Source organism: Suricata suricatta, chromosome 6 (assembly GCF_006229205.1).
Source record: "Suricata suricatta isolate VVHF042 chromosome 6, meerkat_22Aug2017_6uvM2_HiC, whole genome shotgun sequence".
NCBI lineage: Eukaryota > Metazoa > Chordata > Mammalia > Carnivora > Herpestidae > Suricata > Suricata suricatta.
Genome location: NC_043705.1, coordinates 137,993,791 through 138,065,879, shown reverse-complemented (window position 1 = coordinate 138,065,879; position 72,089 = coordinate 137,993,791). Strand labels below are relative to the sequence as shown.

The window sequence follows — 72,089 nt, the reverse complement described above, 5'->3', positions numbered from 1 at the left end:
TCAATACATCACACATATTTAGATTAACAGTCTGTGAACTGGAAAATATCTTTCATTAAGTTTGACTATATATACATTAAATAACAAATTTGTATGACAAATGTGTCATAAAAAAGTGATATAATAAGTCCAGAATTAAAAAGTGGTTTTCAATACGCATTAGGGATAACAATTTTTCAATCCAATACTTCAATACTTTTTCAATTCAATACTTCAATCCATAAAAAGGAAATAAGATATAAATTATCAAAACACAAATACCATATTATTACATTCATATGTGGAATTTAGGAAACAAAACAGATGAACATAGGGGAAGAAAGAAAAAACAAATAGGAAAATGTTAAAAGCAGAGCAAAACAGCACAGCTCCAATATTAAGGAAATGAAGAGAGTATTTCACAACATAACATTAGCAAATATTTAAAAATTTATAAGTTTAAAGAGTTAGAAAGAAAATGGAGAAAGATGAGTGTCAAACAACTTTCAGTGAGTACCGAAATTTCAGAGGGAGCTCTGTGACATATAAGATTTGACTCTGTGTATACTATGAGCACTTCAAATTCGTGGTGACGAGATGCTTTAAAACAAAAGAATTTTTGGGAATATTTTCATTGCAATACTACCAAAAACATGAAAACAAAATGCAAATACATTTTGTTATAATCTAACAATGGAAATTACAAAGGTAGTAAAGTGAAATGAACAACATAAGTCAAAATAGATTATCAAACTATTTTTTTAATGTTTATTCATTTTTTAGTGAGAAATAAAGAACATGACTGGGGGAGGTGCAGAGAGAGAGGGAGACACAAGATCTGAAGCAGGCTCCAGGCTCCAAGCTTTCAGCACAGAGCCCCATGTGGGGCTCAAACTCACAAACTGCAAGATCATGACCTGAGCTGAAGTCGATGATTATCCCACTGAGCCATCCAGGTGTCCCTCAAAGTATTTTTTAAATTATCTGACAATTAAAGGCAACTCAGTCCCAGGTTGATAACAGAATAAAGAATGCTGCTATAAGGGACATTAGCGAGAACATGAGAAAGACTGGATTATGTATTGTGGATGAGATTATCATCTCACATTAATAGAGACTTCCCTGACTTTGGCAGTTGAACTGTGGCATGTAAGAAATACCCTTGTTCTTGGAATATGTATACTGAATTATTTAGAGAAAACTGTCACAGTATCTTTATCTGTATAACAAATTATTCAGAAAATAAATTATATATGTTTGTTTATGTGTAGAAAAAAATAAATGAAAACGGAAATGTAGCAAAATTGTAGATTGGCCCATCAGTGAGTGTTTTTTTGCAATCTATACATTTCAAATAGTAAAATAAAATATAAAATATTGAATAAAATGCAAGTTTCAAAATACATATTTCATGAAATAATTTATTCACTCTTTCATTATAGATCCTGTAACTATATATTACTTCTGAATGCATGCACAATTAAAAGTCATGAATAGGATTTTAAGAGCACTCTTATGATGATTTTGCTCTAAAAGAGGGAAATGCAACTTTATGTTGTATGTTAATTATTTTTAGAAAATTCTTTCTTTGATGCTGTAACCTAGAAAATGTATCTCTCCTTCATTCTGCTCTCTAAACCAATATGAAGGACAAGGAAAATGAAACAATGAAGAACAGAAATGATAATTACAGTTTTTAGTGATTTTAAAAACTCCTTTATTCTCCAAACACTGTATAAATTAAGAGGGGCTGCCAATTTCAATGCACATTAGATTAAGCTGAGAATGGACCCAACAAGGGCACCCACAACCTAGGCAGAGCTTGCGCACGCACGAGCTTCCGAATTAAGATGCACATGCCCGGAAGCAAGATCTATGCTTGAAATATATTTAATTTTACTGACTCTAGGAGCTTCCCCGAGTGACATCTGAAATCATGGAACAGTAGACGGACCATTCCTGAGGATGACTAACGGAATTATTTTGCAAGTTTCAGTCTACTTTTCCATTAGAGTATAATGTACAAATTTACGGATACACTGTGTTGCAATCCTGAAACTAATGTAAAATTGTGCATCAGCGACACTTAAAGAAAAAATAGAGAAATGAAAAAAACAGCTGCACATGAATTTCTAAGTGATACCCACACGTGCGCGCGCGCGCACACACACACACACACACACACACACACACACACACACACTCCTTGTCAAAAAAGCTTTAGAGTAAACCAATATGATGTCTAAATAACCTGAATCACTCACTATCTCTTTTCTAAATTGCCTTGCTGCAAATAGATGATTCAGGAAGACAGGTAGGCACGGAGAGGAAAATTAGATCAGCATTCAAAATATTGGAAAAATAAAAAGGGAAGGCATCCTGAAAACAAATAATGAACACAAGAGATATATTTGGTAAGTAGGTGAAATTGTGACTAGAAAGGATTTTAAAACATGCATTAAAAATGTTCAATTACTGTGCTCTATGCATGTCCATGTCAAATAAAAATGATAAGAATTAATGAAGAAATGTCAAGTCAAAAATATAAAAGAATTAAGTGGCTGCTCTAAAGTAAGATATTAAAGTTAATAAAGTCATAGCCAAAATTAATGCCATAGAGGAAGTAGAAAGAAGAATGGTAAAAATCACCTAAACCCAATAGAGACAGTATTGTAACTCTAACAAGAAAAATAATAGGCTTTCTACATAAAAAGCTAAGATATAAACTTGAAGCAAAGGAAAACAATACAAGCTTATAAAGTATCTATCTGTAAATGTAAAAATAGTTCATATAGTGAAATATATTTAAATAATAAGTTTTAAATAAATAATTAAATTTAAAATAGTAAAATATTTTTAAATTAGTTATGAAACTGAATGAAATTTACATACCCATCCTAACACATCTATTAGAAAAACAGTCTCAGGCCGCCTGGGTGCCTCAGTCAGTTAAGTGTCCAACTCTTGATTTCCACTCAGGTCAAGATCTCATGGCTAAGATTGAGCCCCATGTTGGGCTCCTCCCTGGGCATGAAACCTGCCTGAAATTCTCTCTCACTCTTCCCCTTTACTAGCACACAATTATTTTTTATAGTTTTTAAAAAGCACATCTATACACACACCCCTCATAAATGTTGAAGTACAAAATCCAGTTCCTTCATAAAACAAACTTCACACAAGAACAAAATAAAAATTGAAATGCAGAATATATTGAACATAATTGTGAAATTACTGTATAGCAGCTAATATGGAACAAATTATGTGATATATATACAGACATAAATATTCTTATTGATGACAGAACAAAACTCAATGAAATAAGATTCTTATTTTATTTTATTTTATTTTTAATGTTTATTTATTTTTGAGAGAAAGAAAAAGACAGAGACACACAGGGTGGGATCAGGGAAGGACAGAGAGAGACACACATACAGAATTTAAAACAGGCTCCAGGCTCCAAGCTCCGAGCTGTCAGCACAGAGCCTAATATGGAGCTTAGAACCCAGAAACCATGAGATCACAATGAGCTGAAGTTGAATGCTTAACCAGCTGAGCCACCAAGGCACCTCTCTTTTTTTGTAAACATTTTAAAATTAGATGTGGGGTGCTTGGGTGGCTGGGTTGGTTGAAAATCTGACTTGATTTGGGCTCAGGTAGTGATCCCAAGGTTCTGGGATCAAGCCCCCAAGTTGGGCTGTATGCTGAACATGGAGCCTGCATGGGGTTCTCTCTCATCCTCTGCCCCTCTCCCCTGCTCTGTCTCTCTCCCTCTCTCTGGAAATGAACTACATGCAAAAGTACACACAAACATCAAACCAATGTAAGAGTAAAAAAAAAAAAAGGTAAAATGAGAAATTGATAAATGACAAAAAAGAAAAATGATGACAGAAACTAAATATAATAAATTACATTTGTAAATAAAACAACAAACAAATCTGATTAGCTAATAAAGTCTAGAATACAAGGGAAGAAGCAAAATTAAAATATGAAAAGCAGAAAAAAGGGATGGTCAATGAAAAGTTGACTAAATCCCTCTTGTCTATGGAAATAAATATGCCCAATTAGAAAAAGGATGATTTTAAAGAAATGCAACTAACTTAAATATGACACCAGAAAAATGTATAATCTAAATAGAACTTTTACCACAGCATAAAGTTATAGATAAAATGAATGAAAAGAGCTAATAAATTTCTGAAAAAACTCTAAACAGAATAACAAAACTAGAAGCCGATGTACCATGTTCATTTTAAAAAGTTTATTTATCTGTTTGTTTATTTATTTATTTAGAGAATTGGGGAGGAACAGAGAGAGAAGAAAGAGAGAATCCTAAGCAGGCTCTGTGCTGTCATTGCAGAGACCCATGTGAAGCTGGAACTCATGAATCAGACTTGATATCAAGACTTGGATGTTTAACCGACCAGGCCACCCCAGCGTCTCTATGTTCATTTTTAATTGTTACACAAAGGATTCCCAAAAATTACTAAAAGTCCTCCAAACTTAAGTTTGAAAAAACCCTTCATTTTCTCACAGCGAGGTATATAGGTCAGAATTTCGGCATGACACATTTTGTTTCCATGCTCAAGATAACCCAAGACTGAAATCAACCTATCAGCCAGGCTGAGGGCTCATCCTGGGTTCTAGGAAAGAATTCCCTTCCAGGTTCATTCTTATATCGGCAAAATTCAGTTCCTTCCGATTGTAGGACTGAGGTATCCATTCCCGTGCTAGCTGTCAGCAGGAAGTGGTCTCCGTACCCCAGGCTTCCACATCCCTTCCCAAAGCCTTCCTTCCCCCATCCTATTTCCAATCCAGCAACCGTGGGGGTGAATCTTTACTGTGGTTAAAATCCTTGACTGTCTCTCTATCTGACTTCCAGATTCAGAATTAAAGAGGCCATGTGGTTAGGACAGACCCAGTAAAATAATCTTCAGGTAAAATGATTTGGGACCATAATTGTCATGAAAAACCTCTTCACAACTTTATTTAGTTGAATCTCCAGGAGAAGGTATGTGTAACCTGTGTCAGGAATCTTGAGCTTCTTAGATAACTGCTCACAATGCCCACCAGATGTCAAAACACATCCTAAAGTTACAGTGTTTTTTATTTTTTAAGTTTATTTATTTTGAGAGAGTGCACATGAGCAGGGGAGGGGCAGAGAGAAAGGGAGAGAGAATCCCAAGCAGAATTCTGCACTATCAGAGTGGAATTCGACACCGGGCTCACACCCACGAACTGTGAAATTATGGCTTGAGTGGAAATCAAGGGTCGGATGCTCAACCGACTGAGTTACCCAGGTGCCCCTAAAGTTAAAGTGTTTTAAAAATATTTTATTGGTCATAGAAAAGATGCTAAATCAGTGTAAAAATTGAGTCTAAAAGTAAGCTATATGACATATATGAGAAATGTATGGAAAACATAGTATTGATGGCACTACCTGTCCGTATAAGACTCTTATCTTTTGCTAGATACTAAATAAATAGCAAATTGATTAAAATCAGACATACGAATAGTAAATATATAATATTTAATAGCAGAAAAACAAAAATAACTAAACAGTCTTGTGTATTGAACACTCTACCAACATCAACACCTCAGAAAGGTTAAAAATATTTTTTAATTAAGAAAAACACATTGATACAAGAGTGAAAATATTGGCAATGTATGTAATATCACTGCCACAAAAATGAAGAAACATCCAAGAAATCAACCAAAAAAAGGGAAACCAGATAAGTCATTCAATAGCAAAATAGGCAATGTATTCAAGTTTCAACTTAGAATAGAAATAAGTTCAGCTTCACTAGTAATCAGGTAAATGTAAATGTAAAGAATAGTGAAAAGTTTTCAGTTATTCAGATTGCTAGAGTTTGGCAACGCTCTGGAGAATTCAATATTCTCATATACTCCCACAGGAGAGACCATTTAAATAAGTATGGAGAAAACAAAATTTCAACATATATTACCATCTATAAAATGGTGCAGCTTCCACCTAGTAATCTTACAAAAATATTTCACAGGATTACATATACAGAGATGATCATTTCTGCTTTACTTTATAATTATAATAGTGACAAGAAAAATTTAGTCACCAAGAAATGTTAAATGAATCATCTTATTTCTATATGCTGAAATACTAAGAAGAAGGAATAAAGGTATGTGTATATATAGACATGAAGTTGTGTTGATCCATCTGGTTAACTACAAAAAGGAGCAGAAAACTTTTAGAAGATGGTCTAGTGTGTATGTCTTGGTAAGGATTCAAGGCAGCCATTTCTACAGAAGTGCAGAAGTGGAAAAAGTAAAAACTTACACTTTGATCTTTTGTTCACTCTTTGTTTATTCTTCTATTTTTAAAAAAGGATAAAAGAGGAAAATATAATTCAACATTCGTGTGCAAACTAGTATAGAGTAGAAGTTTGCAAAATTTGGGAAAAGAGTCTTATTGTGAAACCTAGTAAAGAGATCATAATCAAATTCTGACTACAGCTTGAAGGAACAAATTACACCTGAAGGAACAATTTACATGTGTAGGGAAGCTCATGCTAGATGTTCTAGAAAAAGGAAATGACTATAATGTTGAATCTGTGCCACTCATTTTATATCTTATCAGCATAACTTTATATGATTTCCCTGCTCCAAAAACACTTTTGTGTTTTCTAGAACTTAAAAATTTGATGTGTTTTAAGGCAATCTATGACTTCTGTGAAATATATTTTTACAAAATAAACTGATTAATAACAACTTCTGGGATTTCTATCCAACATTACAATTCCTCTATTACTTCTTAATTTGGTGGGTTTTTTTTTTAATTTGGTGGGTTTGTATATTATTTATTTAAGCTTGTTATACACAGTTGAGGTTAACTAATGAGACTTGAACAATTAATTTGTTGAATTAAAGGAGGAATTTTGCTGTTATTTAAAATCTTTTCAATTCTGCTTCAAAATACTATTAGAAAGTTTTACCATATAAGAGGTCAATTGTAACCAAATTTTGATTCAACACTTGAAGTCAAATATGCATTTTAGTTAAAATGTATTTTGAAATTTGGACTGATTGAATTTTAGATCAATGAAACAGAAAGAAGCTACATTTTGCAGGAAAAGCAAACATAGAATACAAGAATATATGCTTATTTACCCTTAAAAATCCATTAAATTTTCACATGCTTAATTCTTTTACTTTCAATGACCTGATAAAGACATTTTTCTATTGATATGCTATGAACATTTCTCTGTAAAATATTGAGATCCATACCTATGTGGATCATCAGAAAAGAAACAAAGAACACACAAAATAAAAATCAATATAAATCACATAACACTGTAGACTAAATGTATTTTAGCCATCGATACTTATGTTGGAAGAATAGTCTCTTTACGACCTATTCCATGACTATGGAAAATTCTGCGGAGTAAATTAGTTTTCTATGACTGATAAAAATTTATGCACTTTTTGAACTTTTAGGATTATATATATGGAAACTTCCTTCATCTATTTAAAAACCTACTAAACTTATCAACCTCTTTTAAATAATCCTGAAAAAACATGTTTAAAATCATTACATTACAAGACATGCTTTCAAGAAACCTATAAAATGGTGTTATTTCAAATGTTATATATTGGTTTTCTAGTCTTTGTATCTTTGTGTCAGACTGTGCTAACATTAAAAGTACATTTTAATGAGTAAATATAACAGTAATAATAATAGTATAATGCCTTAAAGCTTTGTAAAATACACTGTCCATATGTAAGGAAATAACATATGCTAGTTTATTTTTTTCATGAAAACTAATAAATCTATGTTCATAATGGCTAAGAGTCATTATGGTAACAAAGGTTACTTCACTAGAGGAGGTAGTGAAATTAGCTCTTTTTTTTTTAATATAAAAATCCTGTAGCTCAATATTGGCACCATATTTCTTATTACTTGAATTAATTGTGAAGAATATATAGGGGAAGAGGAGGAAAAATATGATAAAAATAGAGGAGGCAAACCATAAGAGACTCTTAAACACAGAGAAGAAACTGAGGGTTGCTGGAAGGGAATTGGGAGAGGGGATGGGCTAAATGCATGATGGCACTTCTTGGGAATGAGCCTTGGGTGTTATATGTAAGTGATAAATCACTAAATCCTATTCCTGAAACCATTAGTACACTATATGTTAACTAAATTGGATTTAAATAAAAAAATAAAGAATTACGAATTATTAAGAATTGTGTCAAAATTCACAAATGTCTTTTTTTCTGAATAAGTGTTTTTATTTCCATGATCTATTTCTTCAATGAATTTATTATGGATCTCTATTATCATTCTGAACTTCCCCACATAGAATTTATAAGCATCTATCATAAGATACATTACTCAGAATTTAATACAATACGATAGGCAAGATCTGATGAAGTAATTCTTCAATTTTCTTTGTGTTTCTACAGAGTAAGTGAGAGATTTTAATAAAAGTTATGTGCCATCACCAGGGCACCTGAGTGGCTCCATGGGTTGAGTGACAGACTCTTGATTGCAGCTCAGGTCATGACCTTATAGTTCACAGGTTCAAGCCCCACATCGGGCTCTGCACTGAGCATGCTTGGGATTCTTTATCTCCTTCTTTCTCTAGCCTTTTCCCACTCTCATTCTCTCTCAAAATACATACAATAAATACTTTTTAAAAATTATGTGCAATTGCTTTGAAATAAATCAGAATATCAGGTACTCTATACTAATACATCCTCTAGCTTGGTGGTTGTTCAGTCCACTGTCAGAAAGGGGACGCCTCTGTTACCTTAAATCTTGCTCAATATCTGACTTTGGATGCTACCTTAATAAATCTTTGTTTTTAAAAGAGGGAAAGCATTCATTAGCAGACATGGACATTTTACAATAGGAGGGAATCAATATAGGATACATGTAGCCAAGAATATTTGATAAGAACAGAAAGCCTCATTATTTTTATCCAATAAAATGTTCCCATGTTTATCTGTTCTAAATCAAACCAGTGACTTATCACTAATAGGAGCAACGGCTCTGCAAGGTAAATGTCACCGCTCATCGTTTGTTAAGTATTCAGTGCAAAATCCAGAATGTGATAAGTGGAATAGAGTTAAAAATTATGAAGCCAGGGTTCTGAGCCTGGGGTCCAGGGACTCCCCCAAGGTGTTCAAGGCTAGAATTTGGGTGGCTCTTATACCCCAAAGAGAAAAAAAATACAATTTTATTTCCATTTATCTCTTTTTTCTTTAGTATTAATTTATTTTTACAGCTTTATTGAGCTTTATTGAGATGTAATTGATATACAAAGAACTGAACGCATTTACTGTGCACAAATTGACGGGCTTGGACACTTGATGAGCAAATACCCCTGATACCAACCCCATAATCAAATCCACAGTTTTCTTGTGTCTGCTTGTATTTTCTGATTTTATTTTTTAGGGGGTGGGGTAAGACTACTTAATATGAGTTTTAATCTATTAATAAATTTTGAAGGGCATAATACTGATTGTTTATCACAGGCACTATGTTCTTTAGAGATCTCTAGAACTTGCTTCACGTAGCATAACTGAAACTTTATATCCATTGAACAGTAATACTCCATTCTGCCTGGACCCCAGCCCTTGGTAACCACCATTCTCTCTGCTTCTATGATGTCTCATGTAAATGGAATCATGCAGTATCTGCCTTTTCTACTTAGCATTATGAAATGAAAAATGAAATTGGTCACCATCTATCTTACATTAACCAAAATGGATTAGAGACTTAAATGTAAGACCTAAAATCATAAAGGTACTAGAGGAAAACATAGGGAAAAAGTTTCTTGACATTGATCTTGGCCATGACTTCATGGATATGAACCAAATCACTGACAACAAAGCAAAAAATGATAAGGGAGACTACAGGTAACTGAAAAGTTTCTGCAAAATCAGGGGGAAAGTCAACAATGAAAAAGCAACCTGTGGGGTGCCTGGGTGGCTCAGTTGGTTAAGTGTAAGAGCATCTGACTTTGGCTAAGGTCATGCTCTCACAGCTTCTGAGTTCGAGGCTCATGTAGGGCTCTGTGCTGACAGCTCAGAGCCTGGAGCCTGCTTCAGTTCTGAGTCTCCCTCTCTTTTTGCACCTCCCCTGCTCACACTGTCTCTCTGTCTCAAAAATAAATAAACATCTAAAATTTTTTTAAATGTGAAATGAGAAAATATTTGCACTTATATATATCCTACGAATGTTTAATTTCTAAAATATATAAGGAACTCCAACCACTCAACTAAAAAAAAAAAAAAATCTCTAGTAATCTAATTTAAAATGGGCAAAGGACTTGAATAGGTGTTTCTCCAAAGAAGACATACAAATGGCACTAGGTACATAAGGTCAACCTTATTAATTGCCTGAGCCTTGCAATTCAATGCTATAATGAGACATTGCCTTACATGTGCTAGGGTGGCTATTCATAAATAAGCAAACAAAAAGGTACATGTTGGCTAAGGTGTAGAGAGATTGGACCCTTTGTACGTATTAATGAGGGTGCTAACTAGTGCTACAGCTAAGGAAAAAAAGTATGGAGAGTCCCAAAAAATTAAAAATAAATCTTTCATATACTCTAGGCATCCCACTCTGGGTATATATCCAAAAGAATTAAATTCAGGATCTCAAAGAAAAATTTATGCCCCCATGTTACAACATTATTCACAGTAGCCAAAATATGTAAACAACCAAGCGTTCATCAAGAGATAAATGGATAAAGAAAATGTGGTATCCATTTATTTCCAACAGAAATGTAGCATCTACTTCTGCCTTGAATATAAGTAGCTAATCAAAATGATAACGGTAGTAACTATGAATTATCACCAATGGAATCACACAATTTTATATCATATAAGATTTATTAATATAGCCAAAATTTCATGGATGCATATCAAACCTTTCAAAGTGTAGTAGTATTTTGTTTTTACCATAATAATAAAGAAGAGAACATATATAGATATATATCACAATTCATAAGCACATAAGGTTTAAGAATCTCCACCATGTGAAATATTGAATACCTAGTTTATGGTCAATAAAATTAGAGCTGTGGTCTACATATTATTCAAGAATTAAAAGCTCATGATTTCCAAAATACCTACTATGACTCTAATTTTTTTCTCCAAACTCCAAACTTTTCAGGAGACAACACAGAGACTGTGTGTGTGTGTTTATCTACTCTCAGCTTTTTCTAATGTATTATTTTGAAATTAGACATGTTTAGAGTAATTTTAGGTTCACAGCAATATCAAGCAGAAAATACACAGCCATCCGGCATATCTCCTGTTATGCATGTCCCACACATGCATAATAGTTCTCTCTGTCAATATCCCCCAACAAAGTGTGACAATCTATGAACCCAAATTGAAATAGCATTGTTACCCAAAGTCCATAGTTTACTTAGGATTCGCTCTTAGAGTTGTACACTCCATGGGTTTTAATAAATTTGTAATAATAGGTATCCTAATAGAGTATCATGCAAAAGAGTTTCACTGCCCTAAAAACCCTCTAAGCTCTGCTAGTTTCTCTCTCCCTGTCCTGTAAACCGTGGCTACCACTGACATTTTATTGTCTTCATGGTTTTGCCTTTGTTAGAATGTCATATAATTGGAATCAGATACTAAGTAGCCTTTCAGACTGGCTTCCCTCAATTAGTAATGTGTATTTAAGATTCCTCTGTCTTGGGACATCTGGGTGACTCAGTGGGTTAAGCATCTGACTCGGACTCAGGTCAGGATCCCAGAGCTTCGAGGTTTGAGCCCCACATCAGGTTCTGTGCTGACAGCTCAGACACTGGTGCCTACTTTGGATTCTGTGTCTCTGCCTCTCTCTGCACCTTTCCCCACCCCTCTCAAAAATAAATAAAACTTAAAAAAAAGATTCCTCTGTCTTATTATGTCTTGATAACTCATTTCTTTTTAGCTGAATAATATCTCATTGTCTGGATATTCTATAGTTTATTCTATTCACTTACTGAAGGATTTCTTGGTTTCTTCCAAGTTTACATAATGATAAATAAAACCAGTATAAATACCTTGTACAGGTCTTTGTGTAGAAACAAGGTTTCTACTCATTTTGGCAAACACCAAAAGATCTTATGCTTTAGTGTAGTTTTAAAAGAAACTGACAAGTTTTAACAAATTAGTCAATTTTTGCATTTCCCTGGGCAAGAAACGAGAGATCTTTTGTTTCATATTTTCAGCAGCATTTGGTGCTGTCAGTGCTTTGGAATTTTGTCATACTAAGAGGTAAGTATAGGTGTCTTCTTGGTTTTTTTTTTAAGTTTATTTATTTATCAGAGGTAGAGACAGCACCAGTGGGGGAGGGTCAGAGAGAGAGGAAGACACAGAATCTGAAGGAGGCTCCAGGCTCTGAGCTGTCAGCACAGAGCATGACTCCGGGATCAAACTCACAGGCCATGATATCATGATCTGAGCCAAAGTCACATGCTTAACCTACTGAGCCACCCAGGAGCCCCAAGGGTTTCTCCTTGTTTTAACGTGCAATTCTCCAGTGACTTACACTGCGGAACATTTTTTCCTATGCTTATTTGCCATTCGTATGTCTTTTTTAGTAAAGTGTTTTTTCAATTTTTTTGCCAGGTTTTTAGCTGAGATTGTTTTCTTGTTGTTGCATTTGAACAAGTTTTTTTTTTTCCTTTTGTATTTTTTGGTAACAGTCTTTTGTCAGATATGTAGTTTGCAAACATTTTTTCTCCTAGTTTACGGCTTGTTTTCTCATTCTCTTGAGAGTGATTTTAACTTTCACTAAGTCCACTTATCAATTCTTTCATGGCTTCTGCCTTTGGTGTTTTATCTAAGAAGTCATTGCCAAGTCTAAATTCATCTAGATTTTTTTCCTATGTTATCTTCTATGAGTTTTGGAGTTTCCTGTTTCACATTTAGATTTTTCATCCATTTTAGTTAATTTTTCTGATACTCTCTTCCTTTTTGAATACAGGCAATACACATTTTTCTTTCCATCAAGCACATTTATCTGCTTGTTTTCTACAATCCATAAATGTTCAACTTAATAAATGAAAATGTGCCATTGTTGTGAATCTTTGTTTCTATACTTTGTTTTCAGGTTCCCCCACTATTAAAATACACCTCCACTGGGATAGGGGATGTGAGTGGATGGTAAGAGTCTGAGTTCAAATCTATGGGTTTCTGCGAGTTTTTTAAAAATATCCAGGAAAGACTGTCCCATTTAAACATGAAATTTATTATGTAAATGTGAACAAACCTAACTGTTCAGAATTAACTTCTTTCCTTTCCATCAAGCTTTTTAATGGCAAGACAAAGAAGATATCAGTGCTTCTAGAATACTGTCAGATGTGACAATTTAAAGGAATGTGGCCTGGAAATAGATGTATTGAATATTTTCCTTGCTAAATTAGGTTGAAGTGGCAGAAATTCATTGATGATAAGATTAGTTTGGGTTTTAGAAATGATGCTAATTTATCATGATTATTCTTCTCCTTATCATATATTCTTCTCCTTAGCATGTTACACACACACACACACACACACACACACACACACACACACACCACATGTGTGTGTACATAAAACAAGAGTATTGGGGCCCCAGAGCAGCTCAGTCAGCTAAGCGTCTGACTTTGGCTCCAGGTCATTATCTCATGGTTCTTGAGTTTGAGCCCCACATTGAGCTCTGTGCTGACAGCTCAGCCTGGAACCTGCTTTAGATTCTGTCTCTTTCTCTCTCTGTCTGCTCCACCCCTGCTTGCTCTCTGTCTCTCCCTATCTTTCAAAAATGAATAAACATTTTTTAAAAAAGTTTAAAACAAGAATCTTTCTCCACGCCTATCATTAGATTAGACTATATTGCTCCAGACTCCTTAATTTTTGCTGTTTTATTTATTTGTATATTGTATTTGAATCTACAGAATTTCTTAATTTTCTTGTTGATGTGTATATGTCCTTTCCTATTTTTCTTGTTTCTTTTCAGTAATTTCTTTTTTTATATATAGTTTATTTATTTTAGGAACAGATAGAGACAGAGATGAGTAGGGGAGGGGCAGAGAGAGAGGGAGACACAGAATCCGAAACAGGCTCCAGGCTCTGAGGTGTCAGCACAGAGCCCGATGCGGGGCTTTACCCCATGAATCATGAGATCATGACCCGAGCCTAAGTCAAACGCTTAACCAACTGAGCCACCCAGGTGCCCCTCTTTTCAGTAATTTCTGTTGGAGTGAGGTAAGGTATGATCTTTATTCTACCATCTTAAAATAGAAACACATGCACAATATTTCTATAATCTTGAACATCTAATCACATATCTTTATATTGTATAATTTTATTATCCAATACTATAATAGCATGCATTTAAATCAAGAGTTCATTCTCAAATATGTGATCAAACTACAATAGGATAAAATACCCCAGTAATAGACCTCTGTTTTGTAGGTCTGTCCTTGTCTCCAAAATAAGTAATAAAATCTGAGTGGAAAGGAATACTGAATCTGGTTGCTGCTCAAAATATTCTAGACCTGGTTTTCAAGACAGAAGGAAGTGTGTGCTTAACAAGGGAATCCCATTAACGTATAATAAGCCTCATATGCCAGCACTTCCCAAAGAGATAATCCTAAAGTCATACATGAGAAAAGAACGCTTCCACAGCAAGACATAAATAAATAAATAAATAAATAAATAAATAAAATAAATAATAAAAGTAAGGTTTTATTAACTTATATTAGAATAATTAAAGTAGGCAATTTACAATAAATGGGTTCTGTGGATAGTAGAATAGGAAGAAACAAATTTGAGATTCTACTGAATTTATCACCATCTGTCCACCCATTGGCAATTTCAAATTAAATGCACTTGTTTGATGAGCTGATATAAGTAGTTCTATTCCTTAGGTTAGTCTCCTAACACCTAAAAATAAGGGTTAGCTCACTAGATTAAGGCGGCATGACAAAAATTCCTTGGCATAATGTAAAGAAAAGTGGTGGAATAACATAATGGAATGACATCCAACTAGAATGGTGAGAATTTTGCGCATAAATCATTGCACAGTTTACTTGCTCATGCTCACTAGCCATATCATTTCATTTATGGGGTCCCAGAAATTTTCTCAGGGAAAACTTGAGAAATACATTGACGAGGGCAGGACCAGTACATGAAACACTTATTGGAACGGTTATGCTGTTTTTAACCAAAAATATGGTTTGGAGCTGCTGGCTTTGAAATGGACTCCCTTACTTCAGTGAAAATAATTGTAATTCCAGGGTGAAAGAGGTCAAATTTTAAGAGGCTTTCCTAGAGTTAAAATGAAAGTGATCACTGTAATAGGCAGGAGGTCCAGACTGCTAATTAGAACAGTTTGACTGCAGTGATCTTTGACATTAGCAAAGAAATGGTCAGGTTCTTGGAAGAAAATAATGACCTGTCATCAAGAGTCCTCCTTAATGAGTACTAAAACAATACACACCTAGGTATGGCAAATGGAAATCTGACTTCAGACTTGACTCCCAAAGGGAGAATCATTAGCCCTAAACAAACTCGTAGACTTGAATCCATTGGAAGTTTCAGAGTCCACTGACTGAAAGTGAGGACCAATAAATTGAGGGGGAATCTCTTCATACCTCACAAAAATGAACTCTCACCCTAAAATTGTCTAAAATTGCCGGCACCTATACATTAAGGCAGCTACTAAGAGGAGAGAGAAGCCCACAATCTTCATGGCATTTTTGGAAATAAGACCCGGGCTGATGTTTTTTTCCTGAAAATCAGAATACTTCCTTCATTAAAGTAACAGCTTCGAAATGTCAAGTGATAAATGAACTTCAATCTTATTGTGTCCCTAGTCCGTTGACAAGACAGTCTGTGGGCAGTTTCTCAGTTACCGAGTGTCCAGTTGTAGTGTATCTGGGTCTTAGAATTTGTTTTCCAGGCCCAAAACATGTGCTGCAATTTTCATCAGGATTACCTCGGACCTCCACATCAGACTGAGAAAAATGAATATCTTAGCACCACTGAGTATGCCGACACATGATATAATAGTGTGACTCATTTACTTGGACCTTCAGTGTCTCAGTAAGATTTTGTAGTTTTCCATGTATGGCTTTTGCAGAATGGTGTTAAACTTATTCTTATGTATTTCAAGGTTTGTTTTTCTTTAACAAATATATTATCATTTATTTAAATTGATTTTCCAGGTGTTTGTTGCTGTTATATATAAATGCACCTGATTTTTGTGTATTGACCCTGTACCTGCAGTAGCTTGGGTCATTAGTACAATGTTGAAGGAAGAAAATCTATGATTAGACAACTTTATCTTTCTCTGTTCCTATGGGAAAAACATTTAGTCTTAAGCCATTAAATATTCAGTCAGGAGTAATTGGGGGTGGGCAGTAGCCTAGGTTCCTTTCATTTTGAATCAATAGTAATAAGTTCGATTCTATTCCTAATTTTCTGAGGTTTCTTTTCATAAGTTTGCACTGAATTACATTTAAGTTTTTTTCGGAATCAATTAAGATATTCATATGTCCCTTCTTTATTCTTCTAATACAGTGAATTGATTGATGATACATTCAATATATAAATACCTTGATAATAAATATTAATCCAACTTTTCACTTCTGGGCTAAATTTCTCTTTGCTACGTTTTCTCTTCTTCTTTTAAATGAACAAATAAACCATCTACTTTGGTTTTGTATTGATAAGGCAACAGGTTTCTTGTAGTCTTGAATTAATAAATGTGATAAAGTATAATAAATAAGTTAGATGTTAGTACATGTATTTTTCTAAAAAGCTGTTTACTCCTCCATATTGCTAATTAATTCGATTCTTGTGTAACATGAGGTAATTAATGGTATGAAACTAGATTGATCCTTAGTCTCATTCATTCAGAAAACAAAAGGTCAAAACAAAGGTTACAAGCCTCAAACTTAGAGAAAATTAGACAACTATTGATATTTTAATTGTATTGAATAGCTCATAATCTAAATCAATGGAATACCTATAAGAAGAGAAAATTTAACAGTGTTAATTAATAAAATTTAAAAAGGCACATACACCATATATCATGTGAGATATTTTACTAGTTGTGCACATGGAAAAAATATAATAATTTTAAACCCTTTTTTTAAAAATTTGCTCTCTTTATTTCCTCATTTCACACAGAAGATCTGGCTATATAGTCACTAAATATGGGTGTGTGTTTGAAAGATATGACTTAAAATATAATACTATTGGTGTACCAGGAGATCACCTTATGGGTCACTAGGGGTACAATTAAAATATTGTCCTTTTTCATATTGAATACTATGACACAGTATTGAAATATTTCTTGATATCAGTCCAAATTATTTTAATATATGGGTATAAATGCTCATTTAATTTTATTTTTGTAGGCAAATACATAAGAAATTATACCAGAAAAAAGGTCAATCTGAAAAAATTACTTCAATGTTACCAAGACCTAACATACAAGAGAATTCTGAGATAATCTAAATGTCAATCTGAAAATTATAGCTAATGACCAATTAAGAGAGAGAGAGAAACTTCCGAGGTAAAATAAAAATAATGTCCAAAAAGCAAAATCTTTGAACGCCATTGACCTAGGTCATCACCTTCCAGAACAGGTAAATAAATCCTGAGGCTGAAGTTAATGCAGAGAGGGAAATCCATTTATAGAAATTGGATTCACTTCAACCTCATTCATAATGTAAAATATTGTGCAGTTTTGAACCCTGATGTTATGGGCTGAATTGTACCCTCTATAAAAGATGTTGAGGGACACCTGGGTGGCTCAGTTGCTTAAGCATCCAACTTCAGCTCAGGTCATGATCTCACAGTTTGTGGGTTTGAGCCCCGTGTCAGCCTCTGTGCTGACAGCTCAGAGCCTGGAGCCTGTTTCAGATTATGTGTCTCCTTCTCTCTCTGCCCCTCCCCTGCTCATGCTCTGTGTCTTTCCGTTTCTCAATGATAAATAATTTTTTTAAAAAATGTGAAGTCCTCAGCCTCAAAAGTGACCTTATTTGAAAATAAGACTTTTGCAGATGATCATGTTAAGATAAGATCACAAGGGTGAACCTAAACCATCAGTGTCATTATAAAAAAGAGACATTTGGATAGAGGACAGACACAATGGATGACACAGGGAGAACACTATTTATAAGCCAAGAAATGCCCAAGGCAAGAAGCTAAGAGAGAAGCAGGGAACAGAGTCTCCACACAGCCTTAAAAGAAACCAATCCTGATGACAGCTCTATTTCAGACTTCTGTCCTCCAGAATGGCAAGACAATGAGGGTCTAGTCTGAGCCACCCACCCCGTGGTACTTTGTTACAGGAGTCCGGAAGCTAACCTCTGAGAAGAAAAATTGTAAAGTAGTACTTTAAAATACCTTTTGGCTGCAAGTGACAGAGTATCTAAATGCTAGTGGTTTAAATCTAGTTTGCTGATTTAGGACTACAAGCTACTAATTTCTGAGCAGTAACTCACAGTAGGAATCAAAGGTCAAAATACTATTTTTAAAGTTATTTATGTATTTTGAGAAAGAAAGAGAGAGCAGAGGAGGGATAAATTGAGAAAAAGAGAGAGAGAGAGAGAGCGAGAGAGAGAGAGAGAGAGAGAGAGAGAGAGAGAGAGAATCCCAAGCAGGCTCTGCGTTGTTAGCACAGAGATGTAGAACCCAACGCTGGTCTCAATCTCACGACCTGAGTGGAAATCAAGAGTTGGACGCTTGGCTGACTGAGCCACCCAGATGACCCAAGATCAAAATACGTCTATTTGTATTCCCTCCCTATTTTAGTGTTGAGATAGTGAGACCATTGACGGTGTAGAGCTGGCCATCAGGGCAGATGGAGGGGATATTGACACAAACCATATTTATCTCTTCCATCGAGAGATTCAGTGTTTTCTCAGAAAATTTCAGTAAAATGTGTATTACGAGTCCTTGTCTATAACTCTGTCGTCTGAGCTCCCTGTGTACTAAGAAGGATGACAAAGCATACACTTAAGTAATTTAGTCTCTCACGTGAAGCCAAGCCAAAAGAGAAGTAGCTTGAGTGGAAAATTGAAATATCTAGCTCTAACGTCTGCCGAAGACGCTTCACCAGGGTGACGCCCCTGGGGACTGTTCAAGGCACCAGAGCTTTTGACATCTTCATTTGCACAGTCACTTCCAGAATCCCGTCATAAATGAAACAGACAGTGACTCTGGACCAGTGCACCCAATGCCCTGGATAAGGCAGGAAGGAGAAAGCAACCACAGGCCACTTGGTTTTTTCAAAATCCTCCTTTACTTTCACACATCCGGATGTTCCTGGGGAATTTTGTTGTGTATGGTTATTTACAAATGGCACAGGAAAGTATCTGATAAACTGGCAACAAATGGTTCTTTAGAGACTTCGTACTTGGGCAACTAACTCTGTTTTATCTGCAGGGTAAACCACAGCAAGGATTTATTAATATTCCCCATGCCATCGAAGTCCAAGTGTCATCCATAAAGATTTTTCTTACAAAATAAACTATATTGTACCAGCTATTTACTGGTAATATTAACTATATATTATCACTTCAACACAATATCTTAGATTTATATCTAACACAGGTTTTCCCCTGAACAATTCTCTAGAGTTATATTATGTTTAAAAAGATGCAGTAATATTTTTATTAATGATGAGCTCATTCTTTCACTTCTATATTAAAATAATAGCATTCCCAAATTATTATCCTAAAAAGATCTAAGTAAATACTTAAAATATACCTAATCAATAACATGTGAGGCAGGGGCACCGGGTGGCTCAGTCAGTTAAGCGTCCAACTTTGCCTCAGGTCATGATCTCACAGTGTGGGTTCTAGCTCCCTGTCGGGCTCTGTGCTGACAGCCAGAGCCTGGAGCCTGCTTCAGATTCTCTGCCCCTCCCATGCTCATGTTCCGTCTCTCTCTGGTTCTCAATAATAAATAAAACACGTTATTTTTTTAAATAACGTGATGCAACGGAATGATAATAAAACATTCACATATTTTGCAAATAGGCAAAGAGGATAAAATAAGCTGTGAGCTTCACTGTAAAAGTGAAAGACTGGGCTTTTTTTCATTTATAGAATTTTTAGATAAACTTGGATGAACGAGAAAATATGTATTGAAAATATACCCAATGTCATTAACTAACGACATGTTTCAGACAGAACAATCCGATGACTATAACCAGGTGGTTGTAATCTGCACTGAGTGACATGTTGTTGTGTCAATCAGTCATTCACAGAGCTCCTCTCACGTGTCCTGGTTGATGCTAATTAAAATACTGCGGAATGGTGTTATTTCAGAGCTGTATTTTGTTGCTAATCAGAGAATTGTAAAATAGAAGTGAGTTAACCACATAGAAGTGTTTCTGCAATTGTCACATAAAATCAATCTGTGTTGGCACCAGTCCAAGTTCAACAGGGTGGCTCCATGGCCATCTATTACTTGCTCATGACTGTGGCAAGTGGCTTCCATGTTCATACACCTGGACGTGTGCCAGGGAAAAGGGAGACTTTCCCAACTGATCAGCCCCACTTCAAACAAAGCCAGGTAGGGCCTTTCAAGCACATGTTGAAAGATACATATAGTTTTTAAGTTGATTTAATTAATTTTTTTTAAGTTTATTAGTGTATTTTGGGGCATCTGGGTGGCTCAGTTGGTCAAGCATTTGACTTTGGCTCAGGTCATAATCTTGCAGTTTTCAGTTCAAACCCCACATCGGGCTTTGTGCTGACAGCTCACAGCCTGGAGCCTACTTCAGATTCTGTGTCTGTCTCCCTCTCTCTCCACTACTCCTCTCAAAAATTAATAAATATTTTAAAAGTTTATTTATTTATTTTGAGAGAAAATGTGTGTCAGTGGGGGTAGTGAAGGGCAGAGAGAGAGGAGAGAGAATCCCAAGTACGTTCCACACTCAGTGCCAACCCCAACGGGGGGCTCAAACCCATGAACTGAGATCATGCCTGAACCAAAATCAAGAGTCAGACACTTAACCAGCTGAGCCAACCAGGAGCCCCTGAACAATTTAAACAAACTTTAAAATCAATAATACTTTGAAGCATAAAGTGTACCTTAAAAAACAAAATAAAGACAAAGAAAAATTCTGGACGAAATCATCTCTATGTGGAAACTAAAAAAGCCAAAGTCATAGAAATAGAGAGTAAAATGGTGGTTACCAGTGAGTGGGGGTTGGGATGGGACAAAGAGGAAGTGGTGGCCAAAGAATAGAAACTTCCAGTTTTAAGATGAATAAATTCTGGGGATCTACTGTCCAGCATGGTGTTTGTACTTAATAATCCCATTTTTATACACTTGAGAGTTGCTAGAAAGTAGATCTCAAATATATAATTTTGTAAGTGCTCATGGTAAAAGTATACATGACCATAGTCTAAAATACTTTATGTCAACTCTGTTTACATTGGGAAATTGTATTTAATATCTTTACTAGTCATCACATTATTTCCCCTCAGAAACTGAGATATTTAAAAAATGTTAACAATGCCTTCTTTTCTTTACAATTGAACTTGTTTTTTATATTCAACTCTCCAGCAAGTTCTTTTTTACAACTGGCCCCCAAAGGACTATAGTTCATATCTATTCCTTTTACTTCTACTTGCTTCCTCCATTGGAATTTTATTGTTTGTTTTTTCACCTATAGACTCACACATAATGAGAGATGTATTTTATTGAGTTTATGTTCAGAGTGGCAAAGAGACTACTAGAAATTCTAGAGGAATGATCATTTGCAATATGCAATGATGTACTGCTTTTGCATAATAAAGAAGGAAATTCAACTCACCCTACACTTTCCAACATAATGCATATTAAAGAAAAAATTGCTTTGTAAGTTTTCAAAAACAACTATGTAAACAAGCCACAAAATCTAGGGGAAAGGAATATTGGTCCCAAGTCAAAACCAAACCAACAATATAACGTAGAAAGCTACTTTTACATAAAATTCACTGTAAGATACTTTAAAAATATTCTGCTATCTCTAGGATTTTGTCTAATCATGTCCCCTGTGGACCTAGTGATGTATGCCACAATGTCTTCACAATGACATGTAAACAACACAAGGTTGTCACTCGTATTCTCTGCCAAGAATATTAAATAGAAATGGTACCTGGCTTTCAATGCATTGACATTTATTTTGAAAGATGTAATTTAAAATTACATAACAATTGTTTCATTTTCCTTTAACCAACCCTGATCATATTGCCTCTATTTTTTACTTACCCTAAATTATGTCTTTGATAAAATTCTATCAGAATATAAAGGCAATCTTGTACTAAAATAACTGAATCATAATAATGCTTTAGGATATTACAAGAAGCCAATAAACCAGTGGACAGTAGGTTAAGCTAGAATATTTCTCCAAAATCAAAAGAAATTTTTTAAACATCAAAAACTTCTGGCTGATTATGTATCCTACAAGGAAGGGTCTTAGTTAGAAAATGCCTCACGAAGGCCTAAGAATCCTCTAAAACAGTTCAGATTAGAGCCTTGAGTTATTCTTTCTGAAAAACACAGATATAACAAGCTGTGACTTCAGAAACATCTGAATAAAATAAAAGGTAATTCCAAAAGAATAGAAGTTATATGACACTTGAAATTTTCTGAAGTAATTATATTCAAAAACAAAATATACACTCAAGTGTTCCTAGAAATGACACATATAATCATTCTAAATGGACTGAGTGAAAAAATGCAAATTTAAAAAGCAAACCATATTTCCAGGCTCAAAAGTGATGACAGGAGACATTTTAGATTTCAGGTAGTACAGCCTTGATCATTCCATCAACCAAAGTACAAACAAAGAATCTCCTCTTTGGAACACCTGCTTAAAGAGATCGATTCAAAATCTAAATTGATTCCATTTTGATTTGGTTTCCATTTTATTCCATTTTATTTCAAACATAATGTTTGTTTTGTGGTTATTATTTCAAATTCAAGAATGTATTTCAGTTGTTCCTTCACTGTTTGGAGGTTGCTTATTTCCCACTTTATTCAACACTGATGAAGAAATCCATCTGGCGGCACCTGCCTGGTTCAATAGGTCAAGAGTCTGACTTCAATTCAAGTCAAGATCTCATGGTTCATAAGTTCAAGCCCTGCATCAGGCTCTCTGCTCTCAGGGCAGATACCTCCTCAGATCCTCTGTCTCCCTCTCTCTCTGCATTACATTTCTCTCTCTCTCTCTCTCTCTCTCTCTCTCTCTCTCTCTCTCTCTCTCTCTCAAAAATAAACACACATTTAAAAATTAATCTGAAAAGAAAAAGTTAAAATTAATGGTGATTGGTATTTTGCGAATGTAACGTTTGTATTGATAAACAGGAAGTAGATCTTCCTAAGATCCTCTTCTAAAGGGGTTTATTTTACCTTATTTCCCATCTCTGTGTAAATGTCTTCATATGAACAGTTGTTATGAGCTGAAGTGTATCCTCCCAAAGTCACTCATTGAAGTCCTAACCTCCTGTGCCTCAGGATGTCACTCACATAAGATCCTTAAAGAAGTAGTTGAAGTTAACTAAGTTCATTAGACCTAATGCAATTTGATAGATGTCTTTATAAGAAGAAATTGGGATACAGATACATACAGAGGGAAGATAATTTGAAAATATAGGGAGAAAATAGCCTTTGGGGGTGGCTCAGTTGGTTAAGCATCTAACATTTGACTTTAGCTCAGGTGATAATCTCATGTTAGTGAGTTCGAGCCCTGCCTGGGGCTCTGTGCTGACAGTGTGAGCCTGCTTGGGATTCTCTCTCCTTCTCTCTGTCCCTCCCCCAACTCTCTCAAAATAAATAAATAAACTCAAAACTTTTTTCTTTTATAAAAGAAGATGTCTTTGTATTCACCAAGGATAGAAGTCTCAAAAGAAACAAATCCATGGATGTCTTAACCTTAAGTCTCCAGCTTCTAGAACCATGAGAAAGTGAATTTATGCTGTTTAAGCCACCCACTGAGTGATATTTTGTCACGGCAACCCTACAATTAATACAACAGTGTTGCTAAATGGATGTGATAGAAATAGCTCTCTAATCATAATAGGGAATTGGTGTTATTGTTCTTATTTATTTTATTAATAGATTTGCTTATATTAAACATCCATATGTCCATGAAACACTGCAATTTGTCTTTTACTATATGAAAATTTCAATGATCTACTGAATTCTTTTAAGTTATATATTATTAAGGATTTTTAATGATAATCTGCCTGAGAAAATATTGGGCAATTCCACATATTAGGCTCCCTTCCCCTTCATGATAAGAACATCTCAAAATTATATTTGGCTTACTTGTAAATATAAATTTTGAGGATGATAGGTAAAATAATTCAAGATCTATTTCTTAAATTTTAACACTCATCTTTTTTAAAAAAAATTTTAACGTTTAATTATTTTTGAGAGAGATGTAGTGTTAAGTGAGTGGGGGAGGGACAGAGAGAGAAAGGAAGACACAGAAACCAAAGCAGGCTCCAGGCTCTGAGCTGTCAATGCAGAGCTTAATGTGGGGCTCTAACCCCCAAGCCATGAGGTCATGACCAGAACTGAAGTTGGATGCTTAACTGACTGAGTCACTCAGACACCCCATTCAAGATCTAGTTGTGATATATAATTAATTACTTGATCTATGTACACATTAAAATTAAGTTATATAAAATAATGCATCAATTTAGAAATGTCTTCTACCCTCACAGTTTATAAATTAATTGGTATTCAAACTTTTCAAATGTACCTGCACCTGACATGCTGATAGCAATGCATTACAGCCTAAATTGTAGATAACTGGCAAAATGCCAATATGGTCCTGTCACTGGAAGCTGTAGCCAAAACCATGAGGTGATGGTGGATTGTGCTGGTCAGATCTTCTTATCTTAAGTGTTATTTCTTCTTATCACATTAAAAGCTATTACAATAGGTGTAGAATTATCTACTTTTATTAATGTTACTACTTAATATCTATTATTGAGATATCTACTTAAATATATACCTAATCAAAGGCTATACTAATTTATGTAGAGATATGTAAGATGAAATATGATATATGTAGGAACACCTAACATGTAAATATATGACAACCTTGAATTCCATCAATTTTTGCTTTCTTCTTTGAAGCGTTATGATTAGGTACAGACTCATCTCTAAGAGTTGCGATAGTGTCCTATTGTTGTGTACGAGATCACTGCAAAATTACGGATTTGAACCATCTGTCCCAGTTTATAGTTCTGTATCAGAAACTTAGCAGTGTGGGGCTTAGTTCCTCTAGTAAGAATATTTCAAGGCTGAAACCAAGGTGTCAGCCAGACTGAGTTTTTATCTGCACTCCAGGGAAGAAACTCCCTTCAACAGTATTATTCTGTTCTTTGACAGAATTCATTTCCTTGAAATTGAGGTTCTTGTTTGCATGCTTACTGCCAGGTGGGGCTGCTGTCAGTTTTAGAGGCCGCCCACATTACTTGACTGGATACCAGTGTATATATTTGAGGGCCCATTACTGCACTTTCTTGCACAAACCTGTGAGGGAGGCAATGTTGTTTGTAATAGCACTAGATTTGGAGAAACAGAGGTACCTGGATATTGGATAAGAAAAATGTAGGAGGGGGCCCTTGGAGTGGCTCAGTATGTTGAGCATCCAACTTCCACTCATGTCATAATCTCATGGTTTGTGAGTTAGAGCCTCATATTGGGCTTTGTACTGACAACATGGAGCCTGTTTGGGATTCTCTGTCTCCCTCTCTCTTTGCCCTTCCCCTGTTTGGGCTGTCTCTTTCAAAAAAATTAAAAATTAAAAATAAATGTGGCAGAGAACATGCACCATTGGCAGAAGGAACAATGACACCATGACCTACAGGAATGCGGTTCAACCTGAAAGTCACACTGTTAAACAGAAAATATGAAACACAGACAGATCTATAGCATAGGACTATGTATAAGTAAAAAAAAATATTTAAATTAACTTCATGTCGGGAAGGCAATTAGCTTATAAAGAAAAATAAAACTAAACTTTACCTTATACCATAGAAAAATATGAACTTCCTAATTTTTGTCAAGCTTTGAGTATATAAGCCAATGGGGAAAATATTTTAATTTTATATTGCTAATAATTAATTTCTCTCATACACAGAGAGCCTCTACAAGCTGAAGAGAAAAATATCCAAAAGCCAATGGAAAAAGTGGGCAAAAGATATTAAGAGAGTGTTCACAGAAATAAAACTAAAAGCCTCAACATCCTGTGAAATATTTTGAACTTTGCCCATAAAAAGATAAATCAACTCTAAAATAAAGGAAAGAAAAAGAAAAAACTTATCTTTCTCTTTTTAAGATAACCTGAAAGGATCTGTTTAAAAAATCAACAGTCTTTTGAAATAAAAGCCCAGTAACCTTTTGCCCATTTCAGTCTTTCACAATTTTTTTTGGCACAAAGAATCATCTAGATAGAAGCAGAATTGGCAAATATTTTCTGTAAGGGCCCAATAGTAAGTATTTTAGTTCGAGTCACACGATCTCTGTTGCAGCTACACAATTGTGCTGTGGTAGCGTGAAAGGAGCCACAGATGACACATAAGCAATTAAGTAAGTCTGTTTGCCAATAAAACTTTATTCACAAAAAACAGGTAGCAGGTGGGATTTAGCCCCTAGGATGTTCTTTGCATTGCATACCCCTGTTCTATGACATGTTCCTAGAGCCTATTACTAAACAACATGTTAAATTTCAGCTGCATTTTGTCACTAAGCTGTTTCATAGATTATATATTTATAACACTCTTAGTGGCACCAGCCATCATATTTTGGTACATCTTTGCTCATAACACTAAAGTAACTCCAGTGATCATACTGGATGCAAAAAAGTCAATCCCTTCAACCATATAATCAGAGTCATGTTACTGTTGGAGTTACTTTACAGGAAAATAGATATTATTAGGTCCCAATTAAATGAATTTTGTGCAAGTCTTAGATAGGTTATTTAATTATGTACTTTGTTAGTTATGACTAACTCTACTCCTTTATTGTTGTTCCTTAACTTTTTGTAAAACCTTTCTTCAATACACCACCCAATATGTTAACTTCACTTAACTCTAAAATTTCCAGCTTTCAAAAGAAACTAGCCTAATGTGACTCTTCCATTTTACTAGAACACTATTACTTGTTATAGACTGAATCAAAAGTTCAAGTTTCAGAACAAATTTTTGAAACACAGATATGTTCAGACAGAATACTTTTTGAGGAAGAATAATGTTCTGGTGTCTTGGCATGGGGAGTATAGTTTAGAGAAAGTCATGCTGACATAGAATATGACAATAATAAACATTTCAGCCATTAGGTTATCCAATGAAGTAATTTTTAAGTAACAAAATGGAGACTCAGAATGCTTAATCAAGAGTAGTCCTGTGTTTTGCGCTTTATTGTATTTATCATATTAACAGCTCTTTAAAGCATGTTTTAACTATTTTCTCACAATCATCCTGTGAGTTAGTCAAAGCAGTGTTATTTTCTCAGTGTTTGAGTAATCAAAATCAAAGCATTTGAGAATCATAAATCTAGGATGGAGCAGAGCTGAAATTCCAACCCATGTCTTCTGTAATACTTGACTGCTAGTATTCAGACTTGAGTCCACTATAATCCTGATCTACTTCTTTGCTGGCCTGGACATAATTTGGAAGATCTGATCCACTTATTTAAAATATTAGAAGTTCCCTGTGGGGGACCTGGGTGGCTGAGTCAGTTGAACGTCTGACTTCGGTTCAGATCATGATCTCACAGTTTGTTAGTTCGAACCACTGTCAGCGCAGAGCCCATCTTGGATCCTCTGCCCATCTCTCTCTCTCTCTCTCTCTCTCTCTCTCTCTCTCTCTCTCTGCCTCTTCCCATCTCACATACTCTCCCTCACTCAAAAATAAATAAATATTTTTAAAAATATAAAAAAGGAGTTAGAGGCCCTTCCTGTGCATTTGGAAGAAATGAAGGTGGCTCGCTGATGTCTTCAGCTTCCAAAGCAATCTCCATGAAGTTAAAGGGGTCCTGTAATTATACACCTTAATTAGGTTTATGCATGCATGATTCGGCCTCCCTGGCGGTCTCTGGTTTTTGGGGGCGATATTAAAATCTGGGCATAACAATAGCTCATTTCTGTTTAACATTAAATAATATTGTACTGTCTGAATGTTCCAGTTTATTCATCCATTCACCCACTGAAGGGACATCCTGGTTGCCCCCAAGTTTTGGCAATTATGGATAGTTTCTGTAAACATCCCTGTACATGTTTTTGTGTGGATATTAAGTTTTCAATTCATTTGACTAAATACCAAGGAGTGCAATTGCTAGATCATATGTGAAGAATATTTTCAACTTTTAAACAAACTGCCAGACTCTCTTCCAAGCTGGCTGTGCCATTTTACATTCCCATCAGCAATGAAAGGAAGCTCCTGTTGTCCCACACTCTCACCAACATTTGGTGTTGTCAGTATTAGATTCTGGTTATTCCTGTAGGCATGTAGTGGTATCTCATTGTCGATTTAGTTTGCAGTTCCTAATGACATATGATGTTGAATATCTTTTCATATGCTAATTTGTCAACTGTATATGTATCTTATTCTGGTGAGGTGTTTGTAAAAATCTTTGACCCCTTTTTAATTGGGTTGTTTGTTTTTCTTATTGTCAAGTCTTAAGTTCATTATATATTTTAGATAATAGTCCTTTCTCAAATATATCTTTTGCCAGTAATTTCTCCTGGTGTTTGGCTTATCTTCTCATCCTCTTGGGAGTGTCTTTTGTAGAACAAAAGTTTTAATGAAGTCCAGGTTTGCAGTTATTTTTTCCACAGATTGTACTTTTAGTGTTGTATATAAAAAGTTATAACTAAAAAAAAGAAAAAATAAGGTTTATGCATAGTCTCAATTAAAAGGCATAATATGGCAGAGGTTAAATAATATGTCTCATCTTTCCTAGTAACCCATAATATAGTCTGTCCCATTTCCAGCAAAAATTCCTATGATGACCTGGGAGATGAAACACATGAAGCTTGTAATAAATAGAGAGTAATCCTGACCCCGCAAATAATTTTAATAAAACTAAGGCTACAAAATATACCTTCAAAAGTCAGAAAAATGAAATGACAAATAGAACACATCTTGTTCTAAAAAGCCAAAACAAAATGCAAAGACTGATTTACTTAATGCCACAGATACTATGTAACAGAGACTTTTTCACAAGCACCATGCAATATGTATTTGTTGAATAAATGAAATGTTTTTTATTTAATATTAAATAGTAAAACATTTTGAGTCTGATCTTAAGCTTGTAAGCAAACAGTGAAAGGAAGTGAAGGAAGGAAAGAAGGAAGGAAGGAAGAAAAGGCAGAAGAAAATAAAACGTGTAGGAAACCAACGGCAATAAGAAATATAACAAAATGCCAAAAATCAAAATACCTTATAGTGGCAATGAAAGGGAGCTTTATTTCTTTTTCTTATGATTTTCTGTATTTCTTATATTTTCAACAATTATTTTACATTTATAATTTAAAAAGTTGTTTCAACTCTCAAATTCATGTGATAATATATTTTTTAATTTATATTTCAGTTAGTCAGAATACAGCGCACTATTGGTTCAGAAGTAGAATTTAGTGATCCGTCACTTACATACAACACCCAATGCTCATCACAAGTGCCCTCCTTTGTACCCATCACCCATCTAGCCCATCCCCCACCTCCCTCCCTCCAACAAGCCTGTTTTCTGTCTTTAAGAGTCCCTTGTGGTTTGCTTCCCTTGTGACGATGATGTTTCTCTAATTAAAAGCTAACTCTGTGCTGTAAGGAGAATAATAAATAACTCAAGAGCTGGGCCAATAATACAACTAGATAAAAATGGCAAGCCCTGGTTTTCTTCTTAGGGATTTCTAACCGATCCTGAGATCCTGGAGATCTGGTTGACTCATCTGGCTCCTTAGCCTGATGAGGCTGAGTGTAAGCGACAGCATCCCGGTGACTAGACTGTACTCCACCCAGTTCCGTATAACCCAGTTCTGAATGTAATTTCTTCTTTTATTAATTTATTTTTTAAGAGAGAGAAAGAGGGAGAAAGAGGTAGGGAGTTGAGTGAGGCAGGGGCAGAAAGAAAGGGAGACACAGAATCCAAAGTAGACCCCAGGCTCTGAGCTGTCAGCACAGAGCCCAGTGCAGGTCTTGAACCCACAAACTGTGAGATCATGACCTGAGATGAAGTCAGATGCCTAACCAACAGAGCCATCCAGGCACCTCTATAATTTCTTTGAAGAAAAGTTTTGATTTCAAAAAAAGAAAAAAAGAAAGTTTACTATTCTTGTCATCTAAATATTTGGCATGTCCAGTGCCAAATAGATTTAGCCCCTGTGTCCGTGACTCTGCCATTTTTTAATTTCATTCTGTTGGCTCGTTTCCCATAAATGTAAAGAAACACAATAGCAGCTTGCATGTTTTATTGACTTTACAACCTTGAAGGTGTAAATCTGGGCAAAATTAAAGCTTTATTAACAAATTGTCACTTTCACAGCAGATAATTCTAAGTTACAGGATTTCACGGGGCAAGGAAAGCATCCCTTTCCAATAATATGGAGTGGTTAAAGTGTTATATATTTAACCCACTGAGTTTTAATTTTCTAAGAGTATACATTTAGGAATTTCATTTGTTTACATATGTAATATTTTAGAAGATTTTTTTAATTAGCATCCAGCTATATATGCTCAATGAAGGAAAAAGGAGCAAATGATGCCTTTCATCTTAATGCAACAAGGCAAGGAGCAGATAAGACGAACATTTTTTTAAAAGATAGAGTTACATAAATAAAGGTTGTATCAAAAGTGTAACTTCAAAGGTCTGAGTCAACTATTCATTTCTGATTTTGATAGATTATAAGACACTAGTGATCTAAATAAACAAAGCCTTCTCTAATTCCATCTTTTTTTTCCTACCTTAACCAGATGCCTGTCTGACTCGGAGCAGACATGTCTTGGTTCCCAGGTAACATGACTCATTGATGTTCTGCACCTACATTTGAATGTGACTGGATGGAAAAGTGCTAAAATCAGTAAGATTTGGAAAGACTGACCGGGGTTGGAGCGTAAGCTTTCTTTTCACGGAAACGGAATACTTCCTAAAGAGGTTGAAATCCACTCTGATGGTCACACATAGTTTAAGATAGCAAAACTGTTGTTTTTAATAGTTCTCTCTATGCTACAAATTTGGAAAATTACATCAGCATTATAGAATTTTATCCTGAACAGCTGTCTCAGTATCCCAAATCACAGTTGGTCCTATTAGGAGAGAGTCTGAAGCTCACTCCATGATGTAAATGAGATTTGATTTGAAACGGTCTGGAAGGCAACGTTTTGAAAATGTGAACTCAATATATTTATTTCTATTCATTGTGAGCCAGGTACCTGGGCAGCCATTCCACATTGTACGCCAGGGAAGAAGTAGAGAAAATGCCTCTTTGCAGATGTGGAAGACACAACATGCCAAAGCAGAAGAGAACATGGTACCAGGGAGGTGATCACAGTGGCGGTACAAAAACAGGCATGCCAACAAAGCTCTTCAAGCTGTGGACTGAGATGGCCTCAGTGATTAGGTTGAGAGAAAAATAAAAACTTGAGGAGATGAGAGCCTGAGAGTCCTCTTTTCCCTTTTCCCCATCTCTCGCTTGCCTATGTACTGTGTTGTTTTCTGGCCACCCAAAACTGCATAGGAAGTCCAAGTGGCCAGTAACTTGGCCTAATTTAATGGAAGATGCTCCTGATTTGGATTTCTAGTAATTTTCCTAGGGTTCCATGTGAATAGGAAGACATCGAGGAGCTTCCCTCCCCCACACCCTTTGAAAGGAACCTCAATTTGCTGATAATGTTGACTGCCCAGCTTACAGGGAGCTCCCCATGGCTGCCTGTGAGTGATGATAGCTAGGGCTCAAGACCCGACGTTAGAAACTTGCCCAAGTCCAGGAATACCTAGCCCTCCAGCGGCAAGCCACAGCAGGGAAAAGGAAATCCAAAATGGAGCCATCTGAATGAGACTGAGTAAATTAGTGGGACAGACTGGGTTTACTAAACTAGATATTTTTCTGCTCCACATCTAGCAGAGTGGGGACATGAGATGGCAGAGAGATAATTAATCAGATATTGACAGTGACATCCCTTTTATATGTGAGTATAGTGTGTATATTGGTCATTACACAACAATTGCTTTTATTTTTTATTTTTTTAATGTTTATTTATTTTTGAGAGAGAGAGAGAAAGAGAGAGAGAGAGAACAAGCAGGGCAGGGAGGCGGGAGAGGAAGACACAGAATCTGAAGCAGGGTCCAGGCTCTAAGCTGTCAGCACGGAGCTTGATGTGGGGCTAGAACCCACTCACCATAAGATCATGACCTAAGCTGAAGTTGGCCACCTAACCAACTGAGACACCCAAGCACTCCTACAATTACTTTTAAAGGGAATGCTGTTCTTTAATTTTCCTGGGGATAAAATTATAAATTCTAGACTATCTGTGTGGCATTTGAGGATGTGATATAGTTAATGGAGATGAGACATATTCAAATAATTTTAATTACAAGAAGAAAATAAAACATGTGGATGAGAACTTTAATCTCTAATACTTTGTCTGACAAACCTGTGTTGTGAATCACCTCAAAGAGCTTACAAAACCACTAGCATTTTCACTACAGAAAAAGGTCAGTCCTTTGAGATATTTAAAAATAAGATTGAAAGAATAAGTTCTTTGTTGTGTATTAATGTTCTTGGACTGTATTTTCTTTTAACCAGTCTCTAGAAGAACATAATGGGATAATTATTTTGTCAGAAAAAGGATGTGATTATTTGCTTAAAAAACAAAAAGACTGAAAGGGAAAAACATTCAAGAGATAGTTTTTGTTCTTTTATGAAGATAAACACTGTGCTTTTCTGTATTCATGTAAAGTATAATTCCATGCCTATTGTGGATACAGGAGTGAATTATTTCTAGGCTTTCAGTTTTGTAAAAGATTTAAGTAACTTTAAAAAAATAATTATGACTATATTAGGATCCCAGAATCTGGATGCTGACCTTACATGTGTTATCTTTTGTGAAAACTTTTTCAATTCGTTAACCAAATAATTTTGTCCCTTCTAGAATACTTTATAGCTAACAGTTCATGCTGATAAGTTGTCAGTAGTAGTATTATTGAAAGGCACATAAAATAATAATTAAAGCACATAAGGACATGTCCCTACTTTCAGTGTGTGTGTGTGTGTGTGGGGGGGTGTGTGTGTGTGTGTTTGCATGCATGTTGTGGAGATTTTGCAGCCAAAAATGAATGTCTACTGGAAAATAACATAAATTTCTATTTCTTCACTCCCCATAGCCTTGACCTTCCTAAACTCTTGCATGATACCTGAAGATTGAATGCTCAAAAGTATAATATATTTTGCCACAAGTATGGCAGTATACAAAAGAGAAAGAAAAATCAGGAAATTGAGCCATGATCCATTAAGCTATGTCTATTTGTAAAGAAAGAATTTGTCAGTGTAACTTAACAAAGTTTAGCATTTTGGATTAAAAGAGTAGTTTTATAAATAAAGATGTGTGCAGAGGCACATTGATAAGGATTACAAATGATAAAATGCTACATCTGTATATCACCCCAATTTCTCTCTGGTTTTAAGTATTTTGTTGGCATTTGTCATATTTGTTTCCTTTCATATTTGTTAGAAATAAATTGGAAGAGGCCCAAAAGCCACCACAAATGAATGAAGGCAGAGTGGATGAAGATGAAAAGAAATGTTTTATTGTTCTGAAGCGTTTGTAACAAACTCTTCAACTCTTATGTCCAAGAGGAAGCTGATTTTACATTGACTGGTACATTTTCAAACTCAAAGCCTGAAAAGAAACAAACACATTTTTGTAATTCTAAATTTCAGGTTTTGTTTCATTGTTTGATACCAGCTTTAAATATAAAGGTAGCAGGCAGTGATAGTATGAAAAGAAAACAAAAATTAGCCTAAAATGGTATTGGATTTCAAATCTAACATTGACTATTACTAGCTACTGAACCGTGAGACAAGTCCTTGATATAATCTACACTTTGATTTTCTCATTATTAATGGGAGCAATAATGTCCCTATTTCTAGATAGAATTGAGTACTAATGGTAATCATGGAGCTAAAGTGCATGGACAACATTCTCAAATACACAAGATACAAATACACAGATTTTTATTCCTCATTAATCTCTACCCAGAATAGAGTGATTGCTGCCTTTTCTCTGCATCAGGAATCCTGGAAAGTTTAAAAATCATTCAGATGCCTGGAGCCAAAATGTGATCATGTGATACACTGATTCAGATGGTTTTGGCTTAGCCTGAGTCTCACACACACACACACACACACGCACACGCACGCGCACACACACACTACTAAAGTATATTACAGGGAACACACGTAGGTATCCAGCATCCACAGCTAGAGAGAGGACATTACCAGCACCACTTGTGCACCTTTCCAAGCACACCCCCCGAGGACAACCACTCAATAGATGTTTAACAACAGATATTAGTCCTGCCTGTTTTCTGTGTGTGGAAATCACCACTCAGCATTCTGTTTGTGAGTCATCCATATGGTTATGCATAGATGTAGATAATTGTATCTAATTATACGAATGGTATCTGATCTCATTGCAGAATAGTAATCCATTCCTTAAATATATCACCACTACTGTATCCATTCTTCTTTTGAGGGGCATGTAGGTAATTTCTAGATTGTGGCTCATAAGCATGAAGCTGCCATTACATGAAAGCACATAGCTCTTTGTAGACATAGACCTGTTAGGTATTTTCTTAGTAATGGAATTGCCAGTATGCAGTATTCGTAAGGTCAGATTTAGAAGAAATATCATTTTCCAAATTGACTGTTTCAATTTCCCTTCTTACCAGTACTCCATGAGAGGGCCACAGACTCCACACTTTTTTTCGCTAACATTTGCATTTTCTTTAGTTTTTCATTTCAGCCACTGTGGTGGGTGTAAAATGATATCACATTATAGTTTTAATTTGCATTTCTTAAGATTTATAAAACTGAGCAAGCTTTCATGGTTTATTGTTCATTTGGATGCCTTTTTTTTTTTTTACAATGTCTATTCAAGTTTGTTTGCCCTATTTTCTATTGTTTGGGCATAAGGAGCCCAAAGTGACAAGGTAGTGATCTAGGCTTTACTATATGAAGAACACCTATTATATTCTCCTCATAAACACACTCCCACACAACCCTCAGCAACTAGAACAAGAGCCAGAACCTCAGTTTTAGAGAACCAGCCACTCATATTATGCAAGTGGGTAATGGAGTGATGGTGAGCAGGTCTAATCCCCTCCCCACAACTTGGGTCCTAGAACGACTTATTGGCAACACAGTCCCACATATTAGGTGTTTGGTGTCAGCATCACAAAGAGTAGAGCTTCAGCCATTGCAGTGTTCTGGCCCCAGCGGTCCTTTTGTGGTGAGAATTAACCAAGCCTTTCCATTATTCTGTCTGCTGGGCTCTTTCCAATGGACCGTATCCACTGACACCTGCACCTCACTGATTCAGTCATATATGAGAAGATGAAATCCTTGTGCTTCTGACTTAGGCATGTGCCTGGCTGTCCAGCTACCTATGGATTTGGAAATAGGTCTAGGAAATAAAACAAGGTTGCTCATGTTTTATGTAGAAAACTAGCAAAGTAAACAGAAATTTTCAATGGGACTACCCTGAAAACTGGTCAGCCAATGGCACATGGCATGGTTCATCAAAAGTATTTTTTAGAGCATATATGTCATTTGTCTCCTCCCTTGACTACAAGCCTCATAAACAGAGACGGTCTTTATCATGTTCAATGTTATATCAAGCCAGCAAGTACTATACAGCTTGGCAAATGGTAGATCTTCAATTAAGATGTATTGAGTTATGACTAAATAAATGTATTAATTTTGTGAATAAGTATATGACTTCTCCTGCTCTAGTCTACAAAATGCTATGTTATTGAAATTATTAAATGATCAAATGTAACCTCTCCTTAAGGTAAATATCAACACTTTATGAATTGAAGACTTAGTAATGATGTGATAAATTTCCTAGTTTATACCAGATGACATTTTTCATCCCACTAGTACATTGGAGAGAGTACAGATGTGTGAGGCTGATGAAATGAAGCTGAGAGACCAGCCTTGACATTTATTTACCCAAAATTCATTTCTTCTCCCACAAATTATATTTCATGGTGCTGAATGAAAAGTGAAGTATTGAACATGTTATAATCACCAAAATGGTACCTATTATTAATAGTAAAATTTGGATGCTTTCCACATAGTCAAACAATAGAGCTTTCAAATAAGTTAATTTAGGGGCACCTGGGTGGCTCAGTCAGTTAAGCATCCAGCTTCGGTTCGGGTCATGATCTCACAGTTTGTAAGTTTGAGCCCTGCTTCGGGCTCTGTGCTGACAACTAGCTCAGAGCCTGGTGCCTGCTTCAGATTCTGTGGCTCCCTCTCTCTGACTCCCCACCCCTTCTCTCTCTCTCTCTCTCTCTCAAAAATAAATAAAACATTAAAAAATTAAAATCAGTTAATTTATACTGTAACTATGGATAGATAAGTATAGAATATTAACTTTACCTAGAAGATTAGAGATAATTCTACATTAGCAGACTTGATATCTCATGTGAGCTATATTTTATTATTTACTTATTTATTTTAAGTTTATTTACTTTGAAAGAGAGAGAGCATGTGAGAGTGGGGAGGGGAGAGAGAGAAAGGGAGAGAAGGAAAGAATCCCAACCTGGCTCCACACTGTCAGTATAGAGTCTTACATGGGTTCCAAACTAACGAATCATGAGATCATGACCTGAGCTAAAAACAAGATATGGCTTCTTAACTGACTGAGCCACTCAGATGCCCCTGTTTTATTTTTTTTATTTTAAGTTTATTTATTTATTTGAGAAAGAAAATGTGGGAAGAGCAGAGAGAGAGAGAGGAAGATAGAATCCCAAGCTGGCTCTACACTGTTTATCACGGAGCTCAGTGCTGAGCTTGAATCCACCCATGAGATCATGACCTGAGCTGAAACCAAAAGTCAATGCCTAACCAACTTAGCCACCCAGGCGGCCTTCACGTAAGCTATATTTTAAAACCACAACAGAAGTTATAAATGTGTCATCTATACTGGTGTTTATATTCAAAACTTCATATCTAAATTAGTAACAGAATTAAAGAAGAAAAAAACAATGTCATGAAAAAAATAATTTTAACATTATGCCCTACCTCCTTCCACACAAAATTTTGAAGAACTATTATGATAGATATAGTCCAATCAGGCAAATTTACTGAAATATACAAGTCACAATCCTTCTTGATCTGGTCTTTAATTTCACATCACTAGCTAAAATGCCAAATATTCTTATTCATGAATGTTTTTTTAGGCCCATCTAGAATTACCTTTTAAAAGTCTTACCACTAATGTCTATTTTCAGCTTCTTGATAAACACATGGAATTTCCAGTTCAGTGTGTGTGTGTGTGTGTGTGTGTGTGTGTGTGTGTGTGTGTGTTTGTGATTATTTTGATATCACACAAGGACCCTAATTCATCCATCTTGAATTCAAGAACAGGAAGTTCAGCAGTAGTACCAGGCAACTGGAATTTATGATGTGAAGATGGATTAGTCCTGTCTCATCTTGAAATGGCATTGAACTTTACTCACCCTTACAAACATCTCTACTTGCTCACAAATATGAACAGTCATATATTTCTTCTTTGACAACAAGGGGTAATTAAATACAGCTATAATTATAATATGAATACAGCTTCTGTTGCTTCTGAGCCAGGACATGTATCTGCAAAGAAAGACTGCTCTCAAAGGCTTTCAGAATTTCAGAGGGTGCCTAACCCAGTAGATATTTTTACTCCTTTCTCGTCTTTTATTGATCATTGCTTGTTCCTAAATAATATGCTTTTATTATAATTTTCACTTATCTATGAATGGACAATAAGTGATTTCCAGTTACACTGCCCATTATTGAGCATATAATTTTGTACATGTGTAAGTATTTTGAATGAGGGATTTCTAGAATTGGAATTTCTGGCTGAAAATATTTATGCATTTGTAATTTTAATAAACATCTCTAAGTTTTCTTAGGAAAAAACTTTATTCATGTACACACTCACAAATACTATTTGAAATTATTATTTCCCTGAAAACTTTCCAACACTGGGCATTAATGAATTTATTTTTAAAAATTTTTAGTATTATAGGTTAGAAATATATTTTAAATTCTTTTTAACTCAGTTGATTAATGCTGAACGTTAGTACATTTTTATATTTGCATTTGTGATCATTTTGCCTTTCCAGTAAAAAAGCCATCTTTTGGTAAGGCAGTTTTACATATTGAAAAACATATTGTAGAGGTTCCTGGGTGGCTCATTCAGTTAAGCATCTGACTTTGGCTCAGGTTAGATGTCAAGTTGATGAGTTTGAGCCCCGCATCAGGCTCTGTGCTGACAGTTCAGAGCCTGGTGCCTGCTTCAGATTCTGTGTCTCCCTCTCTCTCTGACCCTCCCCCCCTCAAAAACATGAATAAACATTTAAAAAAATTGAAAAACATATTGGACTTACTTTCCCTGTCCCTGAAATGAATCTGCTTCTGTTTTGTAACTTAATGGCCTGTTCCTCATAGTGGCTGCTTCAGTTACTTTCTACTCACACATTTACAACATCACACCCCAAGCACTTAAAAAAATTGGAAAAATGTTATTATAAAAATTAAGACACTCCTCAATTTTAATGTCCCTTGTTTCTTGGCTGGCCTTTACTTACTTTAGATTCTTCTCATCATGGCTTATTTACCTGTCACCTCTGTCTTCTCTGTGGTGTCCTGAATATTATCATCCCAAATCAGGGATTATAGCAAGATAAGGATATAAGATTTTATCTCTAAATCCCCTCTTCCTCCTGATTTCCAATTAAATTATCAAAATGTGCTTTTGACATATTAGGGATCTTAACATTTATCCAACTATATTACAGAAAGGATTATATGAATGAAAGATCAGCTATCCAATTTTTTTGTTTTTCTCTGAAATTTCAACAGGCCCAAGACAAATCTAAAGAAAATTACTACGGAATCCCTGTGGGATCTAGTTAGGCAGAAGACTGGGTGCTAAGGCAGTTGGAGGTTGCTTTTATACCCTCTAATACTATGAGCTGCCCGCACTCACACATGGCTTCCTCCATTACCAAGATCCCCCACCAGAGCGGTACATTCGTTACAAGGAACAAACCTACATTGCCACATCATTATCACCCACAGTCCACAGTTGATGTCATCGTCCACTCTTGGCGTGAGCATACTGTGACTGTGGACAAATGCAGAGTGATATGCATTCACCAATAGAATATCATACAAGGTATGACATTCCTTTCACTAAAAGTCCTCTGTTCTCCACCTGTTCATCCCTTCCTCCCCAACCCCTGGAAACTACTTATCTTTTAGCTGTCTCCATAGTTTGGCCTTTTCCAGAATGTCATGTAGTTGGAATCAGAGCCTTTTCAGAGCGGATTCTTTCACATAATGATATGCATTTAAAGATCCCTAACGTCTTTTCATGGTTTGACAGCTCATGTCTTTCTAGGTCTGAATAGCATATTGCCTGGGTACACTGCAGCGCATCCATTCATCTCCTGAAGGACATCCCGGTTGCTTCCAAGTTTTGAAAATTGTGAATAAAGCTGCTATAAATATCTGTGTGGAGTTTTTACATGGGCATAATTTTTCAATTCTTTTAAGTAAATACAAAATTGCTGAATCAAAGGGAAAGTGTATATTTATCTTATGAGAAACTGCCAAAATGTCTTCTGAAATGGCCATACCATTCAAATCCCCAACAGCAATGAATGAGAGCCCCTGGGGTCCACATCTTTGCCAGCATTTGGTGCTGTCAGGGTTCCAGATTTGGCTAAGAAGTGTGTGAATTATCGTTTTAATTCACATTTCCCCCATGACATATGATGTGGAGCCGTTTTTCATATGTTTATTTGTCATCAGTATAGTTTCTTCAAGAGTTGTCTGTTAAAGTCTTTGGCCCATTTTTCAATCAGATGTTTGTTTTCATTGTTTTTTTTTTTTTGTGAGTTGTAAGTGTTATGTGTATATTTTGCACAACAGCTTTTTTTTTTAACCAGATGTATGTTTTGCAAATATTTTCTTAAGTTGTGGCTTGTCTTGTCATTCTCTTGATTATTTTTAATATAAGTAACAAAAGACATTAGAAACACTTCCCCAGGCCATTGTCATCATTATCTAACATGTTGCAGAATTTCTAGACAATACAATAGCAAAAAAACCAAAATAAGCAGAATGTCTATTATAAAATAATAAAAAATGATGTCTTGAATCAATGAATGCACACACTGGGAAAAATAAAATAAACCACAACAAGGATTGATTTGCATTTCAGTGTTCTTTCTATACAGAGAAGTGTTTTCTTTATCTTTAGTGTATTGGCTAGCATGAACCTTAAGAGTGACAGGAATTCTTTTACATCTGAGAAAAATCATTCTGTTTTAGGTGATAGATGGAAAAGGATGGTGGCAGACAAGAAAGTGAGAAGAGTACCCACATAATTAAGTTGAGTTTTAATGATGGCATAAATTATGGCAGTAGCTGTAGGGATGATTAAAAAAATAGAGATATTTAGAAGTACTAAGACATTCGTATCAAATGGTTTTCATTATTTGGTAACTAGAAACAAGGGGAGAAAAACACAGAAAGAAAGAAAGAAAAAGAAAGAAAGAAAGAAAGAAAGAAAGAAAGAAAGAAAGAAAGAAAGAAAGGAAGGAAGGAAAAAGGTAGGAAGGAAAAACGTAGGAAGGAAGAAAGGAAGAAATAGGAAGGAAGAGGAGAGAAAGGAAAAGAGACAATGATATTTTTACTTGTAGAGCTAGCTATGAGGGAAAAACACGTTAAGGACACTGATGAGTTAAATAGTTGGACTCACTAAACTTGATATTCCCATACAACGTTACAGAATGAACATTGGTAAGTAGTCATATATAATGGTCTGGACTTCTAGAATTATTTGAGATAAATATGAAGATCATGGAGTTAGAAGTGTAACTATAATATAAATGCCCAAAAGGGACAATTGCTAGATACCAAATACTGTTCTAAGTGCCCCATATATGTACATTGCCAGATATACAAGTTAATCTCTGTGACAGCTAAATGAGGTGGAATAATATTGGATTCTCATGTCAGAGGATTAAACTAAGACACTGAGAGTTAAGTGTATTGCCTAAGCTCACAAATCTCCTAATTAGTGCTGCTGAGGTTTGAACCCAGGCACTTTGCAGCAGGGCTGAAGGTCTGAAATGCAGCATTATATACTGCTCCTTAAGAGATAGTAATTGAATTATGAGAATAGGTGATATCAGTCAGAGATAAGACCTAAAATAACAATAAAATGGCCTGAGATTCAAACCTTAATGGAAAATCAACATTTAGAAAAGCCAAACTAGCAGAAATGGAAAGTAGAGTGTTTAATTACTGGGGACTGGGGGTGGCAGAAATGACATGTTGGTCAAAGTATACAAACTTCCATTTAAAAGATGACTGCATTCTAAGGATTTAATTTGCAGCATGATGAAAATGGCTAACAACACTGCGTTGTATACTTGATCTTAAAGGGTAGATCTTAAATGTTTTCAGTACAAAAAATAGTAATTATATGATGTGATGGATGTGTTAACCAAAAATATATAAAATATATAGATAGATGATGATAGATAGGATAATGGATAGATAGAATATGTTTATAGTTATATATAATACACAAATTATTTAAATATATATGCATATATAATTTATCACAAATGTACACATTGTTACATATAAATTATATTTTAACAGAGCTGGAAAAAAATATTGGCATAAAAAGTGGGGACCAGGAAGGGTGTAGAAATGGACCCACCAGAAAGGAAGATGGGCAATCACAGAGCAGAGGGCCAGAATTTCCAAGAGAACTGAATTTCTCCAGAACAAGAGAATGGTTGGCTGATAGTGCAAAAGCAACACAACGTGACATGTAATATAGGAATAAAAAATACTGATGAGCAGGGGTGCCTGGGTGGCTCAGTCAGTTAAGTGCTGACTTCAGCTTGGGTCATGATCTTGCTGTTCGTGGGTTTGAGCCCCACGTCAGACTTTGTGCTGACATCTTGGAGACTAAAACATGCTTCAGATTCTTTGTTTCTCTCTTTCTCTCTCTCTCTCTCTCTCTCTCTCTCTCTCTCTCTCTCTCTCTCTCTCTCTCTCTCCCCCCTGTTCATGCTCTGTCTCTCTTTCTCAAAAACAAATAAACATTAAAATAATATTGACCATACTTAGCAATTAAGTTCACTGGTGATCTTGTTGTTAGAATTATAACAAGGTATACTATTGGACGGTTTAGAAGGTGCAGGAAAGAAATACTACCAAAAAAAAAAAAAAACCCTCAAGTAGTGGGTGTCTTGTGAATTTAAGGTGCAATCTTAAAGAAATCAATGAACTTTTCCAAATTCTGAAAATAAACATTTTATTGTAACATGGGCATGGTCCCAGTGTTCTAACAATCCATATAATTCTATTCTAAAAAGGAATCTACTCCATTATTGATCTTCTCAGTCAAAATATATCTTCGCTGAAACATACTAGGGGGTGGAGGGCACAGTTTGAGGGAAGATATTTTCTAGTTTGGCACAGTAGGAGTCACAAACCAGCTGACACTCTAAGGAAAAAAAGATGACCAATCTATTTTGTTCTCTCCAAATTTCATGGCAAATGGCCTGTACAGAAACACAAGATGCCCCTGTGAACTTGACGTCTTCTCTGAAACACAAAAACTAAGAAAATTATACTTTTGAAGGGGAAATAAAAACAGCATAAATGGAATTTGTGAGTGATCAGAAAGGAACACTGGATTTTAACATTTAATAAAATATGTCTGCACCAGCAGTCATGCATTTTACAAGTGAATAGGCCTGGATATATTAACAGTATTCTGGTACCATTAGAACATTATAAAAGGTTTCTGGATGTCTGTGGCTTTTATTGCTTCTGCCTCAAAATAATATGTTTATGGGCTGACATTTTGTACCCACGTTGCAGTAACTTTGGGACCAGGAGATATGAACTTCACACAGCATTCTAAATGAATTTCATAAACACAGATCCTGGGGGGATGGAGGATCCAAAACAGCCCTTAATCTATAAATCAATTTTGATGTTCCAATAAATATATGCTTCTCATGGAAACAATAGTGGCCTAAAAAATCTCTTTTCTAAAAGATTCTACACTAAAAGCCTTTGAAATTGAACATTAAAAAACCCACAATCGCATTAAAAGTAAATGTGATCACATTTAGCAAATATCTATTGTAAAAGTACCAGTTCCCAAATGCTGTTCCAGATTCTTGCCTTTAGTTCAGAATCAAGAGGTGGACTCAGACAGGAAGCAATTAGATACAAAATAACATGACAACGAACACAACAGGGTATCTAAAATTTGCTGTGGAATGTAAATCGATTTACTTTGAAATTTTTTCCAAAAAGTGTGTAATTTTACAGCGTATAAAATAATGTCAGATATATTATCTGCCTTGGAGGGCAACTTTCTTGGCTTCACAGGTAAGAATGAAAAATTGCCTCACTGATTTGGAGTTTGGGAACCACAGTAATTTTGGAACACGTGAACAGTGTTTCCTTCCTTCTAGAAGAAACTTCCTGGTCAGCCACTGCAGCCGCCAGTGCTCCAACGCTGTAGAAGTGAGGGTATCTGAGGTAGACCGAGGTCTCCTCAAGTGCATCAAGATGTGTAATACTATACCCTCTACAACCATTAGCATTATCCGTGACTCACCTGTGCACTTAGTCCTGTAAGATTGTTCACCAGCTTTTCTAATTTATTCATTATGAAGTGTAAATGTACACACTCTTAAATAATCCCAGTTATGAACATTAGAAAGTGTGTCCCAGTCCATCCTATCCCATGCTATGATATCAAAAGATCCTTCTGTTAATTCACTCCAGAAAGATATTGGTATGCATTTTGCCTTCAAGTAGGAGCTAAAGGAAACTATATAATCAAATTGTCATTTCCTATACGTTCTACATATAAATTTCTGAGTTAGGGTGGGGGGAGAGGAAGACTGCCAATAATCAGTTTCCCTTATATATAGCTTTAAAATGCTTAGGAATCCTGATGGAATTATTGCACAGCTTGAAACAGTAACTTGTTTTTTCTGAGTTATGACTGGTGTGGGGACTCAGGCTGTGAGACTAACCATTATGGACTAATATACTCAGGATCTAATTGACTGTTTAACCAGGACTCTTGGTAATTTCCACGGTTTGACTATAGGATATAAACAAGGACTCAGTTCCTAGATGAGGAGGAACTCTTCTGCCACCCAGTGTGAAGCTAAAGAGAAGAAATATTAATACAGTACTTGCGACGGCACAAGGCGAACTGTCATGTTTTTGAGCGAGTCTTGAAAGCCCTTCATGAAAACTGCAGCGCAACGTGTCATCTCAAGAGGATCCTGTAGTCTGTGGGCAGAGCTGGTAACAATGGTGCTGACAGGTTGCCAAAAGAGGAAAACAAAGAATTGAGTAACAGGGAATATTGAGAAAAAAGAAAAATATTTAAGAGAATGAAAGAGTAAGTGCATTTAGAGTCTGACAAACACCACTTGCTAAATATGAGTGCAGCCATCCAAGAAGCCAGGAAAATAGACACATGGAATGATGGACGCTTAGGAGATACAATTAAAGAGGGAAAAATAAAGAAGAAATTATATTGGCACATGAACTTGCCAGAAAGAAGGATTATACAGTCAGCAAAGAAGTGGGATGGGGGTGGGTTTTTTTTTCATCTTTGAAAGTAATTGAATGAGAAGCTTTATTTTCTTTGAGAAGCTTTAATTTTAAACCATCTAAATAAATTAAACTATTATCTGCTGCATGCAAAGTAAATAAGTCATGAACTTATTTATAAAGACAGTTGTTATAAATTTATATTTTGCTGTAACTCCCTAAATCTTTGGAGCATCTCTGTGTCTTCTGAGTTTTTGTTCTGGAAATTTGGACAATGAATTGTAGAGAGTATGGAAAATGCTTTACCAAGGAACATGAAATGCTAAGTCCTTGGAGAATGCAGAATGAAACTTCGGTGCAGGCTGAGCGGAGGATGCATCGAGTGGTGGGTTTTCTGGGAGAGAATCTTTTTGTTTTGCTTTTCTTCTAATTCCCAATAGTCCTACAGACATCTGGAATTGCTAGGTAGTTGATGCTGCCTTGCCTTGCTTAGCTCTAGCATGCTCCCAGAAAAAAAGCTGTATGTAGGTATGCATTGAGAATAAAACTTTCTATCTGAACTTCAAAAAAGGTACAAATGCATCCCACAGAGTTGAGAAAGTGTTGTAAATGAAGAAATCTGAGACAGAAGCCTAAAAATACGGATACAACCAGAAAAATGGTGGATCGTCAAAACCAGAAACACACCCCCCTTCCTCCACTCTTACTTCCTTTAATTTTATTGTTTCCAGTGTAAGGAGATAAATAGGCTATCACTATTCTGTGTACTCCTGAGTATCTCAGGAGCATTGTACAGATTGAAGATTTGTTAATTAAATACTATGCTTTCTACAACATTATACTAAGAACACTTGCAGATGGTGGTGTTGTTTATTCAAGCTGTTGGCATTTTTAGAGAAAAATCCAGGAAGAAAAGGCTAGGTATTCCATGCGATACCATAATTACATATTTGTTACTATGATTCGATCGAGGAAATAAAAGTGGCTTGCTTTCTATTACTTATCCCCAGTTCACACAGAGAGAATAAATAAACCAACGGTCATTCAAACAGCACATACATAAATGTCCAAACTCTTGTAACTGTTATGTGCTAGGTTCTGTGGCTACTACAGGGAAGCAAGGACAAATGTGTAGTGTAACAGCAGTTGTTTCAGCTGCCAGTGGTGGTGGTGTTAGGGTCTTCATATCTTGTCACTGCTTATTCCTTCCTATGATTTGGGTTAATGTCTTATAATATATGGTATTTTGGAAAATCAGGAACAACACCTTGCATACAATTATCTTGGGTATCTCCTTGAGACCATGGCATTTATTATGGTAATCCCCACAATTTAAAGCCAGAGAGAAAATGGTTGAGTATGAATCTCATTCCTCTTCCTCACCCAGGTATCACTAGAGTCTCATGGTGGATTTACCAGCTCTTCTTAACTTTTCATACAGCTTGGTGGTATATTACATTATCCTTTATTCCTTCACTCACTTAGTGCTTATTGAGCAACTACTATGAGTGTTACTTGGCATTCAGTGATAAACGAAACACAGTCCTGTCGGGCTGCCAAGTTTTCTGTCTGCCTCAGGCAAGGATTATCACTCTCCGGAGAGTGAACCAGTAAACAAGATTTGCATCTAGAGGCTGGAGACTGCCATTTCCTGGTCAAAATAACTTTGGCGTCTGTCATGCTGGGCCAGACGTGGAGTGGCCAAGGTGCACAAAAGATCAAAACCGTATTTTGGATTATTCAGTGCTAACTCCCCCCTTCCCAGCATTGCTGAGGCAAATCTGGGCTTTTCTTTTGATATTCATTTGACTCTGTTTACCTGGTAACTGACCTTGGTCAGCTGCTTTGTTTTCCCGCCTTGAAACCTTCATAAGAGACAGTTTTCTGAATAAAGCTCGCTCTCTCTTTCGCCTGATTGGAAACCGTGAGTGCTGTCTTCACTCTCTGCGTCTCCCTCTCCTGCCCTGTTTTTCTCTCCCTCCCTCAGGAAAAGAACCCGAGAGGATTCTCCGCCTTGCCGGTCAGGGCAGACGAAACAGGTACTGCCACCGCCGAGCGCTGGGGAGGAACGCGCCTGACCCGGCCCCCGGGCTATGACAATTGGCGCCTCAACGCGGGGCTCAGTGAAGGAACGCGACCCTGAGTCCGGGTTAAGACACAGTCCCTATCTTCAACAGGAGATAGGACATGATAGCTTCCACTGTTAAGGGAGCATCCCTTAGGCAGCCATGCTATGTACCACTTGACTGTATCATCGGACATCTGTCATGAACTGGTGATGGCAGCTAACCCAAGAGTTTTTGCTTCGTGGCTTGGTCTATATCTGACCTGTTGTGGTGGGGTGATGTGGACTTTTAGTGGACTGGAGACTTAGGGTGGTGACCTTCCTTCTTATGCGTCTTCCAGTGGTGCAGCACTTCCTTCTACAAACTATTTCATTTTTTAAGTGTTTATTCATTTTTGAGAAAGAGAGAGAGAACATGAGAAGGGGAGGGACAGAATTGGGGGTCAGAAGATTTAGAGTGGATTCTGCACTGACAACAATGTACCTGTTGCAGGGCTCAAACTCACCAACTGTGAGATCATGCCCTGAGCTAAAGTCGGGCACTCAACCAACTGAGCCCAGGAGCTCCTGCTTCTATTTCTTTCCCTGGTATCATCATTACCAATCTATCTCTTTGAAGCTCTTTTACTCATTAAATTTGTTTTGATTTTTCTTGGTGGTGGTGGAGGTATTTTTTCACCCCTCAGTAAGACAAAAATGCTAGACAGGACTAGAGTAAAAGGAATGCCTTTCTTACAAGTAAAATAAAACCCTGTCAAATCTTTCCCCTCTTGAGTTTAGACCATCATTATGGAGAAGGCTCTGAAGCTATTTCACAATTTTTCTCTTTTCTTGCCCCTTCCAAATACACGAGGGGATTGTTCTCAGCTACTGTCAGTGAGAAACTTATGAGGTCCCTGCAGGAAAAGTCCACAGAGGTGAGGGGCACCCCTAATAAAACAGTTCACATGGGGCACCTGGATGGCTCAGTTGGTTAAGTGCCCGACTCTTGATTCTGGCTCAGGTCACGATAGTACATTTCGTGAGTCGGAGCGCCAGATGGGGCTCTGTGCTGACAGTGCAGAGCCTGTTTGGGATTCTCTCTCTCTCTCTCTCTCTCTCTCTCTCTCTCTCTCTCTCTCTCAGCGGCCCTCTTGGCGCAGTGGGCAGTGCCTCAGTCTCATAGTCTGAAGGGATTCTCTCTCTCTCTCCGTCTTTGTCTCTTTCTCTCTCCCCCTCTCTCTCTGCCCCTCCCTTGTCCTCCTTTTTCTCTCTTTTAAAATAAAAATAAACTTTAAAAATAGCATGCAGCTCCCAGACGTTTCTCACATTTATGTTATTCCACATTTTGTCCTGAGCTGTTATCAAAGGTACCATTTTCGTGTTTCTTCCAGTTAATGGATCCTGTAGTTCTCTTGCAGCCAAACAGACCTCATGAGGTCTCCCTAAATGAGCCCGCCTCTCCAATTAACAGGTAGCAGTTTCCCCCAAACGGAGTTTTCTGAGGGGTCTAAGGTAAATTATCGCTTTTGCATTTATCCATCCTTTACTTATTGTAATGATGGGAGTGAAGTGTTAGAAGCTGTTTACAGTTGAACCTGAAATTAGAAACCCAAACATTAATGTTATTAACCTAGCTGTGCCGATACATGATTCCATTCCATACTTTACAGAACAATAGGCACGGCGTAGGGGACAAATATATTTTAACCACAGCCATAATGTACAAAACTGTGGATATAAAATCTGCCTCAAGGGGTATAATGTCAGAATAGAAATAAAGTATCTGGATCTTGTCTCTGATAGAAGTATTCTAGATAAAGAGCACAAGTCAAGTATAGAGCCAAATAGTAGAGAAAACCAAGGAGGCGACAATTAAAAAGTATGAAACAGAAGGTCAAGATTTGAGGAATCACTGATTTGAAGTCCAGAGGTTCACAGACACTTTTTCCTCACTCATGAGGAAATTTTCTGTATTTACTTATTTATTTTGAAAGAGGAAGAGAGAGCGAGAGCACATGCATGCACATGTGTACAAAGTGGGGTTGAGAGGCAGAGAGAGAGAGAAAAAAAAAGAAAATCCCAAGCAGGCTCTGTGCTAGCAGCACAGAGCCCAAGGTGGGAACCAATCTCAGGAATCCCAGCAGAAATCAAGAGTAAATTACTTAACCGACAAGCCACCCAGGCGCCCCTCCTGAGTGTTTTTTGTTTCATTTTGTTTTGTTTTGTTTGATGTGGGATGTATATGGAAACATAACAGGAAAGACCCGCTCCTTTGGGGTGACTTCTGTCACACACAACTCATGAAGCTCATTCCTCTTTTTATTTTCTTTAGAATATTTGCTAAGAGTGCAGTGTGTTCTGTGCAAACCAAAAGCAGACTTGTTTGATTTACCACCTTGTCACTGACGTCTGAATTCTCATCAGGTCAAAAGTGACTAGCGTCTCAGATATAAAAGCAAAGAAAGTTTTCATCCTCCAGTTGGAGGTAAGTCATAGTTCTCGAAAGTCATCATATGTAAATCATGTGCCCTATTATAAAGCCAAATTTCATGTGTAGTCAGATTTAAGTTGGGGGGAGGGGAAGCTCTTGTCTGGGCTTTTAACTTAGACAGCTTGTGAGAAATTAGTGTCACCTGGAAGCATTTTATTGACAATTTAATGATTGAGTTTTCTTCTGCTAAGGGCAGGAATTTAAGGTGAAGGCAATGTCACTAATATTAAAAACAACGCTATCATTCAGAAAGGCAAGCTATTTTAAGTCTGAGTCTCTTCGGAAACCTTTGAAAAAATCAAATCATTTTGATTCTGGAGCATATTGGTTTTATGCCAGGTTTTGCCAAAAAGCCATGTTGATGGGAAAATTGCACTGAATCATTGCAGCACCATAAAAAAATCATGTTCCCAAACATCCTTCCTTATTATTCTATCGAGGTGCTCACTGCATTCTATTTTTTGTTTGAGTTATCCTAATACTGAGTATGCCTATAATATAACATCGAGATGACTTAGACTCTATGTACAAAAACTAGGAATAATGACATTAAGTTTAAATTTCCCTAGAATAATCTGACAATTCCATATTTGCATTCAAAATCCAGTAACTAAAATCGATCCCCATGTCCCTGTCTAATTTAGCAAATGGGACAATGAGTCTAATTTTCATCTCTCAGTAAGCTCGAAGTTACATTTATAAAGCAAAACTCATGAATTGCATTTCCACTCTGCTGGCATTAACCCCTGCAGCTTATCCACAGTGCTGGCTATCAGTCTAATAGCTGCAGAAAAACACACAAAGTACTGGTGACTCTGAAAAGCAGATGAATGTAGGAAACATTTGGAAGCTGAGCAACACGTGGAGGAAGGACTAAAAAGGAAATGAGGGTCTCCTTGCATTTCTTCTTTGTGTCTTTTTGCTCTTCTGACTTTGCCCCCAAGAATGGAGTCTGGCTATGGACCAACGCAGCAGAGGCACTGTTAAAACTCTGGGAGAAAATTGCCTTCTTTCTGGCTATAGAAACTAGGGAAAGAAGCCATAGTGAACAGGTAGGTGAGCAGGGAATTTTGGAGAGAGACAAAGACGGAAATCCAGTGATTCTGATGTGGACAGACACAGTTCTCAACTCGACTTCTGAATTGTACATGGGCAAGCAGACCCAAACCTGAACCACAAATGCTAAACCCCTGAACTAAGCACACGTATCAGTCTGGTCTAAAATCAATCCCTTCAATCGTTATAAGATATCCCTTTTCTCTCTAGTGACACTCTTTCTTTAAGTCCTATTTGACCAATATCATGCATACATTTTCCGTGTGTTGTCTTTTTTATTCATTTACTCTCATATCTACATTTATGTTAAACTCGTACCTTTTCTAGATGCCTTGTAGCTGAGCATCTCTTTTTGAGTCACTTATGCCTCTAGATGCCTTTTAAACAGAGGCTTATAATAGTAACCTTTAACAAACTACAGTAAAGATTAAGTCGATCTTTTAATTTTATTATGTAGCATGTTCTAATTTTTATTCCGTTTTCTTTCCTTCCTTTTTTTCATTATTTTAATATATTAATAGATGATTTTATATCATCTACAACTGGTTTTGGCCAAAATTTTTTCTGTTAGTTTTCAGTAGCTATGCCCAAGATTCCAATATACATGTCTAACTTTTCAGAGCCTACTTAGAGTTAATATTTTTAAATCTAACATCCAGACATTCACATAGAGAGATTATATCTCCTGCCCATTTTTTCTGGTGTATGGGCCATACTTTCCTATTTGAATGTCCCATGATACTTTTTGTTTGTTTGCTTGCTTGTTTTGCTTTTTTTAAATGGGAATTTGATATTTTAGGTGCTGCTTTATGGAAAATCTGGGTACGGACACCCCCTCTTCCAGGGCTTATTGTTATTTCCTTTTTTTTTAGTTTTCAGTGACTGTTTGGATGGTTTTTGTGACTCCACCCTGCGCATGAAGCCTTGGATGTTAGTCCTCAGGGAGACGTGACCTTTAATGTTGGCACTGTCACCTTGGATGACAGTGACACAGTCTCGCTCCTCTTCCTCTACACAGCTGTGACACTGCACCAGCGGCCTGCTCATTGCTCTACAAACTAACCTAATGGTGGTTTCTTTGAAGGAATTGTGTGTGAGGTCTGTGTTTGCTATTTCCGGGCTCTCCATGGGCCCCTCCCAACTCTTCTGTTCTCTAACCTTTCCTACTGAATTTTCATAGACTTCCTTTAGCAGGTAGGTATTTCTTCATTACTTTTTGCTCGTAGGGTCCAAAATCATATAATTCACTAGAAAGTGTGTTGGTGAATCTTCTTTCACTGCCAGAGATTGACCCTCAGGAATGCAAGGTTACTTAATGTTCAAAAATCAATATATCATGTTAACAGAATCGTAAAAGTATAATTTAATACCCAGTCATGATTTTTTAAATGCTTAGCATTTAGCAAGCTGGTAAAAAATTTATGAAAATTCAAACAATAACAATGTATAATGATGAGACATCAAATTGTTTCCTTCTAATCTAAAAAAAGACACATTTGCCAAATTTAACTATTTCTATTTAGGACTTTACTGGCCATTCTAGCCATTATAATAAGAGAAAAATTAAAATAACATCCATATAATTCATAATGAAATAAAACTTTCTCTATTTTGATATAATATTATTACATAGAACACTCCAGAAATCTACAAATTAGTTCTAGGAAGAAAGAAATTTAGCAAGGATGTAAAGTTGATGTACAAAAACCAATTTTGTTCTTCTACATCAGTACTATATAATTGGAGAAAAATAAATTCTAAAAATCCCACTTATAGTGTTGCTCAAAAATCTAGGAGATAATGTGGAATGAATCTAATATCATTAGATTAATATCCAGTATCTACAATGAAATTTACAAAACAATACAAGGGCAAGACATGGATAATTAAGAGGTATGCTATATTTATATATCAGAAAAATCCGTATTTTTTAAAGATGTCAATTAACCATAAATTAATCTTTGGGTTAAACACAATCCAAATCAAATTCCAGCTGGATTATTATCTCAAACTTACAAGTTCTTCCTAAGCTTTGAAAGACTTAAAGGTTCTAGATTAACCAAATGTATTAACCCACTTGATTTTCAACATGTGTCAACACCATTCAGGAAATTAATGTCTTTTCAAAAATCATGCAGATTCAACTGTATGTTCATATGGAAAGCAATAATCATCAAACATTAACACACACACACACACACACACACACACACACACACACACACACACAGTTGGAATGAACCACACACCTAAATGTAAGACCTAGAAATAGAAAATTATGAAAACAAGTGAAAATATTTGAACATGGAAAGATTTCTTTGCTAGAACATCAGATATGCAAATCATAAGAATAAATAAAAAGCTAAATTGAATTTATCATAATTAAAATTCAAGAAATTAAAAGGCAAGCCCCTGACAGGAAACAACTTATTTGAAATATAAAGAACTCTTGAAACACTAATAATAATAAAACAATCTGATATAAGTGGGCAAAAAGATCTGGGCAGACAGGTTATGTAAAAAGTTATATGAATTGCCAGTAAACACACTGAAATGTTCTACATATTTAAGGTCATTGAGGGGTGCCTGGGTGGCTCAGTCGGTTAAGCATCTGGCTTCCAGCTTCGGCTCAGGTCATGACCTCATGATTCGTGGGTTCGAGCCCCTCGTCGGGCTCTGTGCTGACAGCTAGCTCAGAGCCTGGAGCCTGCTTCAGATTCTGTGTCTCCCTCTCTCTCTGACCCTCCCCTGCTCGTGCAGTCTCTCTCTGTCTCTCAAAAATAAATTAAAAACATTTAAAAAAATTAAGGTCATAGAAAATTAAAGTCATGACTTGAAACCATTTTATATTCATTAAAATGGTTAAAATGTAAAACTGTCATATGCAACAAGGTAGAAAGCTCTCTAATTGCTCTGCATGAAGGAAGTCAGATAATATTGAATACATACTGTGTAAATTCATTTTGATAAATTTCTGGAAAGTCAAAACAAATCTATATTAAAAGAAAACAGTTCAGTGGTTTACTAGGAAGAATGGAAAAAAAGACAGATTACAGATGGGCACAAGGAAACTTTTTAGAATGAGCAAAATATGCCTTATTTTCATCACACTGATGGGTTCCCATTATCTCCATGGGTCAAAACTCAGCAAATAGTACACATTAAAAAAATACAGTCTATTATATGTCAATTATCACTCTATAAAGTGGTGGAAACAACATATTTTCTTTGGCTGTAATATTTAATTTTAATTCTAACACATGCTCTGGCATCTAATTAGAATCCAAGTAGAAAATATGATTTTAGAAATGAATAGGATACAACAATTTTTCCCCATCTATTAAAATTAAGTGCAAAATAGAATGGAACAAAAAGTTAAACAGAGTATCCAAAAGGTAGAGTGCATGTTCGGGATCAAATCTGAATAGAATTTCAAGCAAAAGTAGCCTGTTAGCCTAGGGTGAGATTGGAGGATTTTTGTAGAGGGGAATGTAAGAAATGGAACATTATTTTTCCTTACTTGTTCTATTTTTTCTTCTTTCAATTCATTTTCTTTCTTTTGTCCCTTTCTTTATTCTCTACTCTTTTTACTTTTTATCTTCTTTCTTTTTTCTAATGTTTGTTTTATTTTTGAGAGGGGGGGATGAGCGGGGGGGGGGAGCAGAGAGGGGCACAGAGAATCTGAAGCAGGCTCCACACTGTCAGCACAATGCCCTATGCAGGGCTCAAACTCACCAACCGTGAGATCACAACATGAGCCTAAGTCAGATGCTTAATGGACTGAGCCACCCAGGTATCCCCATTCTCTTTAAAAAATATCGTTTTGTCTTGTATATCATTTATGCTTTTTATATGCATATAAGTTCCTATTTCTCATGTTTTCATTACTTTCTATTTATTTCCTCTTATTGTAAAATCTGTCTTTATGTTTTGCTTTTTATTTTATTTTAACTTAAATGTTTATTTATTTTGAGAGAGAGAGATCATGCATGTGCACACATGTGAGCAGGGATGGGGCTGAGGGAGAAGAGAGAGAATCCCAGGCAGGCTCCATGCTGATGGCGAGGCTCAGTTTCACGAGTCGTGAGATCATGACCTAATGTTCAACTGACCGAGCCACCGAGGCATGCTGGGTTTTTTCCTTTTTAATATAGCCATCTTTTTATAAAAATTATTTTCAATACTTATTTTTTTGGAAGAGAGCGAAGCAGAGCATGAGCAGAGGAGGAACATAGTCAGAGGGAGACACAGAATCCGAAACAGGCTCCAGGTTCTGAGTTGTCCGCACAGAGCTTGATGAGGGGGCTCAGGATCTGTGAAATCATGACCTGAGCCAAAGTTGGTTGCTCAACTGATTGAGCTGCCCAGGCGCCCCTCTCACCATCTCAATTATATACTCTTGAAACTTAATTAGAACTAATAGTTTTAACTATGAATATACCATTACTTCTGGCATTTTTATGATACAATTTTCCAAGCAATTATAAAAATCTTGCTGCTATTATCATGTCACATATGGGGACATATGCAGGAGTTCATTTCATAATTTTCCATCAGTAGAATTAGTTGATCTATTTTTTACACTCAGGTGTTTCCCGCCCTCCTTTACTATACTCCATTGTTAGTAAATCCTGAATGATACTCTACACTGAAAATGACGTTATAACATTATGCCTAACTACCTACTACATTCTGGCAAGAGTGCTCCATTTGATTAGCTAGAGTGGAATTTCTTTTGGTTGATGTCAGAGTGACGAAGCAGCCTTATAATTTTTTAATAAATAATGGAAAGCACAACTTGCATTATCGATCTCAGGATTACTTTAACAGAGACAGGATATTAATTTTCAACTGGTAGTACTAAACCTCTAGGAAAACATTGTATATGTAGAATTCTAGTGTTCCCAGATGTGCACCTTAAAGTAGGTTTTCCCTTTTCCACAAGACTAATGAATAGAAGCATACCAATACACCTCATGGAGGATTTATAAATAATATCAGAAACACACTTTTGCGTATAAGGCCATTTGAGTATGACAATTTTATTTAAAATTAAGGAGAATATATGTTTTCAAAGTTTTTCACATAATCATGCATTTATGATAAAGTTTCAATACTGACTAAAAACCTACCTAACAAGATATTTGAGAGGTTAATCAAGATATGGCCTCAATTGTTTCCAGTCCTAATTATATTTATTTATATATTAATATGCAACTACTATATTATATAATTACATAATTATATAATTTTGTATTATTAATAGTCTTGTGTGGTTTGTTTCCCTCTCTTTTTCCAGTCATAATTTTAAAAACCTATCTTCAATATATATCTATTTTATTGATTTGTTTATTTTAATAATGAATAGTTAATAAACTAATAATAGTATTTAATAAAATAATTTGACTCAAGCAACACATGGCCGTCTTGAAATTATTATGTTCATGTTTTATAAATATTATTTACCTTAATCATATAAGTAGATGGACAAGCTTGATTGTCTAACTTTTAATTTAACTTAATGGTATTTACATCACTAACTTTTATTTAAAAATATATGAAAATATAAATACTAAGTGAAGCCTGGATTAGCTTTGGTCCTAGGCTCTGGCCAGAATAAGCAGCACATAAAAAATGTCTGTTCTACGCAGGAGACCCTAAAGGTGAACTAATTACAATAATAGTTGTAGAGTCTTTAGCAATTATCACCTTAACATTTGAGATCTGGCACATGATTATGAAACACCAGTGATCATTATTTGCAACCTCATTAACTCAGTGCAAAGGCAACGTTTTCAAGTTTCCTTGTAAATATTTATATATCCTGTTGCTTTGGCCAGAGTCAATCACTGCTTTTTACAAACAACTTTCATCTTAACCTCATTTATAGTTCATTTACAAGAATGAGGGCAGGATATTATTTTATCCAACTCAATTTTTGTGCACATATTCTCTGTGTTGATTGAATTTACTTTTCATAAATTGTTACTTTTAGATCGATATTGCCCTTTCTTTTATTTGTCATTCATTTCTCTCTTGAACCCCTTTTTATTCCTGTAGTCCCCATGAACTCAGCAGTATATATGTCTTTCTGTGAAGGAATGAGAACAGTGAAATAATTTTGTTCAGGTCACCTTTTTTTATATATTCTACATTAAAATGCAGTAACCTTAATTCTAATGAAAGATTTGTTGTGGCCTATATTTAATTATGGCACACAGGGCATGACACAGAATTTAATAAACTCAAAACCATCAGCATGGTGAGGAGAGGCATCCCAGAGGAAAAGTGCATAAGCCTGAGATTCAGTTGTGACTCAGTGGACAGAGTTTTGGCAAAGGCTGCAACTCCCTACTGAGATTCTTCACAAAGCCTGCAGCATGAACTTGAGAATGTAGGAGTGCATTAACACAGACTCCCCTCAAGAACAAGATCCAACCTTCAGAGAGGCAAGAATGTAGGAAGGCCCTGACAAGATATAGAAGATAGCCATGTTCATGGCAGTAAGATGAAAGAAGGGAAAATGCAGTAGAGAGTTCAATTCAGTCCATGGTCATACACTAGCCTAAATCTAGAAGAACTGACATGAAAGGTGGTTGCCTCTCACAAGAGTACACCTGAATAATAATAATGATGATGATAATAATAATAATAATGCTTGAAATGTGTAATTATCTTGAAGCTCTGATGTAGATGCTTGAAGAATAACCAACCACCTTTATACTGTGAACCTTTAGAAAAGGACTTCACCTAAATGAATGGAGTCTACAGGTCAACTAGCACAACATGAGTATTTAATGCAAAACAGAATATTTTTTGGTGTTGAGGTAAAGATATGTGGGAACAAGCTGGAAACAGTCTGTTGAGTTTTTTACTTAACCTGATTCTCCATAAACCTTTCTTTCTTTCTTTCTTTCTTTCTTTCTTTCTTTCTTTCTTTCTTTCTTTCTTATCTTTCTAAGAATGTTTAGGTAGGTAGAGGATGGGTGAAATAAGTGATAAGTAGACTTGTCATGATAAGCACTGGGTGACTAAAATTTTGAAAACTTAAAAAAATAAATTTTAAATTATTTAAAATGTTAAATTACCTTTATGAGATATCAGTATTATCTTTTCTTTTCTTAAGTTTTATTTATTTATTTTACTCTCTCTTCTAGTGTAATGTCCTCCTACTCTTGGAAAATAATTTGTTAATAACTGTGTACATCATATGCAAGATACAGCTATTTCATTGAGGGCCACTTCATTCTTGAATATGTCTTTTAATTCTCTGCAATTATGGAATAAGTGGTTTATTCTCTCTTAAACTTAACTGTATGGGAGGTTCAGTCCATTGAGTGTATGCCTCAGCTCCAATCATGATTGCAGGGTTAGGAGATCAAGCCCCATGTGGGGCTTCTCACTGAGCATGGGGTCTGCTTGGGATTCTTTCTCTGTCTTCATTGCCCCTCCACCACTTGCTTCTGCTCTCTTTCAAAATAAATAAATAGACATTTAAGAAACATTGTCATATAAATTACTTCAGCAGGTGACTCTATAAGATGAAGTCTTTACTGATTTGTAAACAGTGGGTGAGTTTTGATGCTGGAAAAAGTAACTGTGAAAGTGTTTGTTACCAGAGTTACTTTCAAGATTTTTAAGAGTCTTAATTTTAAATATCAATTTTGGCTCAGAAACCAGTTAAATTAATTAAAAGTATAAACTACCTTTAATAATTATACCAGATGTGCCAAGACTTATTTACTACATTATGTTGATTTAGATCTGAAATGTTTGCTTGTGTTCACATCAAATTATTGAAGATTTGTAAACAGATTTTAATCAGGTTGATTGAAATAATTCAGTAAGTCAAAAGATGTTCACATAGTCCTACCATGTTCCACTCAGAGTATGGAGATTTCTTCCCCCAGAATTTGTAGAAGGATAATTCAACACAAACAAAACTTCTGACCTCACCTAGAGAAATCAGAAGTTCTTGTCAGTAGTATTCCAGACTTGTTGGTGTGTTGACATCATTTTAAATGCAGTACAATTAAAATCATCAAATCCAAAGTAAACATGGGTTTGTCATCTTCTAGCTCACAGCACATTTTAAAATGGAGAAATGCTCACTATTTCTTGAAAAAAAAAGCTAACTTTTTGTTTTTGATTACATCCTTTAATAATGTATCACTGAAGAAACCAAACTGTCAAAAACCATTGAGGCAGAAGTGATAGCTTGTCAGTCCTCACTACTCAGTGAGAAAAGAACCAACAGACACAATCCATCAGAGACCACACAGCTCTAGCTATCAATTACATAATGCTTTGTTTCAAAATATGGTCAAGGAACCTCCAAATGTATACATATATACTATAAGTTAAAACAAAAAAAAGATCTCTTCCATATATATTAATTTATTCTCTGAACATGTCATTTTGATGTCTGTAAGAAGACAGAACAGGTTTAAAATCATGACTACCTTCCCTAAGTCTGTGAGTAGAAAAGATACATGTTGTAATCATTGAAGAAAAGCTTCCTTCTGTAACTTATAACAAAATTTTACCTTTGTATTATGTTTCCATATTGTTCTGCCTTAAATTCTCATTAACAGTTTCAGACTCCAGACAGCTCTGACAATACTTGTATTGAGAGTTAGACACAACTTTACACTTCAATGACAATAAGCTTTTTAATTTGTAAACACCAGTAACCAAAGTGTGTAACAACTTATTTCAGTTTAAAGAGGAAAAACAAATCTCTTTTTCTCCAATCACAGTTCTCCCCAGTCATTACTCTTTTACATTAAAATTAATAGCTGTACTTTTTAATGTTATTTTTCTTTTTTCTCATTTATTTATTTTTTTATTTTTTATGTTATTTATTTATTTATTTATTTATTTATTTATTTATTTATTTTGAGAGCAACAAAGAGAGACAGCGTGAGCAGGGGAGGGTCAGAGAGAGAGGAAGACAGAATCTGAAACAGGCTCCAGGCTCTGAGCTAGCAGTCAGCACAGAGCCCAATGCGGGGCTCAAACCCACGAACCACGAGATCATGACCTGAGCCAAAGCTGGTAGCTTAACCAACTGAGCCACCCAGGCGCCCCTATTTATTTATTTTTGAGAGAGAGAGAGAGAGAGAGAGAGAGAGAGCAGAGAGGGGTAGAGAGAGAGAGAGGGAGATGATGAGGTGATTTCCCAAGATACATATGTGTTTTCACACATAATTGAGTGGGTGTGCTTCAAAGGTATATTGGAAAAGTCATTCAGTATCTTTATATAATTGTCCAGTAAAATCTATAAAGCAAATGACTACTTAAGGGGAAGCATGGTGTGGATTATTGTTGTTTTTCTTTAGTCAAGGAAATTCGCTGACAGAAAATATGTGAAACAGATAGATAGATGATAGATAGGTAGATAGAGATACAGAGAGAGAGAGAGAGAGAGAGAGAGAGAGAGAGAGAGAGAGAGAGAAAGAGAACAAATTTTGTAAATATTTTTACTATTAGTGATAGGCCTTCAGGAAATAGGTTTTATTTGAGTGATATATACAAGATTATAATCATTAATGTGTTTTCATGAGTCATATAGTTTAACCCATTTTATTGCACATTTCCAAAAGATTATCACTACCATTTATTGTGTGCGGATTTATTTTGGTTCAGATGATAGGCATTACTTTAAATAAATCCTATTTTTTCAAAAAGTCAGTGTGCTATGATACTGTAGAATTGTTGGATTCTATTACTATAATGCTATAATGTATATAATTGTTGAATTGCATCATACACCTTATGTGAATATAACACTGTATGTTAATTGTACGTCAATTTTTAAAAAGTTCAATATGTAAAAATGCAGGATACTGACACCACCAAATGCTGACACGGATGTGGAAAAACCAAAGCTCTCATTTATTGTTGGTGGGAATACAAAATAGTGCAGCTATTTTAGAGGACAGTTTGGCAATTTCTTACAAAACTAAACATTATGATACAACTCAGCAATTCAGTATTCACCTAAAGGAATTGAAAACATATGTTCACACAAAAACTTGACCACATATATTTATAGTAGCTTTATTCATAATTGCTAAAATTTGGAAGCAATTAAGATGTCCTCTAGTAGGCGAATGGGTAAAAAGCTATAGAACATCCAAGCACTGGACTATTATTCAGCACTAAAAAGGCATGAGCTAACAAGCCATGAAAATACATGGAATAATCTTTAAAGCATGTTAATAAGAGAAGAAGTAAATTTGAGAAGGCTGCATACTATGTCCTTATAACTTCCTGACATTCTGGAAAAGGCAAAACTTTAGACAATAAAAAGATCAGTGGTTGCCAGAGGTTGGTGGGGAAGGGAGAGGGGACGATGAACAGGTGAAGTAGAGAGGATTTTTAGGACACGGAAACTCTTCTGTAAGATGCTATAATGGTGAACACAGGTTGCTCGTGCATCCTGGACCAATTCCAGTGAGGAGCTGGATTCCTTCCCACACAGCACCAACTAATTGCACCAAGTAATTCTCAGATGCCAGCAGTGTGCCTGAGAATTCAATCCAGTTCTGACACTGCTTGGGGATGGCATGCGATGACATGGGTTAAGGGCTCAGTCCTGGAGACTGTTGTCTACCCCCACTTTAGATGCCAGTGCCAAGCCACCGGCTGCTACTGGTGCTTCTGACCAGCTAACTGACTACAGATTGGAGGGTCCAACAACCTTCTCCTTAGGATCTTTTAATTTGCTATAGGGCTCACAGAATTCACTTACTTATGTTTACCAGTTTATTAAAGGGTATGATAAAGGATAAGAATCAACACACAGATGAAGAGATGCATAGGGCGAGGGATGGGGAAAGGGCAGGAGCTTCCATGCCCTTTCCAAGGCACCACTCTCTCCAGATCTCCACATGTTCATCAATCCAGAAGCTCAATGATCCCACTCCCCTTGGATTTTCATGGAGGCTTCAGCACATAGCCATAATTGATGAAGCCATTGGCCATTGGTTGATTCAACTCTGACCCCTCTCTCCTCAGAGATCTCAGGTGCGGGGTGGGGAGCTGAAAGTTCCAACCCTCTAGTCACATGGTTGGTCCTCCTGGAAGGCAGCCTCTACCTTTTGGTGGGTTCCAAAACTCACCTTCACTAATATAACAAAAGACCCCTTTATCATTCTCAACACTTATGAAATTCCAAGGGTAGGAATTGTGGACAAAGACCAAATACATATGAGGAATATATTAGCCATCTGAATGAACAGATATATATTTTTTATATCACACATGTCATTGTGTATTTTTCCCAACCCATGGAATATGCAACACTAAGCGTGACCCCTAATGGGAACCGTGGACTCTGGGTGATAATGATGTGTCAGTGTAGGCTCATCAGTTGTAATAAATGCACCACTCTAGTGGGAGATGTTGATAATGGGGGAGGTCACACGTGTGTAGAGGCAGACAGTAGACAGGAAATCCCTATTTTCTGCACTATTTTACTATAAACCTGAACATCTGTAAAAAATCAAGTCCATGTTTTTAAGGCTTAGGTTATAGTAGTTTATACTATTTATTTCATGATGCATATTATTTACATGTTGAACATCATGATTACTTCAGTTGAGAACTACATATGAAAATAATTTTTGTGTTTTAAATATACCAACAATGATATTGTTTGATTTATATAACTGCTTATAACTGGATTCTGTATCTGAAATTATTTCCCATCTATGCCTATCTTTTTATGCCAATTTTTTTAATTGGCAAGCTCACATACATAACCCAATGAATTATTAAATTTCATCTGCTTTGAAATAAGAGTTTTCTTACACTACCAAGATAATTGATTCATAATTCCCAGATTCCTGTAGTGAAATCATCTTATATTCCCCTTCCCTTAAAATCTTTTATCAACTCATCCAAAAGATTATTTTTTAATGATTTCAGTTCAGCATTCCCTCTTATTCTTACTCCTCAAAGTCACTCAAAATCAATGCCATTTTGGATGAAATCAAGGCAAACTGGTGTGGTGTAAACTCCATAGTTTTCAAGGAAACAGGAGTATTAATGATTTTTGGATACTGAGGAAATACATAATTATAAAAAGTAGGATTTGTGAAGAATTTAGACGGAAAAAGGAAAGGGCGACATAAATTAAGGGAAATGTCCTTTTCTCATTCCGTTAGAGAGAACATAGATGGTTATAAACATCACTCAAAACTAAAGCCCAGGAGAAAAATTAGCCTTAACATTGTGAATGGAGGGTAGTGTTTCAGCAGTGACATAGCACTATCACTCTTGGTCTCAATGCATTTTTCCACCACTCTTTGTCAAGAATTCATGATCTGCTGCCAGCATAGCCACCTTGATGCAGGAAAATAGACAAAGTGTCAACAGTATCTGCAATAGCTCATAAAATCACCATGTACGTTTCTCTGCCGTGGAATTGTTCTGATTTATGAAAATGTGGGTGAAAAATTTAATGAAGCACCAGAAGATTGGGAGGTCATAATTTCTTCGAAAACAAGTAGGCTGGAGCTCAAGACATTCCAAGGTGTTAATATTAGTGAAGGTACTTTGTAGTTTCAAAATGTTTCTAAAACTTTTAGGCAGCAGTAAGGTTAAGAGCATTATTCTATGAATAAATCTCTGTTGGAGACAATGGAATGATGTTTCAAAATTAAGCTTTCTTCAGTAAATGAGATACATGACTTTTACTCGCCAGTGAAACAGTAAAAGGGATCCACCTTTGAAAACTGACTCCACAACAAAATGACCCTTTTAGAAAGTCATAAGAATAAAAAAGTTTTTAGTAATGACTAGGGAGAATGTAACATTTTTATTGTTTACTTATAACTGTAATATAAAGATACTTAAACACACTTGGAATGTTTAATAAAAAGTGAGAATTATTTCTCTTATAATCATTGAGGTGACCGAGTAAAATGTATTAGAAATAGCATGGTCAGAAAAAACATCTTCTGGTATCACAAGAGAATGTTTGTGTCTTCACAAAAGAAAAATACTAGAGTTCGAATTCTCCTTCATTAATTACTTTTCACCTTGGACAATTTATCAAATCCATCTATACAATTGAATAAAATTGTCTACAAGTATGATAAAAATAAAACTTTCATCCCTAGGATATTCTATTGCAAAAGTTAAAGAGATTATCCGTGGGAAAATGCTAGGCAAACTGCCACATACTTGTTCAAAATTCAGTTACTATAGGTCTGTTTCTAACAGTAATTATTCTGCTGAAATGTGACAGTAAGTCATTAAATTTCTTTTTCATTGTGAAATATTTTGCATAAGAAAATGTATATGAGATAGATGTATATATTTTTTAAGTTCATTTTATTTATTTTGAGGGAGGGACAGAGAAAGAGGGAGCAAGAGAATTCCAAGCAGGCTGTTCTCTTTCAGCACAGAGACCAACAAAGGGCTTGATCCCACAAATCGTGAGATCATGACCTGAGCAGAAATCAAGAGTTGGACACTTGACCAACTGAGCCATCCAGACACCCCGAAATAGATGTATATTTTAAAGGATGATGAAACTTTTCAAAACATGGTAAGATAAAATATTACCTACACTTTTGAAATCTTTTTTTTTTTTTGTCTTTCCTGGTAACAATTCCTCACACATTTCAAAATCCAATAATTTAGCACGTTTTTAATATTTTGTGATAGTCACCCTTTTGTTTATATTTACAAATTTATTGTCCTATATGTATCCCTAAATATGTATGCTTTAAGTTGGTTTATTTACAGAGTTCAGGGACTCAAAATATCTGGCTTGGGCTTCTTCACAACATGGCAGTGGGATTTCAGGGAGGAATATTCCTAAAAAAAAAAATCCCTAATGTGTAAGCATTTATCAAGCCTTGTTTGCATCATGGTTGCAAATGTTCTGTTGGCCAAGCCTAGAGTCAGTGTAGAAGGGCATCTCACAAGATTATGAACTCTAAGAGATATGATTCATTGAGGGCCAATAAAGCAATCATCTCCCACAGAGATCTAAGCAGGTAGGTTGGTGGTATCAAATTTTGGCTGCTCACATGTAAGTTAGAATTCACTGTCAAGTTTTTATTACTTAGTTGCTAAGAAAAGAGGGAATAATAATTGATTGAACCAGTCTTAGATGAACTGGATAAAATTCGAGAAATAGAATACAACACCTGAGCAACAACAACAAAAAAGTGATTCATAATCATAGAGTCTTAAACCATAGCGGCTTAAATTTCTCCAAATACCTTCCAAAGAGTAGTTGTGTTAAAGGTAGATTTGTAAAAGGATTTAATGGTTCAATTTTGCTACCCACCTAGTAGAGAAAAAGGACTACAGAGGCTAGGAACCATGTTTTACCTTTTAGTTGTAGTCCAAATTAAAAATGTAATTTGTATTCTTTCCAAATAGAAGCACACTTAGTAACATGAGAATTTCTTGGTGATTACTCTGAAGAAGCACTGGAAATTCTTGATTTTGTCTTATTTTTTGTTTCCTTCCTTTGAATTCAGCCATAATGATGTACTCATGTCCTATATCAGAGCTGTTTTCAAATAATAAACTTACTTTGACAAAAAATTCTCATGTATAGTTAGAAGAACAGAAGTGCTGTCTTTGGAAGCAAAGAAACTGAATGAGTACCTATGGCAACGGTGGAATGACCATGAAATCAAGGCCTAAATGAACAGCTGTTAGATCCAGAACATTTAGCACAACTAGTCAAACCAAGGTCAGCAGCTGGTGAAACCTGTGAAGTGAAGAGATAGAATTCAGTGACAGGCTTTGAAAATGTTGTCCACAGACATGTAGAAATTATTGTATATGTGTTTAGGTATTGCTGAAAAGGCAATGTTCAGTTCAGTAATTTTTGCAACAATGGACAGCTAAACTATCTTAATGAGCATCTTCAAAAATGAGATATAAAAGACAGAAAATATGTATTATCTGACAAGTCCATATGGCTTAATTACAAATGCCTTGCTATCTGTAGACTCGGTTATGTCCTCATTTATCCCTTGGATAGATTTATTAAACCACATTTTGTCACATTTCATAGCTAAAACTACACAAGTTATTTAGATCACTTTCTGGGAGAACACTGCTTCCTAAACTCTGGCTTTAAATATATTACATATATATGTATAATTTAAATTTTATAAATTATAAAAGGCAACTCATCTTAAACCCTGTTATGTCTTGTTTGTTGTTGTTGTTGTTGTTGTTTTGTTTTGTATTTTAGGGAGAGATGGAGGAACAGAGGGAGAGGGAGAGAAAGAGTCTCAGGTAGGCTCCCCACCCAGCATGGAGTCTGATATCCGAGGGCTAGATCTCAATACCATGAGATCAAGACCTGAACTGAGATCAAGAGTTGATGCTCAACCAATTGAGCTACTCAGGCATCCCTACAGTTTTCTTATTTTTAAAATATTTCTTATTTTTTGAGAAAATGTGGTCTCCCCTATAACACAGAAAATAATGTCTAACTCTAATATTTTTGGCTTCTATTATTGAAGACTCATTAGATAAACTGTAGTTTAGAGCTTAAATTGGCATAAAACACTAACCTCAAGAGATTAATTAGTTATTTAGAGATCCAAAATAAATACATACAAATGTAAATAATAGCACATACTAACAAATTTTAATCATAATATTAGAAAAACCATTTATGGCCAGTTCTTCAAGAATTGAGAAGAGTTTAGAAATATCCCTAGCTAATCATGTTTAAACATTTTTCAGAAGAGGGTGAAATTCTCTATACAGAATTTCAAAAAAGTTCCAATAGTCAGTCCAAATGTGCACATGCTCTTTATTTATGTCAATTAGTCCTTCCCCCTGGCCTGATCCCACTCTGGAAGAAATTTAGACTGGCACTTCCTATTAAAAGAGCTAGCAGGGGCACCTGGGTGGCTCAGTCTGTTGGGCATCTGATTCCGGCTCTGGTCATGATATCACGGTAATAACACTTAGGATCTACCTCTTAGTAAATTTTAAGAATACAATAAAATATTGTTACTTCTAGTCACGCTATTGTATATTACATCTTCAGAATTTGTTCATTTCGCACAAGGAAAGCATCATACCCCTTGACCAGCACCTCCCCATTTCCTCCTCCCATCAGCCACTGATAACCACCCTTCTCCTCTCTGTTTCTATGAACTTGACGGTTTCAGATTCCTCACGTACCTTACTTTCTTAGTAGGAGAAATATAGTATTGAGGAGAAACTTATTTTGTTCTCAAGGACTTATCCTCTGAGACAAACCCTTCAGGACATACAATGCTGTTGACAATACCCACGGTGATGCTGACACAGATATTTGTACTCGAGATTCTTGCTGCGGAGGACAAGTCAGAAATCCACCACTCTGAGTGTTAAAGACAGAAAGTCAAAGTGAGAACAGGAATAGTACTGAAGTGGTCACAGTCAAAGCACAGAGAAACTGAAATCTACTGAACAATATTGTATTAGGAACTTTCAAGTTGCTAAGAGACTAGGCTTTGATTGTTCTCATAAAAAAAGGAAATGGTAATTATGTAACATGATACACGTATTAGCTAATGCTCAGGATTAATCATATTGCAACATAAAAATGTGCCAAATTAAGATATTGAATACCTTGCTGATGGATGTGGAGTATGTCCAAGTACAGGTATTCCCTTTTTCTGAAAGTTTGCCTTACACCACTTTCCTAAAAGACCTACATTAGTGAAAAGGGGTACTCACTTTTGGAAAGCAGGAATGTCTTCTTTTTTTTTTTTTTTTTTGCTATAAAACAATGATAATAGTTTTTCTTATCAAAATTTAGGGACCAGAAACAATCTAAAGAAAAGAAAATTCTATCTTTCTTGCTTTTTCCCCCCAGAGAAATTAACTCTGCATCCTGATAAAAATTCAGTGTGTCACTTTTTGAAATGTAGACATTGGGTTTCAATAGAAAATGTGTGTCATGTGCATCTTGTTTCAATCTCTTTATTTGCATCTGATATGTCAAATTATCAAGGAGCTCTTCAGATAAAAATGGGACTTGTGAATTAAGCATGAAGATAAGACCTAGAAAAGACTGATACTGCTATACCCAGATCACAATATCGTCCCCCAAAACCAGAGAGCACCAGGGAGACCGAGACATGCATGCAAAAGCAAAGGGCTTTATTATTATTACAGGCTGGAGCTCAGGCTCACAGACTTCACCAGTGCAGTGGATTCGTGCTGAGAGCCCTAAGCAAGGGCTGAGCAGGGCTTTTATGGGTTTTGGGAAGGGGGAGTTACAGGAAATTGAGACAGAGGTACAGTGATCCAATCATTATCACATAACATTATTGGCAGTAACTTTAACCATACACATTGTCCAGAGTATTGTTACTTTTGGCGGGACCCAATCACAACATTAGAGTATTAACCAATTACAGAGTGGACCCAGGACTCAGGACCCAGGACCCTCATATAGGGTGTAACTAGCCTTACGCAATAAGTGATTGTCTATAGCTTCTATCTCTAGGCCTGCCCTTAGGAATGTTCAGCATTTTAGCTGGCCGCTTCTGACTGGGTGTTACTAGGGTGGTCCCTGGTTGAGCAATCTGTGCCCTTTCATTGTCTAATGATTCTGAGAAACCTACACTTAGGACTCCAAGGTCAGAGGGGAAACTTGAAGCCTGTCATGGAGTCAGTTTGGTTCAGACCTGTGTCCTTTCAATACTTAAAAGTTTCTGCTTAGAGAATGACTTCTCTGGTCTTGCCATTGTTCTTTAACATTCTCTTTCTTCCAAATCTGGCAGGTCTGTTATACCCAAAACACCAGTTTTTGAGAACAGAGCTTGAATAGTAACACTTTGTTCAGTAGATGCTCACAAAAATTAAAAAGGGTTTATTTCTTAACTACAGACACAGTCAAAATTAAAGAAGTTCTTGTTAGAGACTTCAACAAACTGAACTTTCATTAATATGATTAGGCAAGATGTTAAAATAAAACTCAGTTGATGTATTGATACAAATGAAAGAAAACTAAAAAACTTAACTGATCAAAATACATTTTTTATTTCTTTCTAAAATGTTAAAATTATTCATGCTTTAACAAATTTCCCTTTGTCATCACTAGAAATAATTAATTAATTAATATTTAAGGTTAAGAAAGATTAATATTAATTTAAATATTTATAACCATTAATTGATATAAATTTAATAATAAATATTATATAAATGTTTAATTTTTTCAATAAATCATGAACAATCAGAGGAAAAGCAAGAAAACATACTTTGATTCAAGGAAAAGAGGAAATTTGAATAGAACATATTTTTTATGGTTAAAAAATAAATATATGGATATCTTAAAGCTCTTTTAATTTACAGAATCGCATGATTTAAAAATCTCTACCCAAAACAAATATTGAAATAATAAGAGTATAACAATGTTACCGTTTAAATTTTAATGAGCTTAATAGTAAATTTTCAAAACTCAATTGACTTTTTATAGGTCACAAATGAACAATTGGAATCTGAATTTTAGGTAATGACATTTACAATAGCACCCAATGAAGTGCCATACCTATGTATAAATCTAACACAAATGTAAAAGGTTTATATGCAGCAAACTGTAATACTCTGCCGAGAGAAATCAAAGACAATCTAAAAATTGCAAATACTTAATTTTCATGGACTGTAAGACTCAACAGTGTGATGTGACTTGCTCACAACTTAATCTATACATCCAACACAACCCAATCAAAATTCCCAGAAGCTAGTTCAAAGACAGTGACAAACTGGTTATAAAGTGTATATCAAAAGACAAAAGACCAACACAATACTGAAGAAAAAGAACAAATTTGGAAGACTCACGCTACTCAATTTCAAGACTTCCTGTAAACTGCATTAGTCAAAGCAGTGTGCTTTTATTGAAAGAATAGACATGAAGTCAATGAAACATCAGGGAGAGCCCAGAAAGAGACCAAACAAATATAAGCAATTGACCTTAGAGAAATGAGAAAGAGTAATTAATAGAAGAAACTTTTAAAACAACTGGACTGGAAAAAATTGGATTTCCATATACATAAACACAGACTTAGACACAGACTTTGCATCATTCATAAAGATAAAAATCAAAGAGACTATAGATGTTAAATGCAGAAATACACAACTTCTATAAGGCAGCATATGAGGAAATCCTATGGGTGTAGTGATGAGTTTTTAGATATAATATCAACAAGTTAGTAAATGGAAGAAAAATTGGGTAAATTGGACTTTATTGCAATTAAAATCTTCTTTGAGCAAAACATTATAAGGGATATGGAAAGACAAGATATAGACTGGAGAAATATTTGCAAAGATCTAGTCAAGAAATTATATACAAAGTACATAGAGACCTCTTAAAATCTAATAAGAAAGCAAACAACACACCCAAATAAACAATGAGCTGACTCTTGGTTTTGGCTCAGGTCATGATCTCAGGGTTCACAGTTCATGAGTTTGAGCCCCACATTGACAGTGCAGACTCCTCATTGACAGGAGGAGCCCGATTAGGATTCTCTCTCTCTCTCTACCTCTCTGTCCCCATTCCCTGATTGTGTTCTCTCTAAATAAATAAATAAATAAGCATTTTCAAAAATTAAAAAAATAAAGATATGAGAATATTTTTATATGCTTGGAAGTGAGAAAACATATTTCTAAGTATCTCAGTTACCTAAAAATTTATGATAAAAATTAAAAGATAGTTTAGTTGATTAGTAATGAAAATGTGAAATGCCAACAAGTAGGAAGGGGAAATAAACGTATGTTCGGTAAGGAATGTAAAATAGTTGTTTATAAAAGGTGAGAGGCACAAAATCAATACCTAGGCATAAAGCCATGGAGATGGAATATGAAAATAATCCTAGAAGATAAAGAAAGGAGAAAACAATAAATGTAAGTATAGAAATTAATGAAATAGGAAAAACAGACTGAAAACATGAACAAGATAGCCCACTGATTTTTTACATTTTTTAAACAAACAAGAATATGCTAAAATCTCTGGTGATATTAAACAAACTCAAGAAAGAGAAAACACATAAGTTAATAACAGAAATGTGAAACATACCAACAGATTACTTAAACAAGAGTAACAGGGCTGCCTGGGTGACTCTGTCAGTTAAGCGACTGACTTGATTTTCAGCCTAGGTCATAATCTTGGTGTTGTGAGATCAAGCCTCCCATCAGGCCCTGCTCTGACAGTGCAAAGTCTGCCTGGGATTGTCTCTCTGCCCCTCTCCAGCTCAAGAGCTCCCTCCCCCCCCCCCCCCCCCCACATACACACACACACACACACACACACACACACACTAAATAAACTAAAAAAAAAAAAAGATTCACAAAAAAGATTCACAAAATGACCTAATGAAAACTTTTATATCAATAAAGGAAACCCAATGAAAAATTCTGTGAGATTCATAGTATTAATCGAAGTAGTTCTCTATTGAGATCACTAATTCTGTGTTACAAAGAGTAGTAAAAATAGCAAGTTCTTATAGGGAAATAAGCAATGCGTAGGGATTTGGGTCAGCAAAACAAAGTTGCAAAGTGCATTGTCCAAATTATGTTTATCACTTGATTTAGAGAATAGGGGCCTTTGTGTCATTCTTCTTATTATCACATGTCTGGACTTTGCTCATGGGGAAAAACATTTCTCCCTACCTTCATTTCTAATAAGAATAACTGTTAGTTGTCACTGGCAGCTGGTAATAACTGAATTTTTTTTAACGTTCTGTCTTGGATCTGTTCTCCAGAAGCCAAATGAGATGCTCCTTCAAGTGATTAAGTAAAGGAGTGTTCTTAGAACAAGAAAGAGAAAACCCAAACAAAGAAGGAGAAATCATCGAAACAAGAACCAGCCTGTTCCAGAAAAAGATCTAGAGCTTGAATTCTACCACAAACTAGTTCTCTGCCTTGAGGCAAGCACCTGTCCCTTTAACCCCGTGTCTGACTGAGCTCTGTGGATGGTGAGCATTAGGGATGCACAAAGCCTTTTGCTGCTGGAGCTGCTGGAGTTGGAGACGCAGATCCTGGGTGGCCCAGCACCTTTCTGGGAAAAGACAGCTGTGAATGCTTAGCAACCAACTCTCAGGGGATGGCTAGTGAATGGAGCACGGAAGGCTTCTGAAGGGTGCTCAGAGCAGCCCCATCAACAGCCTGACCACAACAATGAGTATCTTTCCTTTCTCTCGTCCCTACATTCTACCAGCAATTCTCCAATGAGAACTACTGAGACAGCACTTCGTGGAATTTTATCATAAAAGCATCTTCTAGTCATTCCCAGGTCCCAGAGCAACAATTCATTTAATCCCTTATAAACACACTGTATTTTCATAGTCTCTGGATTTGTTATCGACTGTATGTGTTTTTCTGGGTTTTCTTTCCAATGTGGTCTTCTGAAAATTTGTATATTTTAACAGCACGTATTCTAGTGACAGTAGTAGGTAGGGCTGTCATAGAACTTTACACAGTGACACTTCCAGGTTGTTTGAAATTGACTGCATGACATTTAGTGCCTGCCCTGTTCCTTTGGAAGCTGGGCTATTATCCACAAAGCTATGCAGTAGCATGAGAAAAGCATAGTTAAGCGTCTGCAAGAAGATGAATGCTCTTTGTTTCCAAATACACACAGCTCCCCA

At 35.8% G+C, this 72,089-nt stretch overlaps 2 long non-coding RNA genes across 2 annotated transcripts; both read right to left on the bottom strand.

Annotated features, from left to right (window-relative positions):
- Positions 1-33,791: 33,791 nt before the first annotated feature.
- LOC115294534 lies at positions 33,792-44,573 on the bottom strand. Its single transcript, XR_003909940.1, has 3 exons — positions 44,494-44,573; positions 34,915-34,994; positions 33,792-33,866 (listed from the first exon to the last, which is right to left on the bottom strand). It is a non-coding gene; the product is annotated as an uncharacterized LOC115294534 (long non-coding RNA).
- A 13,714-nt stretch (positions 44,574-58,287) lies between these two features.
- On the bottom strand, positions 58,288-70,550 carry LOC115294533. Its single transcript, XR_003909939.1, has 4 exons — positions 70,520-70,550; positions 66,637-66,817; positions 65,092-65,197; positions 58,288-58,410 (listed from the first exon to the last, which is right to left on the bottom strand). It is a non-coding gene; the product is annotated as an uncharacterized LOC115294533 (long non-coding RNA).
- Between the last annotated feature and the right edge of the window lie 1,539 nt (positions 70,551-72,089).